The 72,089-nt window shown below is 34.8% G+C and overlaps 3 protein-coding genes across 3 annotated transcripts; all 3 read left to right on the top strand.

Annotated features, from left to right (window-relative positions):
• Positions 1 to 38,375: 38,375 nt before the first annotated feature.
• On the top strand, positions 38,376 to 43,299 carry LOC131658690 (polyubiquitin 11-like). The gene is made up of 4 exons (XM_058927961.1): positions 38,376 to 39,122; positions 41,496 to 41,587; positions 41,746 to 41,810; positions 42,777 to 43,299. The coding sequence occupies exons 1-4, from the start codon at positions 38,429 to 38,431 to the stop codon at positions 43,282 to 43,284; spliced, it is 1,359 nt and encodes a 452-aa protein (XP_058783944.1). The 5' UTR covers positions 38,376 to 38,428; the 3' UTR covers positions 43,285 to 43,299.
• A 9,850-nt stretch (positions 43,300 to 53,149) lies between these two features.
• On the top strand, positions 53,150 to 54,058 carry LOC131644586 (polyubiquitin 11-like). Its single transcript, XM_058915134.1, has one exon. The coding sequence runs from the start codon at positions 53,270 to 53,272 to the stop codon at positions 53,963 to 53,965; it is 696 nt and encodes a 231-aa protein (XP_058771117.1). The 5' UTR covers positions 53,150 to 53,269; the 3' UTR covers positions 53,966 to 54,058.
• Positions 54,059 to 63,092: 9,034 nt separating this feature from the next.
• Positions 63,093 to 63,652, top strand: LOC131644587 (polyubiquitin-like). Its single transcript, XM_058915135.1, has one exon. The coding sequence runs from the start codon at positions 63,117 to 63,119 to the stop codon at positions 63,582 to 63,584; it is 468 nt and encodes a 155-aa protein (XP_058771118.1). The 5' UTR covers positions 63,093 to 63,116; the 3' UTR covers positions 63,585 to 63,652.
• The last annotated feature ends 8,437 nt before the right edge of the window (positions 63,653 to 72,089 follow it).

Here is a 72,089-nt window from a genome sequence, read left to right as displayed (position 1 = left end):
AGTTCAATCTCATGACTCCTCAGGGCACTGATCAGCTCTTCCAAAGAAACTTCAATCAGATTCTTCGCAATCTTGAATGCAGTTACCATTGGGCCCCATCTTCTGGGCAAGCTTCTGATGATCTTCTTTACATGATCAGCTTTGGTGTAGCCTTTGTCCAGAACTCTTAATCCAGCAGTCAGAGTTTGAAATCTTGAAAACATCTTCTCAATGTCTTCATCATCCTCCATCTTGAAGGCTTCGTACTTCTAGATTAGTGCAAGAGCTTTGGTCTCCTTAACTTAAGCATTTCCTTCATGAGTCATTTTCAAGGACTCATATATGTCATGGGCCGTTTCCCTGTTAGATATCTTCTCATACTCAGCATGAGAGATAGCATTCAGCAAAACAGTCCTGCATTTGTGATGATTTTTGAAATCTTTCTTTTGATCATCAGTCATTTCGCTTCTCGTGAGCCTTACACCAGTAGTTTTAACAGGATGTTTGTAACCATCCAACAGAAGATCCCATAGATCAGCATCCAGACCAAGAAAGTAACTTTCCAATTTATCTTTCCAATATTCAAAGTTTTCACCATCGAATATTGGTGGTCTAGTGTAACCATTGTTACCATTACCATTGTATTGCTCAGCTGAGCCAGATGTAGATATAGATGAAGGTGGTGGAGTCTCAACCATCTTGACTTAATGTTTTTCTCTTCCTGAATCTTTTCTAAACACGGTTAAGTGCTTGCACCTTAGAACCGGCGCTCTGATGCCAATTGAAGGATAGAAAAACACTTAGAAAGGGGGGTTTGAATAAGTGTAGTTTCAAAAACTCGTAAGATAAAAATAATTTGCACAAGTATTTTTTATCCTGGTTCGTTGTTAACTAAACTACTCCAGTCCACCCTATACAAGGTGATTTACCTCAACTGAGGATTTAATCCACTAATCACACGAGATTACAATGGTTTTCCACTTAGACAACTTCTAAGTCTTCTAGAGTCTTCTGATCACAACTTGATCACTCTAGGAACAACTGCTTAGAGACCTTCTAAGACTTCTCTAGAGTATACTGATCACAACCCGATCACTCTAGTCCTTTACAAATTAATGTAAACAAATTCTAAGAGTATTACAATTGCTTCTTAAAATCGATAATCACAAACTGTGATATTTCTCTTACAGATTTAAGCTTAGACTCACTAAAGTATTACAACAGTAATGTAGTGAGGTTGAAGATGAAGTTTGATAGCTTTTGAAGTGAACAGCAAGATAGTATCAGAGATAGTTCAGAATTCGTTCAAAGTGCGTCCAAAATTCGTAACCTTGCTTCTCATCAGAACTTCATATTTATAGGCGTTTTGAGAAGATGACCGTTGGGAGCATTTAATGCTTTGCGTATTCCGTACAGCATTGCATTTAATGTTTCACTCTTTTGTCAACTACCTCGAGCCTTGCGTTTGCTGTGACTACTGACGTTGCAGTTAATAGCTTCTAACATTCCTTTTGTCAGTCAGCGTAGCTTGCCATCTAGTACTTGATTCTGATTTGTTCTTTGTAAATATTGCGTTGAATATCATCAGAGTACAAACAGCTTGGTGCAGAGCATCTTCTGATCTTCTGATCTTGATATGCTTCTGAGCGTGATTCCATGACTTCAGTGCTTCTGCTTCTGAACTCAAGTTCTTCTGATGCTTCTAATAGACCATGTTCTGATTCTGCTTGACCATCTTCTGATGTCTTGCCAGACCATGTGCTGAAGTTGCATACTGAACCTTCTGAGTCAAAGCTTCTTAGCGCTGATTTGTGCATACTCTTTATATATTTCCTGAAAAGGAAATTGCATAGGATTAGAGTACCACATTATCTTGAGCAAAATTCATATACATTGTTATCATCAAAACTAAGATTATTGATCAGAACAATTCTTGTTCTAACACTTTCTACAGCCATTTACTTGGAAGCTCCTCGTCTGGTTTCACCGACCTCATACTGACTGGAGAACATGTTGAAAGTGGTATCCGAAGCGGAAAAATTCAGGTGGCTACTTCTTTTGGTACTATAAAAAAGCCATACAATGGGAAGAATGAATATAACACTGTCGGGACAGTCCTGGTCTCTAGTCAGGTCCCAATGCAACAACAACAGAAAGATCAACGTAAGCAACAAGGTGGCCAACGTACTTGGAAATCCAAACCCAAAAGGTCATTTACCCCACTACACATGCCATTGACTCAAGCTCTGCAACACTTGCTCGATCGGAGTCTGATAACTCTACTGCCTCCATACTCAGCACCTGTTAATCTCGTCCTTGGGTACAAGCATCATGCAAGATGTGCTTACCATTCAAATAGTCCTGGTCACGATATAGAAGATTGTGGGCCGTTGAAACATAAAATTCAAGACTTGATTGAAGAAAGGGTCGTCGAATTTGGCCAACCAGAGGAGCCACACAAAGTCTAAAGGATGGCTATTTAGATCATTAATTTACTCGCATTCGCAATTTCTTTCATGTTTGTTTAAACATTCGTCTTATGTCAGACTCTATTTATTTTATCATAATCATTAATGCATTGCATACGTTTGTCTTGACCTATTTCTCCTTCTATTGCTATATTAAACTCTGTTTTACTTGGTTTTCTTTATGATATTTAACTCTCGCTAAAGTTGTGAACCTTTTAAGGGAGGATGATGAAAATGATACCGCAACCTCGTACAATATGCTTTCAAACAGACTATGCTGACGATGTACAAGCATTGTTTCAATTCCTAAACAGTGGAGACATAAGGATGTTAATCCCTCGTCAACCCCTTTGAGCCTAAGAAGTAGAAGTTTTCTTTCTCATACAGATTAAAACCCTTAATCATAACCTGGGGCAGGGTAATTACTCAGTTAACTCAATTATACCAGGTGCTTTACACAAGTGATGGATTCCCGTAATTCTCAAGTCAGGCAGTCAATATCCATAAAAGAAAAAAGAAGAAAAAATGTTAAGTTAAAACCTATGAAGGAGACTTATTGAGAACTAAAACATCCCGCTAACTGTAATATCAAAATAAACAGTTCAGGCAAAAGTTAGGGATAATAAAGTCAAAAAAGAGGTCACTACAAATCCTCGATAAAAGAAAAATAATTACAAAAAAGGATGACTGCCTGTCCAAATAAACTTCCAGTACTTTAACCATCATCAAATGTCAATGTTACGGCTTCAAGACCTGCTAGAACTTAAATTCAAAGTTAATTGAGCATAAGATCGAAGAACATCACGAAGATTGGGATGGGTACAAATAAACTTTGAGCCTTTATCCTTTGTTTCTTAAACCGTGAACCAAGCCACGTTACAACCCTTGAAAGTCCTAATTGAAGCATGGTTAGTTTGAAAGCATACTGTCACCAAAAAAGGGTATCCTGACTCCTTAAAGTTTACCAAAAATCCTGAGTTGATATCATGTTTTTACAAATATCACTTTCTTACATCTTTTGTTTTACTAAAAATGTTTTTAAACTCCAAGACAGACATATGCATTGCATTTTTATGAGTGTCATTATAAGACAATTTTGTCTACGTAATTTCAAATGTTTAACATCAGGAAGAATCTGCATGGGGCATAATTACTGACTAAAAGTCCTCCCAACAAATAAATTTGCAGAGACGTCTCGTATGCATGACTCGATCAACTAAAAGTTTATTTACACAAGGGGCACGACATATTATTATCCCATCTACTGGGGGAAAGCTAGTCACGATTCATAGAATCTCTCAGAGGCACTGAAAAACCAGAGAAGTTAGCCCATCACTGGGGGCATGTCAAATCAGTCACAAATCTCAACAAATGCTATTTAGCTACTAGCATCAGATGATGTCAGTATCTGTCTCTTCTTTGAAGTTCCAATTCCAAATTCAAGTATCAAGCATACCAAGCTATTGATTCCAGGGGCAGGTATACTCTCGCAAGTGTTTTTCAACAGTAGGTACTCAAAGACAAGGGGCAATGAAAAATTGAAAATCTCTGGGAACCTTCCTCACAGAGCAGTTTTCGTAATATATCCCCATATAGCAATCCTCAAGAAGTTATCTCCAAATAATCTCTTCCTAACAAAGACGTGGTTCCCCAACGAATTTTATATCTCCGACATTCCCGGTTATCCGACATAATCTTTCTTCTCTAGCAGGGTTTATTCAAACTCGCTATTTCCATTAAAGTTGCCGCTCAGAAATCTGGTCGGATAGTATACTCATCTCTCTTGTCCCCAGGATACATCAAGATCAGATCACTCAAGTCAATCTCATCCCCAAGCGAAGACCAAAAATCCCCAACTGGATATCCTCGAACAGGAGACATGAATTCTCAATCCCCTTGTAATTATCTCCAGCAACATACATAGATTTATTTTCTCAATCAGCAGTTGCTAAGAGTTATCATTATGCTTCGACTATATAGTCCATCCCTGCATTATTCATAAATACAGGCATAGCATACAACATTCTCGTTTATTTCGAGAACCTCATCACAATACATGCATCATGACATTGCATAAAACTAATCTTTCCTTTTTCAGGTCACTTCATAATCAAAAGAATATTATCACCCAAGTACGGTGTAAATACAACCGCATCAACGATTCAATCTTAACACTCATTCAAGACAAATACAATTCTAATGCTTTATTCCGGGTCTTCAGAAACAATCAAAGAATTTCCCATCCTTTCTAGGTAGTCTTGTCTAAGACGTTTCTTATCCTTTCTAGGAGTCTTTCTAGGTCAGTCTTGTTTAAGACATATCTTATCCTTTCTAGGAACCTTTCTAGGTAGTCTTTTCTAAGACGTTCTTATCCTTTCTAGGAACCTTTCTAGGTAGTCTTGTTTAAGACATATCACATCCTTTCTAAGAGTCTTTCTAGGTAGTCTTGTTTAAGACGTGTCATATCCTTTCTAGGAGCTTTTCTAGGTCAGTCTTGTTTAAGACGTATCATACCTTTATAGGTCAGTCTTGTTTAAGACATATCATACCTTTCTAGGTTAATCTTCTTTAAGACATATCATACCTTTCTAGGTTAATCTTCTCTAAGACATATCTCAACATTTTCTGAGACATCTACTGCCCTTTCAAGGAGTTTCTCAGTTAGCTTTCTCTAAGACACTTCTTCTCGAGCTTTGTTTAAAGCCTAATCTCCTTTAAATTAATAATCATAGTCTTCTTTAGGCCAGTGATCTACCCTTTTCAAGAATCTCTCCAGGTAGTCTTCTGAAAGACATTACTTCATTTTAATGAATCTCTCCTTCAATACAATCAATGCATATGATTCAGTCTGAAAAGCATCTGCTTTAGACGAACAACTTCTCAAACATCTGATGGCATCTTCAAGCCCATCTCCGACAAATGCCTCTCAACACTTCAAGCTCGGATATAGTCTAACGTACGACTTATTTTGACTTTCGTATTTATCCAGATCAGATGGCATCTTTAAGCCCGTCTCATACATCTTTTCCAACACTTGGACGGCATCTTTAAGCCCGTCTCCGGCAAAAGTCCCTGCTTCAGCTAGGGCAAATTCCTGGGTATTCTAGTGTTCAATCCTCTTCTACCTTCAGATTCCGACAGGCACACAAGCCAATCTACATCCTCAGGTATAAGAAGATTGAACAGGGGCAGCTGTCATACCCCAAAATTTGCCCAACATATTTATTCATATTTCAATCCATCTGACTTTCAAAATGCTCAAAGATACACAAGAAGGAAGCATGCAGTCTCTCTCCTAAACAAACAACCCACAACTAGGGATTTTGCTTCTCTTCAAGAAAAATCAAGTTCTGACAATTTAAGTGGACCTCATAACCTCTCATATGCCTCAAAGGATCTTCATGACAGATTTTCATGCCCTGATTCAAAAGATTGCTCACCCAATGGCCCAAAGGATCAATAATCGACTAGTTGACCTAAAAGTCAAACTATGGTCAAACCACAGTCAAAACTTTTGATTTTTGGTCAACATCCTTATTTAGAAGTATCATTCACCATTTGATCAAGGATTGATCATGGTTCATCAAGAAAAGATCAGAAATCAATAAATTCAAAAGTTTCTAAATTAGGGTTTCATAGGAGAAAGTCAACTGAACTTTGACCAGCCATAACTCCCACATGGAACATCAGAAATTTCCCATCCAAAGCTCAATTTGAAGGAAATTGAATTCTCTACAACTTTGTCTCTCACATGCCAAGTCTAAAAATGCTTCATTTGAGATATATGACTTAAAACATTATAGGTCTTTTTTAAAAGTCAACCGAAAGCAGTTTTTTTCAAAGCCAATATCATCAAGATAAAATGTTCAAATGGAAAAAAGCTTCCAAAGTGGCTTGTATAAGACATCTTGAGGTTTCCAAAAAGTCCTAGAACTCCTCCATACCTTAAAAATCGAGGGAGATATGCCTTGGCAAAGTCGGACAATTTTGAAAGAAAAATGTGAAACAAAAATGATTCAAAATGGACTTTCTTCCAAATGTGCTTGAGTTTTTATAACCCAAATTTGTTCCTAAAGCCATCAAGAAGCTCTAAGTCGAAGCCCATGATTATTTGATTTTAGTTGATATTTTATTGGATTTTTTTTATTCATTTAAATATGGCTTAAATCAAATAATTGGATAAAAATATGAAAGATTTGATTTTTATTTGGTTTCCAATCAAAATTACTCATCAAATGGCACATATTGGATTCTGAATTTGTGTTAGGAAAGATTGGCACAAAAATAGAAGAATATCCAATCAATCTCCAATCAATTTCCAATACCATGATTCAAGGGAATTCTGTGCAAATTTCTTAACCTAATTCATGCTCTATATATATATATTGATTCGTGGCAATACAAAGGAGGAGGGAATAAGGACTGGGGAACGAAAATCTGCATACAGAAGCATCCAAGAAAAACTCAAAAAAATCGTAGCACTCCAAGAACTGGAAAATTCGGAATTCAATCGATTCAAGTCAATTTAAAGATCCCAGAGGCTTCATCGGTGCTCTTTGAAGCCAACCAAATCATTGTCAGCGGCCCAGGCTCCCTGAACCAACCCAGTCAAGCTCCACGGTTTGCCATTGTTTTTATGTTCGATTTTGATAAATCATGCATCATAAGCACGCTTCGATGGTATATTTGCACTTAGAATGATGTTTTAAAGCTTTCTGGATGGTTGAATTTAAGTTTGATTGCAGGATAAAGAACTCACCATTGTTAGGGTTCTTGTTCTTAGAATTAGGGCTTTTTAGTTAGAGCCGATTTCCGACTAAATTAACGGTCCCTTTGGACTCGTGAGGTTACATATAGTCAATCTAGGTTAGTCGTTTGTGTTTGTTGATGATAATTTGCAGGTTTAATGAAAAACAACCTATGGCCACGCAAGAGCACCGTGGGTAAAGGTGTATACCTATTGCAGAAAACAAACGAAGATGAAGATGAACAGGGAGCGCGCGTTCTCTCTCTTTTCAAATTTTGGTTTTTTAGCATAAGTTTTATATATATTTAAGTACAGTCTTTATGCTAACAGGTAGCTTTCTTGGTTCAGTTGGTCATACGCAAGGAGGTGGTATGTCAAAGGCGCAGGTTCGATCCTCACGCCAGACATTATATTTTTCATGAAACGCATGTCATGGTCTGCCAACGGATTCAGTGCATCTCTCCCACGCGCGCTCATGATGCGCCCTCTGCCCATTGGCTGTGGATCATCCCATCTTTCAATCCAACGTTTCTGGAAACGCTGGCATACCATGGAACATCAAGACACTCCCACACTGGATCTATAGCTGAGTTTCCTAATTTTTTATTGTTTATTTATTTTATTTAACAAATTCTCTTTTAGATATTCTATCAAATAAAATTTCTTTTGAATTTTCTTTTTATAAAATCATTAATAATATGTTTTTTTTATAATTTAGTAATATTTGTATTTTAATTATAATTAAATGTTTAATGGTTTAATTATCAAAATTTTTATTAATTGATAAAAATAAATATTCGGGTTAGCGAACTTAATCTAAACCCTATTTTTGCCGATTTAATTAATTAGGTTGAAAACCAATAATTAATTAATTTGGCTTTTTATTTATTCTATTAATCATAGTTAACTTGTGCCCTAATCAGGGTTGACGAAGATCGTGCCTACATTGAATTTTTCCTCTTCTCTTCTTTGTGCAAATTTTCAGGGTTACCTCAAGATCCTCTGACTATACGCCATGCCAATCGAAAAGCTAAGTTCTGATTCTTTACTGATTTAAATACATTTTTATTTTTGCCTCTTTTATTTAAAATTAGGGTTTACCTTCAAATAATAATGAATTCCGCATACACTCACCCTTTGTTGTTTATTTTTCCTTTTCCAATTTTCAGGGTTAGCCAATCAGTCAAAGCTCGAATGTTCGGTAACCCTGAAATTCATCTTTTTTTTTTTTTTTATCTTCTCTTTTAATTATTACTTGTGTCAGATCTATTGCACTGTTGGATTTATTCCTTTTTTCCCCATCCCCATAATATTTTTGTATCTGCTTCGAGGTTGTATTGTGTGGCCTTGAAGGCACTTAAACCTGTCATATTATAATATTGTGTGGTTAGTAATCCTAGGGAGTGATAACCCTGAATTGAATTAGAATCACCTAATTACAAGATAATATAATTGAATCTGATCACGTGATTGTTGCACCCACGCACCTTTTATGATACCCCTCTTGTTGCCTGTTGCCTGTTGCATGTTGCCTTATGTTTTAAATGCAGAATAGCCAAGTCCCTCGAATACGAGGATACCTCAGCAATGTTGCCCTCAGTTCATTCAAAGATCATAAGCCCCTAATGATGCTGCCTTCGATTCGCCAAATATGATCTCGTCCCTCGAATTTGCCTACGAAGTGCTGAGGTATCCTCTGGTTGCCTAAACGAAAGGCTATTCTGATCCTTCCCTTAGACTACCTGCCCCTCTATGGCATGGGACAGTCTTATGGCGAACGGTAATTCGACGACCCTTCAACCTCCAAATCAAGGGACTTCCTTACCCTTCCATGGTATGGATAGCCCTGAAAGGCTAAAAGAACATTTTTCATCTAACCAGGTAATTTGCCCCTAATTTCTTTGCTCTGGTTTAAAATTCTTTTTCTACACTTTTTTCATAAACCTTCAATAAGGCTACGCTTATTTACGAGCTAAAGTCCGTATTCTCTTCTTCTACATTTATAACCTTTTGGTTTCAAAAAAAGAGCAAAGCAATTAAGAGCCCATGGATAACCATGGATACTAAGGGTGCCTTACACCTTCCCTTTGCATAAATTACCCCCCGAACTCAGTTTTTACTTAAAAGGTTTTTTTCTGTTCTTTTAGCCTTTCTGTTAATTTGGATAAATTAAAAGTCGGTGGCGACTCTTGCTATCCACACATTTCGATAAAGTCAGTTCACCGTATTACAATGCCCCTGATCTCCAAGCCATGAAGGAAATGCTCCAAGAAATAACCTTGTCATATGCTTCGACGTTTAGATTGAAGGGTGTGCCCTTGATCTCCAAGACATGGAGGGTTATCCATGGTGTTCTATCCTTTTAAATTTCTCCCATGTTTGACATGCCCTTGATTATTATTGCTTCGAGACGTGACCCAAGTCGATTGAACCTTAGGATGAATGCCCCCTAGTTAATAGGATCTTTGATTACATGCCCCTGTAATCCTTGAAATTTCGCCCCTGTTTAGGAGAACCCTCTGGACGTGGTTTCCTCATTCAAGAGTCTTTATTAGAAGTGATCGCCCTTGATTAACCAATTTCGAGATCTCCTTGATGCTAAGTGTATATTCGTAGATGACATTGTACCCTTTGAGAAATAACTCCAATGTAATGCGTATGCAAGTTTTGAAGTCGAAGTCCGTTATGAATTAGGACTGGATGATTAGAGATGAATGTTTGAAGAAGCGTAGTGATTAGAGATAGTTTAAACAAACCTAGGAGTCAGTATAACAAAATCCTGCTTAGTATGCTTTCGTAGTTGTCCTCGCCTCAATTAGGACTTTTGAATGTTGTAACTTGGCCTGGTTCAAGGTTTAAGAAACAACGGATATAAGGCTCGAAATTTATTTAACCCACCCCTTTCTCCTTGATATTCTCCAAATCCTAAAAATTTGTCTAACCCAATGAGTGTGCTTTGTATGTAAGAGAATCGTTTCAGTTCTGATGTTGAGCAGAAGCCTTAGTAGAGGTCCAAACATCGATGAGAAATGTTGTAAAGATCCAAGCATTGACGGGAAGCTTCGATGATTTAGCAGTCACAATATTATCCTTTGTATTTCACCTTTGTTTCTATCCCTTATTTTTGCATGAACCGATCCATTTGAGTTTGATCCATCGGGATGCCCTAATTTTTGCCTAAGTCTTTTGCTCTCTTTTATGGCTTAGCGGGCACTTTTCTCCTTTTTTTTTGTTTTGAATACTCCTTTGGGAATATTGATCCTTGGATTTTGAATGTTGTGACTGCCATGTTAACTTTGATTTGTAAGCTTCGACTTTGGCACGTCCTCGATCTTGAATGATGTATTGTGGAAGAAGATGTTGTGAATGTTATCTCCATTGCTTCCTCATTCTTGGATGAACGCGAGGAAGAAGATATGCTTGAACCTTTGCTTCGGTTGATCCTTATGCTTGATCCTTATGCTCGAACCTTTGCTCGACCCTTTGCTTGAATCCTTGCTCAGATTGACTGATTCTCTTGACAACCAAAATACACCATTGAATTAATCGAAATCTACCCTGCCCCCTGGTTGAAATCAAGGTTTATTTGAAAAGTAGAAACAAACTCCAACTCCTGGCTCGAGGGGGTGACGAGGGATTAACATCCTTATATCTCCACTGTTTAGGAATTGAAATAATGCCTGTACATCGTCGGCTCGGTCTTACCTTGAAAGCATACGTTTAGCGAGATTTAGTTATTTGTACTCGTCATTCTCCTTTATGTTTTTTAAAAACCCGGAATTGAAAATAGCATAGAAGTGTGCGAGGTGGAAAGTCGTAGTAGTGAGCGAATGAAGCGAATGAATTGACTTCGAAACCTGCATGGTCATCCCATTAGAATTGATAATCCGAAGGTACAACTTTTTATCCTAAGTAACACTTAGCGATCGTAGAGGTTGAAATTCTGAGCATGACAAAACCTATTGATCCTAGGGACAATCTCCTTTGTAAATCCGTTGACCTTGTTTTACTCCTTAGTTCCTAGACTTGTAGAAGTAAAGGGTAATCTCGAATTCTCCTTGGGCACGTCAAACCGGTCGGGAATAGATTGTTAGCGGTGGGTTTTCGTCATTTCGGAACTTCATGAGTTCTCTTTGACTGAACCTCTTTTGCTTTTCCTAAGGATAGTATCACACCGTTCGCAACCTTCAGAGTTTGTAGATTGATAGACAACACCTATGACCCTTTTGTCCCTTGGTGGGGAGTTAACATATGTCGCCTTTCCTCCATCGTAGTTTTGCATCTTTGTTCAGGATATTGCCCTAGTTGGACTAATCCTTGCACCCAAGTTATCGTAGAGCGTCCTTGTAAGTTTTGATATATTCTAAGATGAACCCCTTTATGACTAGATACCTCTTGAGTGTATCTATGAGGGAACTTCTTTGTTGAACTAATCCTTGCTTGACGATAACCTTTGCTGTATTTACAGTCCTGTTATGACAAGGCGCGAACATGTGGCTGGCATGGCGAAAGGTATCCTTTTTTTTCTTTTGTAAGACCAGGCTCATTCCCAATAACTTATCCTCCTTTCTCCATAGTTTATGATCCTTTGATTTTCTGCGTGAGTCTCGGGAAATCGGCTAGCACGGTAAGTGTGGATGCGGGCAAAGGTAGAAATGCAAATGCCAATGTATGAATGCATGAAAATGCAAATGCATGCGTATGCAAAGAACTCCTTTGTATGTATATTACGACTCCTTATATGCAATGTAGACGTGCGACCTATATAATCCAAAGGATAGCCTATGCGGATTTTGAGGTGACGTTAGACCCTGGTGAAATCCTTGCAAGCTAGTTAATCATAAGTGACGACTCTGGGGAAACCATGACACCGAAAAATGATGAAGGCGAGATTTTTTTTCTCGACCTCTTGTTCTGACTCCAGCAAAAAAGAAGAAGAAGATTGCTACTAAGAAACCTCCACCTACTCCCAAACCTGTTGCGAGTAGCCAGAATGAGCCATCGTCATCGAAGGTTCCAACTGAGGTAAAGACTTCAATTATTTTATGCTATTTTTTGACTTCAACTGTGTTTACTTAAACTAAGTCAAAACTGTCTGTTTGTAGGAACCAACAACGATTTTGGATGCTTCTAACCAAATTCCTAAGAACACTAAAGATGCTGCTAAGGTGAGTTCAGAGAACACCGACCACCTAAGTCCACAGAAGACTGACACTTTTGAAAGTGTGATGATTCAACTAACACCCTCCTGGTCGAACCCAAGAAGCTATAGTTGTTACTTAAAACACAAATAAAGGGAATTCTGAAACTGCCCAAATGGTTCTAACATTTGGTAATCAGGTTGTTCCTTCCCAGTCGACGAAGAGACTAATCCTCAACCTTCCACCAAAACACCCACTCCAATTCAAATTGTTGAACCTCATCAATCTAATCTACAGGTTCAAGCCGACATTGTTGAACATCATCCTTCACTTTTTTCGGTTTAACATCATGCCTAACTTCAACTGGGATAACATTATCCGTCACTTCATCCTATTTTATATCGTTACATACATCAACTTTTGGAAACATATCCAGATGAACCATATCTAATAAGAATTGGGAAAATGCTTAAAAACCAGTAACAAACTAATTCAGATATACATATCTAAAATAATGTAGGTGAGTTCAGATATGTATTTCCGGACAAGGCAAACGTTTTTTCATCACAAAAGTTTATTGATAAGGGATGAAATGAGGGAACTTTACCTTAAATTGTAACTTATTATGCTCTATTTGATGTGATAAAATACAAGAAATCTGGCTTGAAATAAAAAAGTTGATTGATAATGAGTTTTTTTTAAGGTTTTTTTTATGGAGGAGTTTGAAGAGTGAGGAAGATGATCATGCAAGATGGTCATATATTCAAGTTTCTGCTGGACATTTTCGGATATACATCTTTGAAAATATCACGAAGGGTGCAATGAAAAATTGCCTAATTTTGTGGATGATGGTATGCTTGTGTTCTATCACTAGTGTGAGTTCAACGGTTTTAGAAGCTTACATATCTAAAGGAAACTCATGTTGCTTTGGCCTAGTTGTTCTCAATAGAATAACATAAAAGTAATAAAAACAGAAGTTAGAAGTCATAATTGATATTCTAATTCAAATAAATTTATTGAATAAATAGATAAAGCATTTGAATAAATAAAATTTTATTTATTTAAATTTTTGATTTACAGGTGTGATATGTCTTCTTTGTGACTTAAGTGCAATCACAAGAATACATTTACCACTTTTGAATCACTTGACCTGTTTTCTTAAACTAATTTATGTTTTAAGACAATGGAATTGGTGGAACTTATATGTAGTTTTCTTTCTTTATTCAATAAAAGATTTTCATTGATTTGTAGTTGGAATTTTGAAAAGATTTTCATTTACCTGTAGTTGGAATTTTTAAGACAAATATAAAGGGAATTAAAAGAAGAATTTTTTTCTTATTGCTAATGTGATAAATTAGACCTATTTAACATTACAATAATGAGGGTTTGGTTTGAATTCATCTATTTACTATTACTTGTATATTAACCAGGGATGTTCACTACACTCCAACATATACTCATTCTAGAGGAAAACACAACAATGAAGGTAAAATTTATGTTCATACTCAAAAACTATAAATCATACCTTCAAATAGTATCAATTCTAGAAAGCATAAAAAACTCCATAAAAATAATCAAACACATGAAAATAAATTCTACACATTTAGAATCAATTTCGAATGCTTCATACTAAAATCACGAGTCATGTTCCTTTGATTTTGTAATTGCTTCTCGATATAATATTTATACTAAAAAGCTACAAATCTTACCTTCAAATAGTATCAATTCTATAAAGTATAAACAAATCCATAAAGAATAAGCAAACACATGAAAATAAATTCTACATAATTAGAATCAATTTCAGATGCTCCATACTAAAATCATGAGTCACAATCCTTTGATTTTGTAACCGCTTCTCAGTATACAGCTTGCAAACTCATTAGTCATGATGCTATAGTTAAACACACGAAAATAAATTGTACACATTCATAATCAATTTCAGATGCTTCTTACTTATAATAAATATATTAGCTATGAAATATCATATCATTTTAAGTTTATAAGAACATTTAAATGTTTTCGAAAAACTTATAGTTGAATTATAAAATAAACGAACACTAATATTACATATTTAATAGTTTAACATCGATATATTTTTGAAAATTAAGAGACATTCATTTTGATATATATATATATATATATATATATATATATATATATATATATATATATATATATATATATATATATATATATATATATATATATATATATATATATATATATATATATATATATATATATATATATATGAGTATGAGGCGAGGTGGATACTAAAGTGCTCATACCCGCACCCATATCTGCTTATTTAAGTGTGTAATTATCCGAGCATGTTCCCATACCCATTTATACGGTTTTTACCTTATCCGTTATAAGTATTTTTATGGATACCCATTGAAGATAAGCCAAATTATCATCCCCAGTCTTCCAAGAAATAATGTAGTATTTAGTATGAATCAATATAATATTGATTTATTATGGTTTTAGCAAGCAGTTGCAGATCATTAAATCATTTTAAAATTATAATTTTAGAATTATATAATATGAATATTATATATAAATTATTATAAAATTATTTAATTTTTCAATCAGAAAAGGTACTATAATATCCGTGGTTTGAAAAAAAATCCCCTTACTTGAGTCCATATCCGCATGTACTAAACCTATACTCTTTGGGTACCTAAGTATCCATATTCATGCCCGTTTATCCGAATTTTTAATAAAAATAATTGTTAAAATTATAATTTATATTATCATTTATCATGTTAATTTAATTTTTTTAAAATATTAAAAAAATTAAGAATATTATTGTTGAGTTAAAAAATAAACGAATATTTATATTAAAATGCCTCCAAATTTAATATTGGCTTATTTAATAAAATTGATAAATTAACATGTGTACATACATAATAATAAAAATAAAAACATATAAATTTATAAATATATAAATCTAAATAATAATAAAAATAAAAATAAAATAGAATCATTGGCAACAAGTTATGAAACCACTTCGCTTTTACAAGCCTCGTGTTTGAGGGATTGTGGACATTTATGTTTCTTACTTAACCACTTCGCCTCTACAAGCCCCGTGCTTTAGGGACTGTGGATGTCCATGTCCTTACTTAATAACCCAACTCTTACTAACCTCGTGCTTGAAAAATTGTGGACCAATATTGAAGGTTGAGAAAACACTTAGAAGGGGGGGGGGGGTTGAATAAGTGGTTCTTTAAAAACTTGATGAAGGAAAGATAGACAGAACACAATTATTTTTATCCTGGTTCACCTTCTCAATAAGGCTACATCCAGTCCACCCTCAACAAGGTGATTTGCCTCTCTCAACGAGGACTTAATCCACTATAATCAGAATCTGATTACACTTGCACGACCAACTGCCGTGACTCACAATATAATACATGAGCCAAACTGCTGGTGACTAACAATCCTGCACAAACCAAATGTTTGTGACTAACCAACTTCTAAGACTCAACTAGTCCTAGACTTCTTGAGACTTCTGACCCAACTGGTCTCTCAAGGACTTAGTTACCATGTAACTTCTGATGACAGTGTATAATGTTGCTTCTAGAAAGCTGTAATCACAACTGTGATATTTCACTAAGATTAAGTACAAAATAATGAACTCAGAATATGGATATGAGAGTTTTGCTTCAGAGAGTTTTTCTTCACACTTGATGATATTTCAAAGTTGCAGTGTTCTTGTGTGTTCTTTCTTGTTTTCTTCTTTTTCACTCGTTGTCATCTATTTTTCTTCAAATGATCATGAGTATATATATTTTCAGAATATTTTTACCGTTATCTTCAAAGCTTGTATGCAGCATTAAATGGTTTGCGTGTTATCTTTGCTTTTGTTTTCTCCAAGGATTTGCATGTGGATAGCTTTTTCAATCAACCTTGGAAATTTCGCTTTTGGAGTGTTGCAGCCGTTTTGCTAATGATTATGTCTTTAACGGTTTTAATTTGAATCAATCTTCGTGATCTTCGGTTCAGCCTTTATTCTTCAACTTCTGTTGTGGATGTGTTCATAGTGTTTTGGTGCAGTATCAGAAGTTGGTTTCAACGGTATTAATTTGAATCATTCCTTATGATCTTCTGTTCAGCCTTGTTCTTCAACTTCTGTTGTAGATATGTTTGCAGCGTTCTGGTGCAGTATCAGAAGTTGCTTTATGGCTTGAGTTGCATTTCTCCAGCTTCTCATAAGTGCCAAGTTCTGATTACGCTGGTACATCTTCTGAAATCAACAGTATAGAATTAGAGTACCATGTTTGCTTATACAAAATTTATTTGTTTGTTATCATCAAAACACTAAAATGTGATTAGAACTAAACTATATTCTAACAATCACCCCCTTTTTGATGATGACAAAACATTTACGTTATTGTTAAAAAAAATGTATGAGAAAATTGATCTCCCCTTGAGATGTATAATCTCCCCCTAAGATGTATAATCTCCCCCTGAGATAAATATTTAGAGAGAAATATGATGGATAACTTCCCTAAATAATTTTCTTCTTGTTAGTGCCTTGAGTCATGTGATTGGCTTTATGTTTGGTAAAACGAATTTAGCAGTAATAGGTTAAATAGAATTATAACTTGTAAGAGAAATCAGGTTGAAGTTCTATTTAATGGAGAAACATGTTGTGTTGAAATGTTTCAACATCTGGAACAACATGTCGAAGAAGATGTCGTGACATCGTGTTTGAGCTGACAGTTTGGATTTTGTTATAACAGAAACAAAATATTCCTAAAACATTGAATCCTATGAGGAGCTATATCTAAGGAGAACATTTAGGAAACTAAATATGGAAAGATTTTATAGGAGAATCTGTTGCAAAAGTGTAACAACTTATTGTTGTTACTTGGAGCGTATTTTATGGAGATATTTATGGAGAATATCTTGGAGCTTATATTGTGGAGTAATTTTAGCAACAGTTTATTATGCCAATTTGTTACAATTTAAAGGTCAAAAGAATCAAGTCAGAATATTGAAGATTGTGTAGTTTCTAATTGTGGAGACAATTTAGGAAACTTATGATTAAAGACCTTTCTTTTAGCAGAATATATCTGCAGATTTGTAACAACAAATATAGCTGTGATTATAAGCCTAAGTCCAGTTGGGAATAGGTTATAAATAGAAGCTTTGTAACCTAAGTTTTGGACCAGCCGTAATTTTAATAATGTAGTTTCTAAGGGTTGAGTCTGTAGAGTGAACCTCCCGGATTGTGGGAAGGCCACCATGTTTTGAGGAGCTAGTTGGCTTTAGAAAGATGTAGTCTTTAGGATTAGCCGTGTAAGTGAACCACCCGGATTGTGATATGTGATTCTCGAAGCTGTTAAGCAAGAGAAATTTAGTGTGAATCTCGAAGCCTGTAGGTAAGAGATGTTGTGTTCTTAGAGGAAGCAATTAAGCAACTCCAGGTTATGTTTGTTTGTGTATTTAGAATGTTGGTGATTAAGCCGTTGATGCAGTGGATGAGTTGCCAACTGCTAGACATCATTGCTATGATTGGGAGTGAGAGTGGTTTCTCATATCTAGGGAGAACCTAGGTAGAAGGGTCATTGGGTAGTGATTAATTGAGAAGTTGTAAACGAGGGAGTTTAGCTTTGAATTGATACTGCTGATAGTGGACTTCATCCCTGGCTTGGTAGCCCCCAGAGTAGGTTGGTTGAACTGAACTGGGTGAACAATTCTGTTGTGTTTTTATTGCTTTTCTGCACTGTTTTATTTGTACTCCTACCTTGCCTGTTTTTATAATGTCAGATCAGATGTCATGACATCCATATATGACATCTGATTTCTACTGTTACCAGAATTTCAATTGGTATCAGAGCAGGCATCTTGTCTGTTTCTGGATGAGATCCATGGGGGATACTTTCTGGTTGTATACAAGGTAGAAGATTGTTTGAACAAGGAGTGTTCATATTGTATGATCCCTTGAAGTGGAGGATGGACCTATTTGTGGAAGACTATACCAACCTGACTAGAGCTGTTGTACCTTCTTGATGAAAGAAGATAATGATGCTTGGACAAGAAGATAAAATTTAAAAAATTCATGCGGGAGTGAAGACTTTGGATTGTATTTTTCAAACATTATACTAAGAGAAGAGTATTATCAAAAGCTTCATGCGGGAGTGAAGACTCTGATAAGGTAATCTCTGTAATTAAGGATTATGATCAGGATTTGATGTTTGGAGTAGGGTCTAGAATGTAGCTTGTTGAAGAAGCAAGCATATTGTAGGGTTGATTTACTTTTAATCCATGGATGTCATGCTTACAATTAAAATATGGAGTAAGCAGTGTGTGAATTCTGTTGAAGTATGGCTATTATCCGCTGCATAGCCTCTGGTGCAACCCCTATTGTAAAAGAAAGATTCTAGGGTTATTTATATTCAACATAATGTATGGCAGAACCTTACAGCTATAATTAAAGTGTCAAAGATACTTGAGTAATCTCTCAAGTCCACTCATAATGTCATGGTTTATTAGAGCTGATGAATGTCAACTGATCAATGATATTCATAATCATCTGCAAATGTGAACCTTGAAGAGTTTCAAGGCTGGAGTGTTCCTAGAAGGAGGAACAGATGTCCTGCCGGAGGTTGGGACATTAGTACTAGTATGTAGCTACCAGTTGAAGAATAAATGTTCTGGTGCTAAACTAATGTAGTGTGAGTACATTGGTTTGGAACCTACTCCTGACCTGGAAGAGGAGACATCTGATTATAAGTTTATCAGGACACGATCAACATGTACTTCTACTCCAAATCTTAATTTATGGGAAGTTAGAAGTAAAAGCTCAATGCTAAAGAAGACTCGTGAAGGTATTCTTTTCTGATCCTTTATGTTTAAATCAAGATGAGCTTATATCTGGTATCTTCTTCTGATCAAAGGAACCAGATATGTGGATTTGCATTCATAACCATAAAGCAGTTGTTGGAGCTGAATACTGTGTCTTAACCACAGTGAAATATGGCCACGAATGTTGACTGCCCTAGTTATTATCCATAAAGGGTAGTTTTTTTTAATCAAGGAAGTCAGATGGCTCAGAAGAATCTGACTAATTCAGTGTTATGTCATAACTAAGTCTGTTCTAGAAACTTAAATGAGGGAATCTCCTCTATAGGTACAGACTATGGCATCCATCATCTCAAAATCAGAATGAAAGTCTGAAGAAAATCTTATTGAGATGTTGGCTATTCTAATCCTTGATATGTTTGGATGTTGCTGATAATTACACTATATTGTTTCCACCCCAAGTGCTATGAATTAGATGTTAGAGATGCTAACCAAGAACCATGAAGGATGATGTCATATCAGATGTTACAACATCATCTCAAGATCTTCAGTTATTTGAAAGTTTTTTTTATTGCCAAGAGGAAAGTATATAAGTGTGAAGAGGTAATCAGTCAGAATGATCTAGTGTGAGTAGTCAATTCTAACTGACTAACTGATAGGTACTTTGATGGGAGACTTAGTACTTATTAGATGTGCAGCTTGAATGCAAGATTCTTATACTCTGTCGGGAGCTGAGTATTTGTATGAAGAATTCATGGACTAGTGTGAACTAAATGTTAATGTTCACTGTTATCTTCACAAGTTTAGGAAGGTTGGCAATGGTATCTGGTGAAGCATACTATTACTGTTAAATATCTTGAAGGGAGCTAGATATTTGCAATAACTGTATGAAGAGAAGAAGTATGTGATGAAGAAAAAGCTCTACATGAAAATACATCATCACTACTGTTGAAGACACCAGAAAGATAAGGTTCTGACTTATCTGTTGAAGATTGACTTATGGTTATACAATTATAGTTTCTTCTACTTCAAGTTGCAGAGTGCGGAAATCTGAATCTTGTGTAGCAAGCAAACTGAAGATTCTAAATTTGGAAACTATGACAAATTCCAAATGAAGGGTGCTTCAAGGACGAACATCAAAGATGTCCTAAATTTGTATATCTCAGGGGGAGTAAGAGAGTATGAAGATCAGCAAGGACAATGTTATTCTGCTTTTATTCATATGGGAAGTTTTTCAAAAACAAATCTCTTAAAGCCAGAAGAACAATGTCATACAAGATGTCAGAACATAACTCAAGACATGTTTTATTCTTGAAAACCAGCAAGGATCATTCTTTGTATTATCATCTAAAAACATGTATTGATGGTGTATATCACTTGTTCTGACCTAGTGCATGTTCTAACCTATGCACAAGTTCACCTGATGTAGTTCTTCGTCGAATAACATCTCTTGATCAAGACTTTTGTTAAAGTCCAGGTATGTTGTTTAAATTTCTCAGGTTTATAGATTCTTTCTCGTTTCATTCTTCCGAGTCTTGTTTGAGTCTCTCATGTCCTTCTTTCAGATATGGGTAAATTTAGACTTTATTTAGGTTATGTTTGTCAACTTGTGACAAACATAGGGAATAAGGGTAGTGTTCAGACATTGTTAAGTCTGAGGTCATTCTTGGCAGTTGTTTTGTAAAGATATTTTTTTAATTTTAGAGTCTTGTTTCGAGTCATGAACACAAATTGTTTCTTGTATTCTAAGTCATTCTATAGAGGTCTGTTGTCTCTATGGATAGTCCAAGTCATTGAATCATTCTAAAGTCATGAACACTAACTATCTTGTTTTCTGAATTATCCAATATAGAGGTCTGGTTCTCTATGTCTGTAAATGGATAATCCAAGTGTTTAAATTTCCTTTAGCAAGTATCCTCTTATGCTCTAAAAGAGGATGTTGTGTCAACTTGTGTCTTAACATAGTTCTCAGTTTGAGGGGGAGCATTTAGTATTTTATGTGCATCATGGCCTCAGTTTTCTCCTTCTCTATGAAGATGATATCTGTGATGTTATGTTTCTTATGCTAGAGTGAGTTCTCCTTCAATAAAGCCTTTGTCTTATTATGGCTAAAAAAGGGGAGAAGTGGTTATGTTATGTTATCTCTGAAGAGCAACTTTTAAGGGGGAGAAACTTTGTGTGATCTGTGGGATTCTTAAAAGAGAGAACATTGGAGTTGGACCTGCCAAAAAGATGTCCTAGTATGAAGTTTCAACATCATAAAAGAAGACTGAAGACTGTCACTTGTAAAGTTTGAAATATCATAAACAGTGACTACTGAAGACTTCTAAATTGCTGCTACTGAATTGTAATGTTTAAATCCTTGTATTTTCTATGCTTCTATAATACAAAGGTTATGTAAATTAGTTTTAGCCAAAATAAGCCAAAAGGGGAGATTGTTAGTGCCTTGAGTCATGTGATTAGACTTATGTTTGGTAAAACTAATTTAGCAGCAATAGGTTAAATAGAATTATAACTTGTAAGAGAAACCAGGTTGAAGTTCTATTTTATGGAGAAACATGTTGTCTTGAAATGTTTCAACATCTGCAACAACATGTCGAAGAAGATGTCGTGACATCGTAAATAACATCGTGTTTGAGCTGACAGTTTGGATTCTGTTATAACAGAAACAAAATATTCTTAAAACATTGAATCCTATGCGGAGCTATATCTAAGGAGAACATTTAGGAAACTAAATATGGAAATATTTTATAGGAGAATCTGTTGCAAAAGTGTAACAACTTATTGTTGTTACTTGGAGCATATTTTATGGAGATATTTGTGGAGAATATCTTGGAGCTTATATTGTGGAGTAATTTTAGCAACAGTTTGTTATGTCAGTTTGTTACGATTGAAAGGTTAAAAGAATCAAGTCAGAATATTGAAGATTGTATAGTTTCTAATTATGGAGACAATTTAGGAAACTTATGATTAAAGACCTTTCTTTTAGCAGAAGATTTCTGCTGATTTGTAATAGCAAATATAGCTGTGATTATAAGCCCAAGTCCAGTTGGGAATAGGTTATAAATAGAAGCGTTGTAACCTAAGTTTTTGATCAGCCGTAATTTTAATAATGTAGTTTCTAAGGGCTGAGTCTATAGAGTGAACCTCCCGGATTGCGGGAAGGTCACCATGTTTTGAGGAGCTAGCCGGTTTTAGAAAGATGTAGTCTAGGGTTAGCCGTGTAAGTGAACCACCCGAATTGTGGGATGGTCACTGATATGTGATTCTCGAAGCTGTTAAGCAAGAGAAATTTAATGTGAATCTCGAAGCCTGTAGGTAAGAGATGATGTGTTCTTGGAGGAAGCTGTTATGCAACTCCAAGTTATGTTTGTTTGTGTATTTAGAATGTTGGTGATTAAGCCGTTGATGCAGTGGCTGAGTTGTCAACTGCTAGACATCATTGCTATGATTGGGAGTGAGAGTGGTTTCTTATATCTAGGGAGAACCTAGGTAGAAGGGTCATTGGGTAGTGATTAAGTGAGAAGTTGTAAACGGGGGAGTTTAGCTTTGAATTGATAATGCTGATAGTGGACTTCATCCCTGGCTTGGTAGCCCCCAGAGTAGGTTGGTTGAACCAAACTAGGTGAACAATTCTGTTGTATTTTTATTGCTTTTCTGCACTGTTTTATTTGTACTCCTACCTTGTCTGTTTTTATAATGTCAGATCAGATGTCATGACATCCATATATGACATCTGAGTTCTGCTGTTACCAGAATTTCACTTCTTGACTTGATTCTTCAGAAGATTGATGGATGTGGCTATGTATACGCGTATCTCCATAGAAGTTCTAAGAATATATTCCTGCATTCCTTTTAACTACAAAAACTTCAGGAGCACAAGTTAAAGAAGATTTTATGATTTGCAGAACTTGTTATGTTCAAGTTACTTAGAAATTTTTTTTAGGAGATGTATATTATTTGCTTCTATATAATTCGCCCCCTTTTTGTCATAATCAAAAAGAAATGATGATGTATGATAATGTATGAGTTTATTCAGGTAGGTCCAATATAGGCATTAAATTTTCATGTTATCCCAAAAAAAAATTGACAAAGAGAAGAATATTCATTGATTACAAAAACATGACAAAATACAAACTCAAGATAAAAAAAATACAAACTCCTAGTAGATGGGTTCATAATATCCTCCTTGAAAGAAGAAACGATCACAACGCTCTGCATACAGTGCTTCCCTCTTGTTCGGAAGTTTTGAAGAGCGGAGTGTGTTCACTATTCCTGCAGATTCAAAACATGCTGACAGGACTCTTCCATAGGGAACGAAGAATTCTTGACCACACTTGAAGGCTATTAGAGACTCTCTAATGTATCCAAAGATAATCGCAACAAGGTTTATTGGTTTACCTGATTCCAGGCGATTGATCAAGAACCTATCTCTAGCACTCATGATTTTATGGAATTTTCCTCTAGGAATGAGACTTGAAAGGATCATCCTGAACCATACTTGTTTGGATGAGGAGAGGTAGTAGGGGATGTTTTTGAGACGATGAGCTAGTCTGCTCAAATCGCTTGGAATGACAAATGCATTGGTATAGTCGAAGACAGAGAGACATGCAGCATCATGCCTGACTGGACACCCAATAACTTCAGCAATGGATGCTTCAGAAATTGCGAATTGAATTCCATAAATGGAGGAAGTGATACTTAGGTTGTCTTCATTGACTGAAGCATTGACCCGGAATTTTTTGACAAGATTCGGAAGGACACAACCACTTAGAAGAGAAATGTAGGATTCCCATCCTTGCTTAAGGCATAGGTTTATGTAATAGTTGCCTCTTTTGGCTAGCCATAGATTTTGTTCTTTTATGACAGTGAGAGTTGTTTGAGACGACATGATGAAGGGAAGTATTGATGAGAGAACAAACTGACACTAATTGAATAGATAGATGTTAGAAAAGGAAGGCTTTTTATAGAGGATTGATGAGAAGAGAAAACGTTTGGACTAGGTAATCAATGTATGGACTCGCATGCATTATGGAATGAAGAGAAGGAGAGAAATATTGCAATGACCAAGGAAATAGTAGCGTTATGATTAAAGACATGTTAGGGATAACATGGAGAAATTAATGCAACAGTTACCAAGACTTATTACTTATTTTGCTTTACACGCGCGACCTTTCAGATTATGACCATGTGCTCAACGATCTTAGGTTTACGTGGATTGGCAGTTTTATATGCTGAACTTCTGACTCATCTTAGAAAACAAACTTCTGATCCAAGAAGGTCATATATTTCTAGATGATAATCTTGTAGATAGTTCAACTTGCACTTCAGAATTTAACCAAGATTTCATTCAGGACACAAATCCATACTAATATTCTTTAGAATGAACTTGAATCTATCTTCAGAAAGTGGTTTTATGAAAATATCAGCCCATTGATGGTCTGTGTTAGTAAAGTTTAAGCTTAATATCCCTTTCTGAATATAGTCTCTGATGAAATGATGCTTAATTTCTATGTGTTTAGCTTTAGAGTGAAGAATAGGATTTTTGGAAAGGCATATAGCAAAAGTGTTATCATAGAAAATAGGAGTCTTACGCTCATAGATGTGATAATCTTCTAACTGGCTCTTCATCCAAAGCATTTGAGTGCTACATCCTACAGCAACAACATACTCTGCTTCTGTAGTTGATAGTGCAATGGTAGCTTGCTTTTTGCTATACCAGGAGATCAAATTATTTCATAAAAACTAACAGCTTCCAGATGTACTTTTACGTTCAATTCTATCTCCAGCAAAGTCAGCATCACAATAACCTACTAAGTTAAACTCTCTGGATTTTATGTAACATAGTCCAACATTAGTAGTACCTTTCAAATACCTTAGAATTCTCTTGACAGCTGTCAAGTGTGATTCTCTAGGATCTGATTGGAATCTTGCACATAAACACACACTAAACAAAATATCAGGCCTAGATGCAGTTAGGTAGAGTAGAGATCCGATCATACCTCTGTAAAGCTTCTGATCTACTTTCTTACTTACATCTTCTTTTCCTAAAATGCAAGTAGGATGAATTGGGGTTTTCGCTTCTTTACTTTATGATAATTTGAATTTCTTCAGAAGTTCTTTTACATATTTTGCTTGATGAATGTAAGTGCCTTCAGAAGTTTGGTTTATTTGAATTCCCAAAAAGAATTTATGTTCACCCATCATGCTCATTTCAAATTCTTCCTGCATAGACTAAGCAAATTCTTTTCCAAGAGAGATATTAAAAGTTCAAAAGATAATATCATCCACATATATTTGACAAATTAAGATATCATTTTTGAATGATTTACGAAAGAGTGTTGTATCAACTTTCACTCTTGTGAAACCTTTATCTAGAAGAAATGAACTAAGTCGTTCATACCAAGCTTTGGGAGCTTGTTTTAAACCATATAAAGATTTCTTTAATTTAAAAACATGTTCAGGATAAATAGAATCTTCAAAGCCAAGGGGTTGATGAACATACACCTCTTATTCGATGTAACCATTTAAAAATGCGCTTTTAACATCCATTTGATATAGAGTTATGTTAAATTGAGCAGCATAGGCAATTAATAGTCTAATTGATTCTAACCTGGCGAATGGAGCAAAATTTTCATTATAGTCAATACTTTCTTGCTGACTATACCCTTGAGCAACTAGTCGTGTCTTGTTTCTGATGACTTCTCCTTGCTCGTTCATTTTGTTTCTGAATACCCACTTTGTTCTAATAATGTTGAATCCTTCAAGTCTTGGAACTAGATCCCATACATCATTTCTGGTGAATTGATTTAGTTCTTCTTGCATAGCAATAATCCAATCTGTGTCTTGAAGAGCTTCATCTACTAACGTTGGCTCAATCATTGACAATAATCCAAATAATGAATTTTCATTATTTCTTAGGAATGCTCTAGTTCTGATAGGATCATCTTTCTTGCCAAGGATAACATCTTCTGAATGATGTGTAGTTAGTCTTGGAAATCTTTTATGAGAGTTCTCTTCAGATATTCTCATGTTCTCAATGGTTGATGTGATTTCTGATGCATCTTTATCTTCTGAATCATCAGGATTTGAGAGTTGTTCTTCTATATCTGCAAAATTTTCAGTCTGCTCTGGCTTTTGATGGCCAAGCTTATCATCAAATCTGATATTGATTGATTCTTCAACTATTAATGTTTCTGTATTATATACTCTATAGCCTTTTGAGCATTCCGAATATCCTAACAGAAAACACTTTTGAGCCTTAGAATCAAACTTATTCAGATGTTCTTTAGTGTTAAGAATAAAACAAGTACAACCAAATGGATGAAAATATGAAATATTAGGTTTCCTATTCTTCCATAGTTCATAAGGAGTCTTTTCAAGAATAGGTCTTATGGACACTCTATTTTGAATATAGCATGCAGTGTTTACTGCTTCTTCCCAGAAGTGCTTAGCCATATTGGCTTCAGTTATCATTGTCCTAGCCATTTCTTGTAATGTTCTATTTTTACGTTCTACAACCCCATTCTGCTGAGGTGTTCTAGGACAGGAGAAGTTGTGAGAGATTCCATTGTCTTTAAAGAACTTCTTAAAGAGATGATTCTCAAATTCTCTTCCATGATCACTTCTGACCTTAATGATTTTAGATTCTTTTTCATTTTATATTCGATTACAAAAGTCAAAAAATACAGTATGTGTTTCATCTTTATGTTTTAAGAATTTTACCCATGTCCACCTGCTGTAGTCATCTACAATGACCAATCCATATTTCTTACCTCTTATTGATGCAATTTTCACTGGACCAAATAAGTTAATATGTAGAAGTTCTAAAGTTCTTGAGGAAGAAATATCATTTTTAGATTTGAAAGAGGATTTTGAGAACTTTCCCTTCTGACATGCTTCACAAAGAGCATCTGAGTTGAACTTTAGATTGGTTAGTCCTCTTACCAAATTGAGTTTGTTGAGTTGAGATAATCTCCTCAAGCTAACATGTCTCAATCTTCTGTGCCAAACCCATTACAGACAAAAGACAAGTCATTTTCTGAGATTTTAGATCAGAAAGATCAATCTTATAAATGTTATTCTTTCTCTTACCAGTAAAAAGAATTGATCCTTCTTTCTGAATTACAGCTTTGCAAGACTTTTGATTAAAGACTATATCATAACCATTGTCACTTAGTTGACTAATAGACAACAAATTATGAGCTAATCCTTCGACAAGTAAAACATTAGTTATAGAGGGAGAGTTGCCATTACCAATAGTTCCTGATCCAATGATCTTTCCCTTTTGGTTCCCTCCGAATCTAACGTCTCCGCCAGAGTTAAGTTCCAAGCTTTGGAACATAGGCCTTCTTCCCGTCATGTGACGCGAGCATCCAGAGTCCAGGTACCATGACTGGTGTTTTAACTTCAATGCTAAGGGCATCTGCAACATAGATCATTTTCTTCTTAGGTACCCATATCTTTTTAGGTCCTTTGATGTTAGTGTGCCTGAAGCTTTGTCTTAGCTTAGGTCTAGCACAATAATTTTCAGAATAGGATGTATGTTTAATATCATGAGTATGACCATAGTTAAAATGTGTGTGCAGTGGTTTATATTTTATTTCCATATCATCAACCGGTTTAGGTAGATATGGTTCCTTACCCTGAGGTGTTTTGTAGCCAATTCTAGATCGATTGCTTCTACTAACACCTTAATTCATTGAGGCTATTTTGCTTCTGTTTATGCTTTTAACAAGAAATTTTTGAAAACTATCATCATATTCTTTCAGAATATCAGATTTTAAGGTGCTGTCTGAATTAAGGGTTTTTGTTTCCCTTTCCTCTATTTGTTGTGTATTGTTATCTTTAAGTTCAGAATTTTCTTGTTTAAGTTTCTTTGTTTCAGTTAACAGTTCAATCTTTAGCCTTTTAAATCTTGTTTTTAATCTATTGTGTCTTTCTAAGAGTTCTGATAAAATTTCTTTAAGCTCTTTTCTAGTGAGTTCAGAAAACACCTCATTTGTTTAAGCTTCTGAGTCTGAGTCATTTTCTGTGGTGTCCATGTATGCTATGTTGGCATGTTGATCTTCTGAGTTGTATTCGTCTTCAGATGATTCAGATTCATCTCAAGTAGCCATTAGATTTTTCTTCCTTTCAAATCTTTTCTTAGGCCTTTCTTTTTGCAGTTTAGGACATTCACTTTTGAAGTGTCCTGGTTTATTGCATTCATAGCACACATTTCTTCTTCTGCTTGTCCTTCTGTATTCAGAGGTTTCTCTTTATATTCTGGTCTTCTGAAGTTTTTGAACTTCTTTTGCTTGCTCCTCCAGAGTTGATTTACTCTTCTGGATAGAAGAGACAACTCATCTTCTTCCTCTGATCCGGACTCACTTGAGCATTCTTCCTTCGCCTGCAAAGCATTAGTTTCAGATTTTTTAACAGATTTAAGAGCTATAGTCTTACCTTTCTTTTGAGGCTCATTTGCATCGAGCTCAATATCATGACTTCTTAGAGCACTGATGAGTTCTTCAAGGGATACTTCGTTAAGATTATTTGCAACTTTGAACACTGTAACCATTGGCCCCCATCTTCTTGGTAGACTTCTGATAATTTTCTTTACATGATCAACTTTGGTGTATCCTTTGTTTAGAACTCTTAGACCAGTAGTTAAGGTTTGAAATCTTGAGAACATGGCTTCAATAGTCTCGTCCTCTTCCATTTTGAAGGCTTCATACTTCTGGATTAAGGCTAGAGCTTTTGTTTCTTTGACTTGAGCATTGCCTTCATGAGTCATCTTGAGTGACTCAAATATGTCATGTGATGTATCTGTGTTGGTGATTTTCTCATATTCTGCCTGTGAGATAGCACTTAGCAAGATAGTTTTGGCTTTGTGATGACTTTTGAATTCCTTCTTTTGTTTATTAGTCATGTTCTTCCTTGCTATCTTTTCACCTGCGTCTTCTGGATGATTGTAACCATCTACCACAATATCCCATAGATTAGGATCTTGTCCTAGAAAGAAACTTTCTATCATATCTTTCCAATATTCAAAATTCTCTCTATCGAACACAGGAGGTTATGTGTAGCCATTGTTGTTTAAATCATTCGCCATAGTGTTTTCCTTCTGGATCTTTTTCTGACACGGTTAAGAGTTTGCATCCAGAATCAGGCGCTTTGATGCCAATTGAAGGTTGAGAAAACACTTAGAAGGGGGGGGGGGGGTTGAATAAGTGGTTCTTTAAAAACTTGATGAAGGAAAGATAGACAGAACACAATTATTTTTATCCTGGTTCACCTTCTCAATAAGGCTACCTCCAGTCCACCCTCAACAAGGTGATTTGCCTCTCTCAATGAGGACTTAATCCACTATAATCAGAATCTGATTACACTTGCACGACCAACTGCCGTGACTCACAATATAATACACGAGCCAAACTGCTGGTGACTAACAATCCTGCACAAACCAAATGTTTGTGACTAACCAACTTCTAAGACTCGACTAGTTCTAGACTTCTTGAGACTTCTGACCCAACTGGTCTCTCAAGGACTTAGTTACCACGTAACTTCTGATGACAGTGTATAGTGTTGCTTCTAGAAAGCTGTAATCACAACTGTGATATTTCACTAAGATTAAGTACAAAATAATGAACTCAGAATATGGATATGAGAGTTTTGCTTCAGAGAGTTTTTCTTCACACTTGATGATATTTCAGAGTTGCAGTGTTCTTGTGTGTTCTTTCTTGTTTTCTTCTTTTTCACTCGTTTTCATCTATTTTTCTTCAAACGATCATGAGTATATATAGCTTCAGAATTTTTTACCGTTATCTTCAAAGCTTGTATGCAGCATTAAATGGTTTGCGTGTTATCTTTGCTTTTGTTTTCTCCAAGGATTTGCATGTGGATAACTTCTTCAATCAACCTTGGAAATTTCGCTTTTGGAGTGTTGCAGTCATTTTGCTAATTATTATGTCTTTAACGGTTTTAATTTGAATCAATCTTCGTGATCTTCTGTTCAGCCTTTGTTCTTCAACTTCAACGTACATTCATAACAAATAATTCCCATGATTTCTAGTAATATTGAATAATTCTGAATTTAAAACAAAAAATATAAACTTGTACAAATGTGATCTCGAACCCAAGTTCATTCAAATTAAATGATAGCCGTTTTACAACTAGATAAATCAATTTCTATTGTTAATATTTCTAATGATAAATACTTAACTTAATAATTCAGAACAAACATTTACTTATTTTAAATAACACACAAATAAATATTTACTAATTTTAAATAATACAAAAATTTAAAAATAAAATTAATAAAATGTAAATCCTAAATATAACTAATCAAATAAAAATAAATTAATTAATATTTAATTGAATTACTATTAAACTAATTGATCACTATTGAGTTTGAGTTAACTAAATAGTTTTAAAAATTAATTGATTATTTAATTTAAATTGATTAAATATTTTAACAATTAATTAAATTATTATTATTAAATTAATTAATTATTATTTAATTTGAATTAGTTTGAAATAAATGAATTTTTTTACTTGTGCGTTATTTAATTTCAATTAAATATTATTTAATTTATTTATATTTGATTAAATATATTAAAGATTTACATTTTATTAATTTCATTTTTAAGTTTGTGTATCATTTGAAATTAATAAATATTTATTTGTGTGTTATTTAAAATATGTAAATGTTTGTTCTAAATTATTAAGTTAAGCATTCATCATTAGGAATATTAAAAATAAAAATGGATTTGCCTAGTTGTATTATTATTTACCGAACTTATGTTCGAGACCCTATTTATAAAAAATTTGTATTTTTTATTTTAAATTCAAAATTATTTAATATTATTAGAAACTAGCCGTCTACCCGTGCGATGCACGGTAAACTTGATTAAAATACTATTACTTAAAAAAGTAATTTTAAGTATTTAATATTAATGGTGTTTTTTATAAAAAATATTAATAATTTGTATAAATTAAAAAATAAAAATTATTTTTAATAAAATTACAAAAAATGCAAAGTGTAAAAATATTTTGAAAAAATTATTCACTAATTTATTTTTAAAATCAACGTATTACATAAATAATAAATTTTAAAATCATTGATAAATAAGAATACACAAACCATAATAAAAAAAAAGTAAATAAACCAAACAGTAAACATAAGTAAGAAATAGAATTAAAGAATGCTAAAAAAATAAATAATATAATAAATTAAAAGTAATAAATATCAATAATATTAAATAATTTCAAAATCAATAGCTACAAAAAAATATAAAGAATTAACAAATGTAAATAATAATAGAATAAAATCACATATAATAATGTTGAATTATAAAAATAAATTAAAAATAATACTATAATATTTATCTCTTAATCCTTCATTTTTCACAAATCCAACTTCTTCATCAAAAAATTTATGAAAATATGTCTCGTAATACTAAATTTGAAACTAAAAAAAATATAATTAGAAATTAATAAACATAAACAAAAATAGAAGAATATTTGTACCTAAAAAAAGTAAGAATTAATAAACATCAATAAAATTAGAAGAACTCCATCATTTATTACCTAAAAAAATCATGAATTAACAAATATTAATAAAATTAGAACAACATATCATATTATAAATAATGAATAAAAATTAAATTAAAAAATAATATTATAACATTTATCTTCTAATCCACCATATTTCACATTCCAACTTCATTTTTTAATCTCTACCTTTCACAATCCAACTTCATCAAGACATTTTTTCTAAAATATATATTTCACAATGCTTCAAAATTTGTATCTACAAAAAAATCAATAATAAATAAACACTAATAAAATTAGAAGAACTTCAAAATATTTACCTACAATCAAATAATTAAATATTAATAAAGATCAACAAAATAAAATTAAAAAAATCTTTACCTCCATTATTATAATATTGAATAACAAAAATTAATTAACAAAATAATATTATAACATTATTTTCTAACCTCCATCTTTTACAATTCAAGTTCTTCACTAATTCTTTAATTAAAATTATGTTCCGTATTCCTTCAAAAATGTACCTATAAAAAAAATCAAAGATTAACACACATTAATAAAATTAAAAGAACTTCAAAATGAGAGATCTTGTATAAAGAGAATAAATATGAAGAAGTGAAAAGAGAAATAATAACATCACTAACTTGAACCTTAAACATGTATATTCAAATGTTAGTAAAATTTAAAAAATTATAATGTTCCACCAAAATAAAGAATTAGACGTTCAAGGACACATTTCAATCAAACTTATTGAACTGTTAAATGATGTTGTCATTTGCAAAGAAGTTGAATAGAATATTGAATATGTAGATGCATGTTTTACCTTATTTCAAAAATATGAATTTGACCATATGATCACAAAAGGAAAGAAAGAAAGGGTGTATTGTGCATGCAAAACATTTGCTAGATTTGAAAAGATTCAGTATTTGACCTCTACAAAGGCTATTAAACCAAAAGCAAAATAACAAAATTGTTCTTACTATTTATAAAGATGGATGTAGTTAGTGGTTAGTTATTATTTTGTAAGATGTTAGTGGATAACTATTATTAAATTAAATTTAGCAAAAAACTTTTTTTGGAGTACCACGATGAAGTTATGGAGTTAGTGGTTAAATGACTTGAATATTAACTCTATAATATATATTAGTGGTTAAATGACTTGAATATATATATATATATATATATATATATATATATATATATATATATATATATATATATATATATATATATATATATTGATAAGATGTTAGTGGATAATCTTATTTATTAAATTAAATTTATTAGTCAAAAAAATATATTTAATGAATTGGAATTTACCTTAAATAAATCAATGTTGTGGTGAGTGGTTTATGTTTTATTTTTTATTAAATTAACTAATTGATTATTTATGATGAAATGGTGAGTAGGTGAGTGGTTTATGTTTTATTTTTATTTATTAAATTAATTTATTTTTTTAGGGTTGAAACGTGGTGAGTGGTTATGTTTTATTATTAAATTAACTAATTGATTATTTATGATAAAGTGGTGAGTGGGTGAGTGCTTTATGTTTTATTTTTGTTATTTATTTATTAAATAGTATAATTTATTAAATGAATTAATGATTTGTTATTTATTTATTAAATAGTATTATTATTAATTTTATTTTAATTATTAATTATTTAATTAGTGGATTAATTTTGGAGGGATTTTTGGAGGGAAATTTTGGTGGGAAGAAGTTACAGGATTATAATTTAGTATGATTATGGGATTTATTTGTCATTATTGTACATTGGCCTAGTGGTAAGGACTTAAGTTTTTGTTTAAAAGTTTCGGGTTCGAGTTCTTATAAGAAACAACTTTGATTTTTTTCATATTATTAATTCAAAATTGTTTAAAAATTAATTTAGTATTTAAAAATAAAAAATAAAATCTAACGTGCCAGTCCACACACGGTTTTAAAGTAGAAAAAAAACTGATTTAAAAAAATATTAACTGAAAGACTTAGGGGTGTTCAAAACCAAACCAACCCAATAGAAAACCGCAAACCAAACCAAATCAAATCAAAACTGCAAAAAACCGCATTTGGTTCAGATTTGTTTGCGTCATCTTTTAACGAAACCGCACGGTTCGGGTCGGTTTGCGGTTTGTTGTAAACCGAACCAAACCGAATCAAACCGCATTATGTTACAACCTAACTTTTACTTAACTCACATCCAACCCAAACTTAAACCTATTATACCTTATCCTTATGATTACGAACAATTTTCTCTTCCTTACACATATGATTTTAGTCCCGATCTTCTCAAATCTCTAATAGCATTATCGTGTCTTCTTTGCCAGATACATCTTCCCTCTTTCACCTTCTCATTTTTATGCAAATGTTCCCTATTTCAGTTTCGTTTTTATCGCACATCTTCTTCTCTAATCTCTTAACTCTTTTGTTTTTTCTTTTTCATCTTCACTAATCTCTCGTCTCTTCTATTTTTTTGTTTCATTATAATAATTTCTATATTGTTTTATGGTATTATTTTATGCTTATTATTCCACTTTTGTCTAATTTAATTTTTACATATTAAATAGAAAGTTGTTGTCAAAATATGACGAGTTTTGTTGTTATTTGACAGTGTGTGAATGTCTAAATACAAAGTTATGTTGTCATCTATATTGAAATTCTGGTGACAGCAGACTCATATGTCATATAAGGATGTCTTGACATCTGATCTAACATTATAAGAGACACAAGGTAGGAGTACAAATAACAGCGCGGGAAAACAACAGAAAAAACACAACAGAATTGTTAACCCAGTTTGGTCTAACTACCTACTCTGAGGGCTACCAAGCCAGGAAGAAGATTTCACTATCAGTAGTACTATTTTATGTAAACAACCTCTGGTTTACAGATAAACAACCTCTGGTTTACTATTTACGGTGATTTCCGATAAACAACCACTAGTCTTCCAAACTATAAAAAATATACTTTGGTTACTCGCAGGATCGACTAGATTGATCCTAGGACATAGTCAAAAAGCTTGTCTTTGGTGATAATTTGGTTCATATTCTGTCAGTTATTTGGCTTCGAAATAAGAAAATAAATGAAATGTAAAGATTGATAATTGCCTTGATATACACGTAAATATAACTTAGGCGAAAGATGAAACAAAGATAAACTTGCAAGAAACTTAAAGTACAGGAACATAAATTGCAGAATGTAAATGCTTCGAAGTAAACTTAAACGAAAGATAAAAGTGCAAGAATGTAAATGACTGAAATCTAAAGAAATACAAAAGAAACTGGAAAGATACTTGAATAAAGATGAGTACAAATGTATTTAAATTGGTGGTGTCATACGTACATTTCTCAGCGAACTCGTTCTCTTAACACTTGATACTTGAGTGATTTGTGAGTGATTTGTACAAAATGAACACCCCGGATCCTGATATTAAGATCCTTATTTATACTAATTTCAACCCTAACGGTCCTACACTAGCGAAACGCCACGTTGCTCACATGCATACGCTTCGAATCCCTGGGGCGCCATCTGTCCTTGTTCGGTTACACAGACTATTTCGAAATTCAAATCTTCCCGCCTGAATTCTCTTTCGATACGTGGCAACATGATCAAAACCGAGAATGTTACGAAAACACGTTAAGCTTCAGTACCCTTCGTATTTCGTAAAAACGCTTAAGTCTTAAAGACAATTTACTTCGAACTAGCTTCAATTTCCATTATCTTTACTTCAACTTAAACAAACATCCTCGAATCATGGCCATCAGGAGCCATTTTTATTCTTAGAAATGGTCATCAGAAACCATTCTTCTTTGAATCCTAACTCTTAAAAGAATATTCTCTTCAAACGAAATCTCCAACTAACATTTACCTAGTCACTACCCAATGCAACCTTTATCTTAGAACTCCATCTAAGACAAGAGAACCTCTGCTCACTCCCTAGTGATACCTAACTGTTACAACCCTGTAACAGCTATTTAAACAACAAGAAAAACTTACTTGATCTTGCTTAACAACTTTGATCAAGAAACAAAATCTCTCAACTCTTACCTAAAGGATTCAAGTGAGAACAATACTTCTCTCACCTATAGGTTTTGAGAAGAACATGGCAGCCATCCCACAACTTGGGTGGTCTACCTTGACAAACCTTAAAAACTACATCTTTTCAATACACGATTTTCGTCAAAACCACTCAAACCGTATCGCAAACACCCCTAAAAAACCTAATATGGTCCGGTTAAATTTTATTAGAGATTAAATTGAGTATTTTTTATTGTGAGGGACTAACTTAAATTATTAAATTATGTAATTATTGTGAGGGAAATTAATTATGATTTAGTAATTATAAAATAAAAACAACGATTTAGTGAAAAAAAAAAAGATAAATAAATTATGGTATGCTCCTTCTTGATGGTTGATAAATTGAGCTTTGACCACTTTATGTAATGTTTCGTCCAAGATTAGTACTCGTGGATGAAAAGTTAGAATATTCTAGACCCATCCCGAAACAACATTCCTTACTTATCTTCCCCATTCAATATTCTGGATTCTTCTATTGACTCATTATTATATAGGCTTAAATACTCTTTTGGTCCCCCTATTTTCATGTTTTTTAAGTTTTGGTCCCTCCATTTTAAAACTCAGGTTTTTGGTCCCTAAACTTTACTTGGAATTTTGTTGGTCCCCCACCAATTTTGCATAGCTGGTTGTGATGATTAAGATAAAAAAAATTAATTTTAATTACTTGGCATTGGTGACTAGATTATTTTATTATTTAATTTATTTATTTAATTAAGTTTTTTTTATAAATATATTTTAAGACAAATTTTATTTAGAAATTTATTTGAGAATTATTTAAGACAACTTTTATAAAATATTTTATTATTTAATTTATTTATTTAATTAAGTTTTTTTTATAAATATATTTTAAGACAAATTTTATTTAGAAATTTATTTGAGAATTATTTAAGACAACTTTTATAAAATGATAATACTGGGCCCATATGCCAATTGACTACGGAGTCTCTCCACTCTAGCCCATTAAAGTGTTACTTATTGTGTTTGTTTAGTCTATATAAACAGCCAAATTTTCTTCATCAAAAACGATGTGGGACTGCTACTGTAACTATTTCTATATTCATTGCAAACAAAAGCAACCCAAAATGCACTTGAGCACTTGCAATCCAAATACGTGGTTCCATTCCATAAACCTTCTTTTATAAAACAAATCTGCTACATTTGTACATATATCAGAGCATCTCCAATGGTGTAACCCATTTTTGGGTTCTTTATGGATCCCACTAGCCACATCATCTTAAAATAATTTTTATAATTTTTATTTTAATTGTATAATTCTAAAAAGTTATTATTGGGCCCACAACTTTACCTCATAAACTAATTTGATTGGGTACCACAATTTTTTCTTAGTTGCATTGCAATGCAATGGTACTATGATGTGGCATGTCTAGGTGGATAACTCAAAAGAAAATACCACCATTGAAGATGCTCTCAAAGCAAACTTCAATGCCACACTTTTTTACTCATTGCAAACTGCATCATCATCATCACTCACTTTTTCTTTTCAATGATGCATCATTAATTGTTGCAGTAACTCTGAGCAAGGTCACATAATGGGAGGAGGAGGAACATGCACATGCAAATTTTTTCATAGAAAATTAGTGTTCATTTGAATTGATTGTTACTCTCTCTATTTCTCTTTTAATTTTAGATGTCTTGTTGAATAATGACTATAACATAAGTGCTCTTGCACTCTTATTTTCATTTGTTATTTTCTTCATTCTTTAACCAACAAAAGTGCAAGCTACAAGTCACCTTGAATATTGACCAAGATAGGTTATAAATTCAAAAATTATGAATTATACTGTGAGTTTTTTTAGGATGTCATAGAACTTGTCTGGATTTAGTGCAATGATGTTACCATTAGAGAGGATGCGGGTTCTTTTCATGATGAAAGAATTTGTTCTTCATTCTCTTATGATTAATGGGCTTTTGAAACAGTTTGTTCCTCATTCTCTTTTGAATCTTCCCGTGCCTTGATAATGGTATATAAAGTGTCATTTTTGTTTGGGGATAGAGAAAAGTGAAGTGAGTAGTGTTTGGGTGGTTAATGGTTGAAGATGGGGAAGAGGAGATAGATAGCAAAGCAGAGTGTTTATTGAAGGTGATGCAATATTACTCTTAAGCAAGTCCCACATAGATTGTTTTTCAAAATTTGTAAGAGTTTATAAAGCTAAAACATACATTAACTATTGTTTAAATTAAATAGAGTAATAATGGGCCTAATGGTCTGAACTATGTGACTAGTGCAAAAAATCTATATATTTTAATTTAAAATTTCTATTAATTAATATATAAATAATTAATTTCAGATAATTAATTTATTAAGTAAAAAATTAATTAATTAATTAATTAATTAATTATGTAAAAACTTGTAAATTAATAAATTATCCTAGTCAACATTTCCAACTCATTAAAAATAATTATTTTATCCTACTAATTAATGCCATGTCACTAAAATTGGAGGGGGACCAACTAAATCCCAAGTCATGTAAAGTTTAGGGACTAAAAAGTTGGTTTTTAAAATAAAGGGACTAAAAGTTAAAAAACATTAAAATAGGGGGACCAAAAATGCAATTAAGCCTATTATATATTAATAACCTCTTCTCCTTCGTTATTCATCAATCTCCTATATTCTCTAAAAAAATCAATCACTCTCTCGTGTTATCAGATCAAATTCATCATGCAAATCTTTGTGAAAACCCTGACCGGCAAAACCATAACCCTAGAGGTTGAATCCTCCGACACCATCGACAACGTCAAAGCCAAAATCCAAGACATGGAAGGCATTCCGCCAGACCAGAAGCGTCTCATCTTCGCCGATAAACAACTAGAAGACGGCCGAACCCTCGCCGACTACAACATCCAGAAAGAATCCACACTCCACCTCGTTCTCCGTCTCCGCGGCGGCATGCAAATCTTCGTCAAAACCCTAACCGCCAAAACCATCACACTCGAGGTTGAATCCTCTGACACAATCGACAACGTGAAGACGAAGATCCAGGATAAGAAAGGAATTCCTCCAGATCAGCAGCGATTGATCTTTGTAGGGAAGCAACTGGAGGACGGGAGAACTCTTGCGGATTATAATATCCAGAAAGAGTCTACTCTGCATTTGGTTCTTCGTCTGCGTGGTGGAATGCAGATATTTGTGAAGACATTGACGGGGAAGACGATTACTTTGGAGGTGGAGAGTTCGGATACAATTGATAATGTGAAGGCGAAGATTCAGGATAAGGAAGGGATTCCACTTGATCAACAGCGTCTTATCTTTGCTGGTAAACAACTTGAAGATGGACGGACTCTTGCTGATTATAATATTCAGAAGGAGTCTACACTTCACCTTGTTCTTAGGCTCCGTGGTGGTTGTGATGTATAGATTCATAAGTTTATGCAAATTTAGTTATTATAGATTATAGATTGTTATGAGTTGATTTATTTATAAAATAATTTTAGAGCCATGGAGATTATTTGGATGTTCATGTCCGGTTACCCTGCTTCAGTGTTTTCGATGTCAAGATGAAAATAGGCAATAATAAACTCTGATGCATTTTTTTAATAACAAAAACCTATCTATCATTTTTAACATGTATTCTTTTCAGTTGCTTGATAGTGTTAGAATTGAATAGAGTTTATGAATTGTTGAGAAAGTTCTCAACTACTGAATGTCTGTACTGTTAATAAATCTTGGTGGTTAAATTTGAATTACAAGGCATTAGTTAATTCGCTTAATACTTCCATAAAAGCTTATATGAGGGGATGTGATAGAGTGTTACACAGTTAGTTTGAATAATTTATTTGGATGATCATGAAATCAACACACTGATTCTGACCAGTGAAATGTACTCGGGATGAGCATGCTTCTATTCAGTGAATAGTTGGGGAGGAGTAGCTAATGCCCAATTCTTGGAGTAGAGATTGAGTCCACAGAAGTTCAGAGTTAGCAAAAGCCACACTTTCTACTTCAGCATTTGAATGGGATATCACCAGTTGCATCTTGTCCCACCAAGAGATGAGATTCTTGCTCTTGAATGGGAGGGATGTCACAGCTTGGGGGCTTAGGTTAAATTCAGCTGCCACATAATTGTTAAAAACTAAAATAAATTACTTATTAGTGTTGAAGTAGTCATAGTTACAAATAAAAACCATAAATCTTGAACAAAATATACTCTCAAATTTGAATAAATTTCAAGAGACAAACACTTTATTAAGCCTTTAATATTGTGAAATCTTAGCCAAAAAAGAGATGAGGAGCAGGTTAGCGAGAAAGAGAAGAGCAGAGGCCGGGGGTGATAGGTGTAAAATGTTAGAGGAGCAGAGAGAGGGCGAGATAGCGGCAGAATGTTAGAGGAGCAGAGAGAGGGAGAGATAGGGGCAGAATGTTAGGCGTTGAATGTTAGAGGAGCAGAGCAAGGACGAGATAGGGGCGGAATGTTAGCCAAGAAGGAAAAGAGTAGCAGAGAGAGGGCGTGATGGGTGTGAAGCAAAGAGAGAAGTATGGGTTGTAGACTCAAAAGCCGTTGTAAGTTATTATAACTTACTCCAAATCTAGACCATTGATTCTTCTCAATCTAATGGTTACAAATAATAAGTAATAGTTTTCTCTCTCCACATTTAATTACTTATTATTTTTAACCACTAGATTGAAAAGAATCAATGGTCTAGATTTGGAGTAAGTCATAATAACTTAGGAGTAAATATTACCCTCCTCTATTATATATATATATATATATATATATATATATATATATATATATATATATATATATATATATATATATATATATATATATATATATATATATATATATATATATATATATATATATATATATATATATATATATATATCATTCATAATAAAAAAGTTAGATGAGAACTTTGGCAAGTCTGCCAAGTGTCATCATTCTAGCTGCACATTCTATTTTAAAAATTTCTATATAAGGTAATATTTCTATATTTGTTTACCATAATTTTAATTTGTTTTTTTATTTATTTATTTTATCATATTAAATTAAATTTCCACATGACTCAACCTTATCCCTTCATCATTGATGTTTATCAGATATATTTCCCTTTTCCCATTTTTTCTTCTTTCCACGCACGGTAGCAACCAACATTTATGGGTTTTTATCGATTTTTTCAAGATAACTGTACAAATTGAAATTAGGTTACTCATTATTCTCAACAGCCATTATTATGCGGCGATTCAGCTCAACAAGTTGCATTCACGAAGCAATTTCTTCAATTTCTTTAATGTTGCCTTTTCATCTCCCAAAACCTGCTTATTTCTACACAAACTTCTTTCTCTTCCATCTCCACAAACCGTCTCTCACTCATTACAACCACGATGCTCTCCTTTTTCCATCTCTCACATCCATATGCTTTCTTCTTCCTTTTCATCTTATTTATTTTCTTCTTCCATCATCATCTTGAAGCGGTTTCTGATGTTTCACCTTCCAACTCCTTCCAAAATCAATAATTGTTTCTTCCTCATTACTCTGCAAGCGTTGCCCCTCTCTTCCTCTTCTTTCTTCTCTCTTCCGCCTCTCTTCATCTTCTTCTTTCTTCTCTCTTATTTTCTTCTACAAATATGTTATTCTTATCTGCTTAGATCTATGGAACTCCGACAATTTTACGATGGTGGACGGTTTGACAGTGGTAAATCATGAGCAACACGAAAATGAAGAGACCACGTCGGCTATAGCGTTTTCGATGGTGTTAGATCTACGGTGACTAATGAACGGCAGTGTCAGTTAGGAGGCCTGTCCAGTTGTATATGTCTCTGGTGAAGAAGTTTGCTCTCACTCCCTGCGTCGCCGATAATTTTCGCGCTCTAGCGGTAGGATCTATATCCTCTGTCATTTGATGACCTCACTTCACATTCTCTGTTTTGATTTTTGAATCGTTTTTTTAGTTAATCGGGTAAATACAGGAAAACTTGGTCTCCTATATAGGAAGAGATGATTAAATTCTATTGTACATACAAATTCTGTCAAGGAGATCAAAGAACAACCTGTGCTGATTAGTGAGCCTGGTGTTGGGAAGACTGAAATTTCTGAAGGGTATTTCCTTAGTTCTTCCTCCTAATTTTTGCCTGTAAGTGGATTATTTTCCTTTTTATTGAGCACCATCATTATTTTCGTCCTTTCTATATTATGCTTATTGACTTATTTGTGTCATTGACACAGACTTGCTAAGAGAAAGTGAAATTTTCTTTTTGGGATAAGAAAATGAAATTTTCCTGCTTTTTAACTTATTTGTGTGTAATATTATTCTTTTTACTATCACTCTCATGTTTTCTTTTTGCAGCCAGCTGAGAAATAGCCACATTTATTTCTAAAGGGTTAATTTTGGGATAAGTGAAATTTTCCTGCATTTTAAATTAATTAAAAAAGGGTCTGTTTTGATTTAGAAAATGTTTATACCGACAATGATGGTTGTGAAAAATCCTGATATCAAAATCAGCTTCTCCTATGGTTAAACAATGAACCTTCTTATTCTAATTTATGATGATGCATTAGATTCTAACAATTGATTCTCAAGTTTTAGATTTTAATTTCTGTTAGATGTTGTATATTAATTTTGTGCCTCTTGGAAGTGCAAGTAGAAAGCCTTATGTGGAGATGCTCTTTGAGGTATTGTATTTGACAAGATGTAGCTATACCAACTCTAATTTTTTATATTAAATAAACAATATTATCTAATAAATTATAATTCCAAGAACATTATCTGTTATAATTTTGAAAATCGAAACGTTCAATCATTATTATGAGAATCACACTTTATGATATTTAAATATTATTATTGAATTGGAAACTAAATCACTTCGTGTCTATTGATTATAGTGTAAAATAAATTTCACAAATTATGCTTTTTCGAATATTTTTTTATTTTTTTTCATATGTTTTAATTTTATTATTCTTTACGAATTTTTAGTTATATTTTTTTTTGTGTAGTGGTAAATTATTTCCTTCATTTTATGGTTTCTATTTCTCATACAAATATTTAAAGAAACAATAATTTTGAAGGCTCATCTTCGCCGGTAAACAATTAGAAGACGGCCGAACCCTCGCCGACTACAACATCCAGAAAGAATCCACACTCCACCTCGTTCTCCGTTTCCGCGGCGGCATGCAAATCTTCGTCAAAACCCTAACCGGAAAAACCATCACTCTCGAGGTTGAATCCTCCGACACAATCGACAATGTCAAAGCCAAGATTCAAGACAAGGAAGGAATTCCTCCGGATCAACAGCGACTGATCTTCGCCGGAAAGCAGTTGGAAGACGGGAGAACTCTGGCGGATTATAACATCCAGAAAGAGTCTACGCTCCATTTGGTGCTTCGTCTGCGTGGTGGAATGCAGATATTTGTGAAGACGTTGACGGGGAAGACGATTACTTTGGAGGTGGAGAGTTCTGATACGATTGATAATGTGAAAGCGAAGATTCAGGATAAGGAAGGGATTCCACCTGATCAGCAGCGTCTTATCTTTGCTGGTAAACAACTTGAAGATGGACGGACGGACTCTTGCTGATTATAATATTCAGAAGGAATCTACCCTTCATCTTGTTCTCAGGCTCCGTGGTGGTTGTGATGAATAGATTCATAAGTTTCTATGTTTTCATTCCTTTAATATGTAATGTTGTTTTTTTTTTTTTGACAGATTTAATATGTAATGTTGTTGATGATGATTAAAAGTTGAATAATAAAAGTTTCATGCAAATTTGGTTACTATAGATTATAGATTGTTATGAGTTGATTTATTAAATAATTGGAAAGCCATGAATTTTATTGAAGTTATATTAACTGAGATATCTTGTCTTCACTATTATGCCATAGATCTTTAATACGCATTGGAATTGAGCACAGGTCCAAAATTTTCAATAGCAAAAGTCTATCAATGATTTCGATTGAATTGCATAGAGTTTATTAATTGTTGAGAGTCTCAACTGAATTTATGTACTTTTTGTAAATTATGATTGTTAAATTTGAATTACTAGCTCTAGGACTTTGTTAATCCCCTTAATAATCACAGCAAGCTTATCTAAGGGGATGTGGTAGAGCTCCCTCAGTTAGTTTGAATCTAAACTTTTCAAATTTATTCGAATAGAGCCTTCATCATGAAATCAGCGCACTGATGATGACCACTGAAATGCCCTGGGATAGCATGCTTGGAGTAGTCAGTGAATAGTTGTAAGGAGTAGTTGATGCCTAATTCTTGGAGTAGAAATTGAAAATCCACCTAAGTGTGTGTTTGGTATTGAGATGAAAATGAGAAGAGAGAAGTATGTGAGAAAGAGTGTATGAAGAGAGCAGGGCCGTCTTTGAGGGCGTGCAAAGCGGGCTACCGTACAGGGCCTCAAATTTTCCAGAGTTAAACTATAGCTAAATAGGGCCTCATAAAATATCAGGTAGGTTATATCATGAGTACATAGGGCCTCTAATAATTTTTTATGGTTAAATTGCGGCTAATCTACACAGAGCCTCCAAAAACTTGTGACGACCTTGGAAGAGAGAAATGAATGAGAAATGAGTGAGACATAGAGTACATTTAATGTATTGTTTGTTATAAAAGAAGTATGAAAGAAATAGAAGAGAGAAGTGCAATTATTTTTGAAAGGACAAAAATACCCTTTGTTTGTTAAAGAAACTAATACTACAAAATTTTATGTTATTAAATTTTTTTAATGTTAATTAAAAATAACAACTATTAATTAATTGTTTTACTATTTTAATTATTTAAAATAATTTAATTTGTAAAATTTTTTTTTATAAGAAAAACCATCAAACTTTGACGTAAGAAAAATAAAATGAAATTAAAAAAATACAATAAAATGAATTTCGGTAAAATCTGGGTAAAAAGTAAGTTAAGAAATAATAAACCCAAACCAAAACCAATCAATAGCTTTTTCTAAATTAACAAAATTTAGTATCATTTGAAACAATACATAAAAAACACAAGGGCTGCATTGAAAACAAAACAAATTAGAGCTTTCTCTTCTCTTTCTCTCCTATGACGAGAAGAAAGCAAAATATGGTGGGACCCACCTATACTCTTTCTCTCATCAACCTTTCTTTGCACTGCGAAGCAAGAGAAGTTGTTCTTTTTCTTTTCAACTTCTCTCTTTGATACTTCTCTCTCTTGTTTCAAACACACCATAAGTGTAGTCAGTGAATGGAGTAGAGATTGAATCCACATACTTCAGAGTTAGGAAAAGCCAACCTCTCTTGTACTCTGCTTCAGTACTTGAATGAGATACAACCAGTTGCTTCTTGTCCCACCAAATTATGAGATTCTTTGCAAGGAACACACAAGCTCTAGGGAGCTGTGAGAGATAGAGACTGAAGACAAGTGCAGTCCCCAAGAGATAGTGCCTTTGAGGTATCTTAGATTCATTTCACAGCTTTTGCTAATGGAGGTTTGACGATGAATTAGCACAGCTTGTTGATGACAAAGGAAATGTCCGGTTTTATTGGAGAGCCCCTACCACAACCTGTACATGGTGGGATCAGAGCCATATTTTGAGATTTTTAAGCCCGCAACCATGGGAGAAGGAAGGGCCTTGGTGTCAAGCATGTTGATCTTGATGAGAGATCGCTTATACACTTTTCTTTGGATGGAGAAAGGAAGCCAACATGTTTGTGTTTGACTTCAATACCATGAAAATAATCAAGTTGGCTAAAATAGTTTAGAGAAAATACTAAATGGAGTTTGGAGATAATTTGATGAGTGAGAGTTGGCTTGTTGTTGTGATGATAATAACATAGCATGTAGATCATGCATGTGCTTTGGAATATACAAATAAAGATGGGTCACATTTATTAGGAACAAAGTGAAGTTGAACCAAGGGACCATTGAGGCCATACATAGTCTTGTTGGGTTTGAAGACCATGGACTTATTCAAAGAAGTCAGGGGGTTGGTTCATGTACTCATCTTCCAAGAAGCCATCGGGAAAGACATTGGGAAAGACATTGTTAACATCAAGCCGATGAAGTTGCCACCCTTTAGAGAGAGCCAAGGTAAGAATTATTTTGAGTGTGATTGGTTTGATCACTAGTGAGAATGTCTCACTGTAGTCATCACTATATCTTCGATGGAATCCTTTGGCATCAAGTCTGACTATATACTTGTTTATAGAGCTATTAGGATTCTCCTTGACCTGAACAACTACTTGCAGCCAATGGAAATATAGCATGGTGGGAGAGGGACAAGAGACCAAGTGGCATTGTTCATTAAGACAACACTTCTGGGTCATGGCAGCTAACCAGGAAGGATTAGAGAGAGTCTGTTTAATGTTTCTTGGCTCAACATGAGAAATAACATGAATAGGATGAAGTCTATGGCAGACAATGATATCCTTTGAGCTAGTGTGCATCGGATGAGTGTTAATTGGTGGAGGTTTGGTTTTGGTGACTGGTGGAAGACAAGTTAAATCTACGTTGTTTCTGTTTTGTGCGAATTTGATCAACTTTATTTATTAAATACTTGTAAAACCATGAAGTTTATTTTGCAGGTCCATGCCCGATTCCTCTGCTTCCACTGAATCTATTGAAGTTACATTAGTTGATCTACCTATTTCACTGAATCTATTGAAGTTACATTAGTTGATCTGTCTATATCTCAGACAACTATGTTATAACCATGTTATAACCGTGATTATACATATACATTAGTATTCACGCATATATCTTGGCCCTTGAGAAATTTCATTTCACTAAAACTAACCAGACTTGTAATTGTACACAAATCCATAAAAGGATATGCATTATCAAACCTTAATAGCTTATGTCCTAATGATATATGAAAGACACATAAATTTGTTGTCAAGGTTTTCTCTCTTAAGATGGGAAGACATTACAACCCTGATCCAGTGATGCTGACATGCTAATTTCCCCGATTTGCATAACAATAATAACCTATCAATGTTTTCTTGCATGAATCATTCTTATTGTCTTGTTGCATGATAAGCTTGATGTTAGTTAGCTGGTAACCAAGCTTATATTTTTTGTTCTTACTATGCCTTTCGTGCATAGGATCGTTAGAAATGCACTTCTTAACGTATCTCATTTCATCCTCACGAGTATATTCTCAGTATTGTTGAATCATATGAAAAAGCTATACGTCTGCTATACAATCTATAAGTGTAATTCTGACTTGATGATGTTGTTTATATTGGTCAATAAAAGGGCTTCTGTACAAGACTTTGTCATTTTAATTTCTTTGAACTTTGATACAAAATATAATCCTTACCAATATCTCTTTTGTTTTTTGAATTTGTCATTCTAATTGCTGTAAACTTTGGTACAAAATGTAATCCTAACCAATAGATCTTTTGTTTTTTTTATTGGTGTAGGTACGGAATGTATATCCCGGATAATCTACCAAGCTGCCCAGCTACATCAAAGACACCCGATTCCAGTCGACTATTAAGACTAGAAACCTGAACATTATAACCACTTAATACCATTTATGATCTCAAAGTGACAAGGGAACCATCACCATGATAGCAATAAAGACGATTTAATTACTCTATTAGGTACCATATATTATAAATATGCAGCTCCAAGAAAAAGGAAGGAAGGAATGCTAAAAACACAAAATCCTAATAACATTGAGAACTTCTCCCGACCACATCACTTTTCTTCCAAGGCTTCAAATTCTTATATAGTTTGGGATTTCTCCAGCCATGCATAATGTTTGGAATTTTAGTAGTTACATTTTTAGCTTATACAGTTCCCATCATCTATGATACTACTGTCTTTGACTAAAATATTTCCAGAAGCCATTTTTGTTATTGCATTTATTTAAGATATAATTTATCCATACTGTCCATGACATAGCTAGGACATTAGAAACTTGTTTTTTTTTTGGGTTTAGTTAGAGAGGTAATATCCCGAGTATTTAAAAATGGAGATAGTTTGAAAAGATTGTGGTGAGCAAGGTGCTAGCTATCACAAGTCGATGTGTCGATGTGTGTGGGGAAATGTTAGAACCAAAATACCCATACACATAGAAGTTACACATCGCTTCAATGTAGCCTTTGCCTAGAACTCTCAGTCCAGCTGTCAGAGTCTGGAATTTAGAAAGCATTGCTTCAATGTTTTCATCATCTTCCATCTTGAAAGCCTCATACTTCTGGATGAGAGCTAGAGCTTTGGTCTCCTTTACTTGAGCATTCCCTTTATGAGTCATTTTCAAGGATTCAAATATCTCATGAGCTGTTTCCCTATTGGTTATCTTTTTGTACTCAGCATGAGATATAGCATTTAACAAAATAGTTCTTGCTTTATGGTGATTTTTGAAATCTTTCTTTTGAGAATCACTCATAGCTTGTCTGGTGATTTTGACTCCACCAGTTTCTGGATGTTTGTAACCATCCAACACCAAATCCCATAGGTCACCATCTTGACATAGAAAGTAGCTCTCTAGCCTATCTTTCCAATATTCAAAATTTTCACCATCAAAGACTGGTGGCCTGTTGAATCCATTGAAGCTGTTGTTACCATTGTTGTTTTGTTCAGTAGGAGGTGGAACTGAGGTTGCCATTTTCGTGTTTTTCTCCTGAATCTTTTGTCTAGCACTGTTAAGTGTTTGCACCTACAACCAAGGCGCTCTGATGCCAATTGAAGGAGTGAAAAACTCAGACCCCGATAATAAACTATCAGGGTTATATTTATAGTGGAAGCATGTAACGTGCGTATTTACTTGGTCCCCCACGTCTCCATCTTTTTTTACACAATTATAGAACGACACTTTAGACGTGCGTCTTCACTTTAACCTAGAATAGTGGAGACAGGAGTCTCCACTTTGATCTCATGGTGACGTGGCCAAGGAAGAGTGGGAGACGAGCGTCTCCATCCTTCACGTGGACTTCTTCAACTTTGGGCTTGGGAGACGGACGTCTCCAAGCTGTTAGGCCCAAGACGGGCATCTCCTTTCTTTCATGGGCTGAGCCACGTTGCTCTTTGCACCTCCAGTCTTTACTATTGCTTCACTTCTTCTTTACTTATCTTTTTAGATTTATTTTTCTTCATTTCTTCTTCTTTTGACAAATAGTTCTCAAAATGAACATAACACCTGAAACAATGAAAATATCAGCATAATACCAACATAAAGCAACTTAATTAAAATAAAATAGAGAAATAATCTATATAAATCAAGCCAAATATGTGATACATTTTCGTGTTATCAGTTCACCTTCTGAATAAGGCTACCTCCAGTCCACCTTCTTCAGGTGATTTGCCTCTCAAAAGAGGTCTTAATCCATTATAACCAATTCATGATTACAACTGCACGAACCTCTGTCGTGACTAACAACCTGCACAGCCAACTGTCGTGACTAACCATCTGGACAATGACCCGTTCAGTGATCTCCACGAGATATAATGTTCATTGACTCAGGAACCCTACACAATCTACCTGCTGTGACTCCCTACATAACTAACTTGTTATGACTAACCCTACACAAGCTACCCGCGAGTGACTAACCCCTAGATGACTGAACCGTTCAGTGATCCCTTCAGGACATAACGTTCATCAATCTAGTAACCTGCATAACAAAGCGTTGTAACTAACTCCCTGCACAGCTACCTGCTGTGACTGACTACAATGGACTTTTCAGTGATCTCCACGAGATATAACATCCATTGACTCCTGGACTCCTGACCTTCACTTGGTCTCCAAGAGATTTCCACAATGACCGCAACCAATTGTCTTCTAAAGCTTCTGACCTCAACTGGTCGCTCAAGGCATCTTCTAGAGATTTACAGATGTGCTTCTTATTCAAGCAGATGGTCTCCTATTCTCAATACATATGTTTACGACTCACTGACTAGAAGTCACTTCTGGAGCCTAAATAATCTCTCAGAAGTTTCTAAGATATAACACACTACGAGCAACAACTCTATGTGTTCTACATTTAAATACAAGAATAACAAATAAACTTGTAGTCTTCTTGTCTTCAACTTCTGTGTGAGATCCTTGCATGTTGGTTGTTAAGCAGAATATGAGCATCAGCTCCAAATGGTAAGTGCTTCTTCATGCTGATCTTTGTCTTCAAATCTTCTTAAGCTGATTTAGAGCAGCAGCTCTATTGTCGATTGCTTATGATTTGATCTTCATCTTCTGAAAGCAGATTTAGAGTAGCTTTATTTTGAGATGCTTCTTCAAATTATCTTCATCTTGTTCTAAAAGAAAATTAAGAGCAATAACTCTTGTATGGATTACTTCTTTCAGGATTGGTCCTTTCTTGTCTGAATAAGGAGATTAGAGCTCCAGCCTTTGAAATTAATTCCTTCTTATAAGACCATCTTCTTCTCATCTTCTTAAGCATATATGGAGCATCAACTCTCATGTTAATTGCTTCCTGTGAGTAAATCTTCATCTTCTTCTTGAACACTGATCATATAGCTTGTTACAGCTCATAACACATTTAATGAACACAAGTAAACATGAAACACTTCTTTGAGCAACAACTCAGTGTATTCAGTTTCACAGGTCATTTAATATGTACAACGTATGAGTTGATCAAGTATTGGTGAACTTATGATAACTCCAGTGGAAAATACTGCTCAACAGCAGAGATTTCTTCTTTGCTTGTATTAGGCATATCGTTTGTGTATATAACACAGTGGATTATCACATACTAAGTATGTGTTGCCTCTTGTGGAACTTCTGAAACATGATTTCAACATTCTTCTTTTACACTTTCATGCTCATTTGTTCTTCCACAGATTTTCTCTTAAGATCTCTCATATTCTGCTCTCTGTAGATGTATCATGAATACATAATCTGATACACACACTGACTGCATACTCTGGATGCATACTTGGAAGTATACCTTCACGTTTTGAAGCTTGGTCTATTTATAGAGCTTGGTATGTTACCGTTGGAATCTAGCCGTTGAAATTTGTTTGAATATGGCTTTGAATGCTTCGTCTAGATTGAGCCTTTTATGACATGTGTTGTTCTTGGCAAAACCTTATCTTCAACATGATGATTGCAGTTGATGGCGCGTTTCTTTGAATTAGCTTGTCTTCCCAATGCGTTGCATGTGGCTTACTTCTTTTAATCAACCTTGGGAGTTGTGTCAATTAATTGTTGTAACTGTTTTGCTAATGGTGATGTTTGTAACGGTTCTCCCTGATTCTAAGCTCTTGTGTTTTATTCAATTTGTATGTTGAGCCGTAGGTTCTTCATTGACTTGTACGCGACTTCTACTGATGTTTGTATCTTGCATGTCTCTGTGTCGTAGCTTCAGAACTTGTAACTTCAGATCTTCTGATCTTTCTGCGTGCGTGATCTTCTGATGTTGCAAAGCTTCTTGCAGCTGATCTTTCTTGTTCATTTTCCTTGAAGCTTCTGATGTACTTTCTGATTGTGTGCTTTTTGTGATACTGTTGTTGTTTCATATTCTTCTGAGTGGTCTTGTACCTCATTGTTGCTTCTTTACTTTTGATTTGCTGATCTTGACTTGTTTGACGTATTCTTAATCAGAACATCTGATGAATGATGTTTAGCTTCATCAATCTTCTGGATGTTTGATTTCATATCTGAGCCAGTTTCTGATGCAGTTGTTGTACTCTTTTTCTGATGAATCCTGTATAAGATTTATAACATAATATCTGCATACTAAATGAAACCATTAGTAATAAAATTGTTACTCATAAAATATATGCTTGTTATCATCAAAACTAGATTCTGAACATAGATTCTCAATCTTGTTCTAACAATACCTATCTGGGGTACCCTCTTTGGTCTCGGTAGGATGAAGAAGCGAGGGAGACTCTGATTGAGGAGCTCGAGGAAGATCCAAAGAATGCGCTTGAGGAGGTGGAAAGGACCCACGACGCCCACGTGAGATTTCACTTCTTGACGCAAAGATATGATGTTGAGCTCTTTGCGGCATAATAAGCTGCTGGTGACCCATTAGAGGTGAACATATACAAACAACATGTGTTGAGGTGTTACTTCCTATTTTTGGTAGGTACTCAGGTGTTTGTGGACACGAGCTCCTCGTAAACAAATGTCGCTTACCTAAGGTACTTTTTGGATATCGCACAAATCCATGAGTACAACTAGGGAGTGGCCACACTGGCGTGAAACTACTATAAACTCGGAGAGGGATGCATGTGGAAGGCAAGGGCCTTGGCAGGAAGCTATTCACTCTTAGTGGTAACAATCTTATATCCTTATACTTTTTCTCAAAGTTGTTCATTCTATATTCGTGATAATGTTTGATCTCTGTTTTTTTTTTCATTTCAGGGTTGGATATTACAAAACTTCCCTAAGATCATTGGATGGGGAGAGGTGATTGGCTACACTGAGGCCATGTCGCGTGTTAGTGCCATCGTCCCCCTCAAAGGGAACTAGGTGTCGGATCCGTACAGAAACTATCTGGACCGCATGACTACCGAGGAAATCCGTTATGACTACTACGCTCTTAACCGTGAGACGGTTCCGTGGGATGACGTTGCATTATATTCTAGATGGTTGGCTGCCAATTCGAACATCATTGTTCGCTATCTCCCAGAGCGCGTCATGCGGCAGTTCGACTAGTGTCAGACGATTCCTCGCTACCCTTCTGTCTCCGCTCCTATCGTGATTACCCATCGGTAGATATATGAGATCTTTGTAGACTTTGAACATCACATGGTTCCAGACGAGGCTCAGGCCACCAGATTAAAGGTAGACTGGAGCTGTGTCGGCGGGTACATCACTTGGTACTTCATGGTGTAACACCCCTACATGATCCCTACAACAACGGGATCACCACCCAGACCAGCCCATTAGGAGATCTTGCAGACTCACGAGTCTCAGTTGAACCACACTAAGGATGTTACTCCTCGCTGTCGTGAGATACTTGATATGGCGCGGACAGGCATTGACAATGGTTTCTTCCCTGAGGGTTCTGATCACAGACGTATATTGGATGGTATCATGAGGGTGACAAATGGGACATTTTTGTACCAACGACATCGTGTCAGGACAGGTGGGGCACTTGACGGTATGGCATAAAATTAAACTAAACTACAACTAACATTTATTTATTTATTTATTTTTAAATTAAAAAATATCATAGGCTTTTCTAGAAAATTTAATTTTTGTTTATATTATTCCAAGTAATAATAATGATGGAAATAAAACTTCAAAGAATGTTACAACCAAACACACCCTAAAATGGAGCGACAAACGTATCAAATTAAAAAAAAAAAATTAAAAAATTAAAACCAAAATTACAATAACTAAACTATGATAATCTTCTTTGACGGTTGCTAAAAAGAGCTTTGACCAATTCACCTGATGTTGCGTGCAATAGTCGTGTGGATAAAATCGCCACGTCAAGTGTTGGAATATTCTATACCCTTTCCGAAACAAAATCCATTACTTATCTTCTCCCATTCAACGTTCTAGGTTCTTCTATTCACTCCTTATAAATTAATAACCTCTTCTCCTTCGTTAATCATCAATCTCCTCTATTCTCTAAAAAATCAATCACTCTATCAGATCCAATTAATCATGCAAATCTTTGTGAAAACTCTGACCGGCAAAACCATAACCCTAGAGGTTGAATCCTCCGACACCATCGACAACGTCAAATCCAAAATCCAAGACAAAGAGGGCATTCCACCAGACCAGCAGCGTCTCATCTTCGCCGGTAAACAATTAGAAGACGGCCGAACCCTAGCCGACTACAACATCCAGAAAGAATCCACACTCCACCTCGTTCTCCGTCTCCGCGGCGGCATGCAAATCTTCGTTAAAACCCTAACCGGCAAAACCATCACACTTGAGGTTGAATCCTCCGACACAATCGACAACGTGAAGGCCAAAATTCAAGACAAGGAAGGAATTCCTCCCGATCAGCAGCGGTTGATCTTTGCAGGAAAGCAGTTGGAAGACGGGAGAACTCTTGCGGATTATAATATCCAGAAAGAGTCTACTCTTCATTTGGTGCTTCGTCTGCGTGGTGGAATGCAGATATTTGTGAAGACGTTGACGGGGAAGACGATTACTTTGGAGGTGGAGAGTTCGGATACAATTGATAATGTGAAAGCCAAGATTCAGGATAAGGAAGGGATTCCACCTGATCAACAGCGTCTTATCTTTGCTGGTAAACAACTGGAGGATGGACGGACTCTAGCTGATTATAATATTCAGAAAGAGTCTACACTTCACCTTGTTCTCAGGCTCCGTGGTGGCAGTGATGTATAGATTCATAAGGTTCTCTGTTTTCGTTCCCTTAATATGTAATGCTGTTGTTGATGATTGAAAGTTGAATAATTAAAGTTTTTAATTTTATGCAAATATGGTTATTATAGATGATTATAGATTGTTATGAGTTGATTTACTTATAAATTAATTTTAGAGTCATGAAGTTTATTTGGATGTTCATGCCCGGTTACCCTGCTTTGTTTGGATCACTATTAAGTCACATTGTTTTCAGTGTTTTCTATGTCAAGAGGAAAATAGGCAAAATCAACTCTGATGCAGAGATGGAAATGATTTCCAACCTGCACTCTTCTTAGTTGCTTGATAGTGTTAGAATTGCATAGAGTTTATGAATTGTTGAGAGTTCTCAACTACTGAATTTCTGCACTGTTAGTAAATTGTGGTGGTTAAATTTGAATTACAAGGTATTAGTTAATTCCCTTAATACTCCCATGAAAGCTTATCTGAGCTGATGTGATATAGTGTTACACAGTTTGTGTGAATGAAATGCACTTGGGATGAGCATGCTTTCTCATTTGGGAATCAGGCTCTTTTGCAAGTTAGGTTGTGAGTTAAGGCAATAGTACTTGTATTGTTGCAATACTATTCAGTGAATAGTTGGGTTATTGGGGGTAGAGATTGAGTCCACTTAACTGTACTCAGTGAATAGTTGGGGAGGAGTAACTAATGCCCAATTCTTGGAGTAGAAATTGAGTCCACAGAAGTTCAGAATTAGCAAAAGCCAAACTCTTGTGTTCTGCTTCAGCATTTGAATGGGGTATCACGAGTTGCATCTTGTCCCACCAAGAGATTTGAATGGGATATCACCAGTTGCATCTTGTCCCACCAAGAGATGAGATTCTTGCTCTTGAATGCGAGGGATATCACCAGTTGCATCTTGTCCCACCAAGAGATGAGATTCTTGCTCTTGAATGGGAGGGATATCACAGTTTGGTGGCTTAGGTTAAACTCAGCCGCCACATAGTTGTTAAAAACTAAAATAAATTACTCATTACTGATGAAGTAGTCAAATGTTACAAATAAAAATCATAAATCTTAAACAAAATATACTCTTAAATTTGAATAAATTTCAAGAAACAAACACTTAATTATTCCTTTAATATTGTGTGGAATCTTAGCCAAGAAAGAGAAGAGGAGAGGTTAGCCGAGAAAGAGCAGAGAGGGCGAGATAGGGGCAGAATGTTAGGCGTAGAATGTTAGAGCAGCAGAGAGAGGGAGAGCAGTATGGATTATGGATAGTAGACTCAAAAGCTGTTGAAAATAGTCCTTTCAGCATAGTCCTTTGAGCATATTAAAATTAAGGAAAAATCAGACACGGCAGTCTCGACCGTTCTAAGCTGCGTCCCCGCCATTCTGCACCGATTCCGTTACTGATTTGTCAACCGTTCTTGCCATTGAGCCGTTTTGCGCCAATATATCAGTTATTCTGGCCGAGTTGAACAACCTAGGATCGTGGCATATTGGGAGCCCCTACCACAACATGCATATGACGGCGGTATCAGACACGAGATCAGAGCCATCTTTAGAGAGCTTTGAGCCAGCAACCATGGGGAAGAAAGGCTTGGAGTCAAGCCAAGCATGTTGGTCTTGATGAGAAGATTACTTATATATTTTCCTTTGAATAGACAAAAGAAGCCAACATGCTTGTGTTTGCCTTCAATACCAAGAAACAAGATGGCTAAGTTAGAAAATATCAAATGGAGTTCGGAGATAATTTAATGAGTGAGAGTAAGGTTGTTGCTGTGATGATAATGGCATCATCACACAATCCTCTATCTCCTATTAGTATTAGTATTAAACCGTGTTACATCAACACTATATTTTTTAAATCCATGTTGTATTTGTAACTTTTAGTCTCTAGCTCTGTGCTGGAAATGTCTAGATAGATCCATAATTTTGTGTTTTTTTTGGTTAATCTATGAAGTTCATATACTAGAAACACAACACCGAGACTGATGTGTCGACACTAGTAATAAATTAAATGTAATTATAAACGTATGTATTACATACCCGTTAACTAATATTTTTATAATATTTTTATGTTACTTTCTCTGTCTCACTGATTTAGTACTCCACTACATATTATTAATAAGGTTAATTTAGTAAATGAGACGTATTTTATCATTGAAATCAACCTAATTAATCATTTTCTTAAAAAAATCAACATAATTAATTTTTTTTTTAAAGCGTGTCCATTAAATTTGATAAATTTTATTTATTAAATACTTGTAAAGTCGAAAAGTTTATTTTGGATGTTCTGATTACACAAAAAAAATTTAGTATTCACACATTTATCTTGATCCTTAAGAAATTTCATTTTAGTAAAATTAATCACATTTCAGACACTAATCAATAAAAACCTATGTTCATAAATCCTAATAACTTATAAATAGGAAAGACACAAATTAATTGTTTCAATAAATCATATTTTCAAAATTTTCCCAATTTTTTTATAAGAACAGGCTTGACGGTTAATTCTTAGACAGTTTGGGATTTCTGCCGAGACCATTTCCTCTATTATTGCATTTATGATATAATTTTTCTTGATGTATATGGGTAACATAGGAATTTTTTTTTTATGTTTGTGGATAATGTAGAATTTTTTTTTTTTGTTTTTTTTTTTATGTTTGTGCGTAATGTAGAAATTTTTAGTGAGAGGTGACACACTGAATATTTAAAAATGGAGAATAATTTGAGTGGCATATGTTAATTGCATTATGATTTGCTATTAATATGAAAATTTAAAATCTGGAAAACTAACCCATCGTTAGTTGGTCCAGTGGTGATTGGCGCTGGATTTGGTAGGGAGAACCACACATCACTATTACCATAATATTCTTAAAATCAAATTTTTGATCATTAATGCTAAATTTATGAAAATATCCTTATAGAATCTATAATTTAAAAAAACTGATATAAAATTTAAAATATTATTTCAAATTTTTAAAAATAAACGGTACAAATTCATGTTTTATATCGGATTTTTTTAAAAATTCTTATAAAATTATAATTTGTTTTAAAATCTATGATATTGTATCAAATGTTTGAAAAAAGGATATAAAATCATATATATTTTTTAATATCAGATTTTTCAAATATCTATTTAAAATTATAGATTTTTGAAATTTAAGTATGGTATGATGACAATTTTATCCATTTGATTAATAAAAAATGAAAAACATATTAATATTACAAAAATATACGGGTATCAAATATGATTTTAGTGTGTTCGGTAAAATTCTCCTGTTTTAAAAATGGTTTATGGCTTGGATAAAGACAGATCAATGACATTTATACTATTTTAGGTAGATGAAGAGAGATCAATGTCTTTTATATGAGTTTAGGTAGGTGTGTTATGAAAGTTCATAAACATATTTCCTTTTGTTAATAACATGTTCTAGCAGATTTTTACCTGCCACCCTCACACTTAAACATGACACCCTTCAAATGTTGTGCTTTTAGCATATTAACATTGTTAAATAAAGAGTCATTTCATCGTAATTTACAATTGTATCTTTTATTGAATTACAAATATATCCTCACTCATAAAAGGATTTTCTCACAAAAGTACTTAGATTGAAATATTAATAAGAAAAAGTAAAATAAAACAAGAGAGATATGTCAAAATTAGGGGTGTTCATGGGTGCGGGTCAACCCACAAACCCGCCAACCCAAACCAACCCAACCCATAAATTACCCGAACTCATTCATTTATGGGTATACCCAACCCAACCCGCAACAACCCATAAATTACCCGAACTCATTCATTTATGGGTATACCCAACCCAACCCGCAACAACCCATATAGTTTTGGTTCGGGTATCGGGTTTGAGTTTTGCAACCCGCGGACCCGTTGACCCAACCCATTGATGTTACATTAGTAATTTCTTAATTTTTATTATTATTTTAAATAGAAATATAAAATTATTAGCTCAGTACTAACCATAATTTTTCCAAAAAGACTTTATTCTCCACCAATAATGCTACTAAATCAATGAGTTTACGTAATTCTAAGACTAAATGTTCTTTCTTATTTTCTTTTGTATCATTTCGAACTTACGTATTTTATAACAATAACGTGTCTTGTGGAATTATATACTATTATCTAGTGTTATGTCATATTGATAAATATTATTAGATATTATATGATGTGCTTCGTCCATTTTGTGTGTTAGAAATGAGTATAAATGTATAGAATTGTGTTACGATATTTTTAAATTGAAAAAAAATCATTTTTTTATTATTTGAAACACAACCCACGAACCTAACCCAACCAACCCATAAATGAACGGGTCGGTTCGGGTTGGTTTTGATAATGAAATTGCGGGTTGGACGGCGAATCCAACCCATTGAAGTTTGAACGGGTTGGGTAATGGGTTAGGCCAAACCCGGTCCAACCCAACCCTTGTACACCCCTAGTCAAAACACATTTTTGGATGAAATAAAATGAGAAAAAGGACATCTATTTATAGGTTAGATGTTGACTCAAAAATGAATTTTTAATAAATGCATTTTAAAGCAATCTAATTGATTGACAAGTTTTCCCAACCGATTAGAAGTTTGAAATATAATTGTTTGTAAGTTTATAAAAGGAAGACAAAAAATCTAGTCCTCGCAGATTATTAAGGCGTTGTCCTAATAGCTTGAGACTTAATTTTGAACTAATCTAATCAATCAGACAAATTCTCTAATAAAAAAGTCAAAATTTTATCTACTTTGACTTCTCCAAATTCATCTGAACAACTTCAAGATGTTTTTGAATATATTTTCTTTTGATAAATATATTTTGAAAATCCTTTTAGAGTTTGTGTGCTTTAGCCATGCGCTTTTATGATAAAGCCCTAATGTATTACATTTGTTTCACTCACTACTAAAATAGGAGGTACCATGATACTTCAAGACTTTTCCATATACTTTTTCTTTTGTGGATACTTACTTACGTAGTTTTAGATGTGATATTTGATTTGATTGTCATCATCGGATAATCAAGTCCATCAAACCCTAATGATAACATTTGCATCTTTATCCGTTTGACCGTTCATGCTTGTCTTATCATAAGATATTAGTTGGCATCATCAAAAGTTGATGTCCTTGTTAAAAGTAGGGGTGGCAAAACGGGTCGGGTCCACCGGGCTGGACTGAGATTTTCGGCTCGGTACCTTAAGTTGGCCTGCCCCGTCTAACTCGATTTAAAAAGCAGGTTAAGACGGGGTGGGTTTTGCCCACGAGCTTTTTGTTAAAACTTTTTATTTTTTACTTAAAATTAAAACAACTTTAACTTTTTATTTGTTTTGCCCACAAGCTTTTATGTTGATTGAATTGCATTCTAAATTATGATACATACAAGTTGAATTATAATTGTAAGATTCTTTCTATAAATTTATAATACACGTGTTGATTGGTAAAATGTTAAAATAAAAGAACAATTGTGTGGCATGAAAAATTTTCAAGTTTACATTAACTAACATGTTTTCTGTAGAAACAAATGTTGATTTTAAAAAAAAGAAAGGATTTGATTAGTGTATATTTGTGACTTATTGTTTACCAGTGATTTCTGACAAACAACCGCTAGTCTTCCAAGATTATAACTTTGTTAACTTACAGGATCGACTAGATTGATCCTAGGACATGTGTCTCAAGGGTTTGTATTTCACTGATTTGATTCATGATTTACGGTATTTTTGTTGATAATAACTCTAAATAGAAGTTTAAGACTAATGACTTCGAATGTAAAAACAAGATAAATGATCTTTTAAAAGGGTTTTCGACGATACCGGACATAAATGACAGGAATGTAAATAGACTGAATATAAAGACTTTCTAACTTAAATTGCAGTAAATAAATGAACGGTAAATGTAACTTGCATTGAACAAATAACATGAATGATAAAGATGGTGTTCTTCATACATACATTGTTTCAGCAAAAACTCTTTTCTCTTACGCTGGAACTTTGAGTAATTTTGTGAATTTTTTTTGTATATTCATTCGAACACCCCAAGCCTAAACACTTAGACTCCTATTTATACTACTTCGACCCTAACGGTCTCTACATAGATTACTGCCACGTTCAATATTTCAAACGTTACTTCGCTTCAGATGCTTCCACGTGTTCGTTAGGCAAAACCTGTTCTATTTGAATTTTAAATCTTCCCGCTCAAAGCTTCGACTCTGCCAACGCTGCTGTCGAAGAGCACTTGTGAAGATTACCAAAATCTTTTCAATCACAACCTTCGAAAAAAACGAATCTTCCTCTCCAAGAAAAAGATTTCAAAATAACTTTACAAAACCATTTTTCTTCATAACACAACACTTCAAAGCATTATGATCTTTTGGTCGAAATCTCCAGCTAAAAAATTGCCCCCAATAAATGTCTATTTCGAATCCATGCAAAGATATACAGTTTTTCTAATTACTAGATTTCGACTAAAAACTTTTCATAGACCTAAAGGTCTAATAACTGTCAGTCAATCATGATTTGATTTCCCAAAAATGTCTCATTAAGACGTGTGTGCAGTTATTGTCATCATAACCTCCCACTCCCGAGGAAAATGCACAGTAGTTTTACAACTTCCTCACAAACTGCTGGCACGCGACCCATTACTCCTTCCAGGTGTACTCCATCACCTCACGGATTAACCCTATAAAAGCCATTTACCATCTTTCTTTCTTCCCTTTTTACGCAAATCTTCATCTTCAACCTCTTTCTAGCTTCAAATTTTCTGAAACTTCTCTCTTCTGAAAAACCCTTTTTTACAACTCAAAGATTTGCAACAATGTCTTCTGATAATCAACAGAAGAAATCAAAGAAGGACAAAGACGTTGGATCTTCAAAGAGTTCCGCTTCTTATAGCACTCCAACAAACAAGATCATCACAATTGGGAATCAGGAGTACATCACAGCCCCAAAGCTTATTAAAGAACAAAAAGCCATTTTTGCTTCCCAAGTAATGATCCCATCCTTATTTCTGGAAATATGTTAGGGTTTCTAGGGCCATTAGTTCCTGAAGGCCATTTAGAAAAATGCATAGAATTCTTTCCATGTCATTTTACCACGAAACCCATAGCGAACAAAACTGTTCTTCCTAAGGACAAAGATTCAACCCAGAACTCTGTTGAACCTATTAAGGAAAAAACCTCTAAAGGTACCTCTTCAACTTCTAGCATAGAAAAAGAAGCATTCCAATTAGATTACATTATTGAGAGTTTCAGGCCGTTTCGTTCTTGCCCAACCTTAGACAAATCATATCTAGCTTGGTTAGCCAAAGTTGAAAAGAAAAGGCTTCATTCTGGAAAGAATTAGGCATCTTCGACCTGATTCAAATGTTGAAACTAGGGTTTAGCTATTGCCAACCTTTATTGTTGTCTAGCCTGTATTTCTGGGACAATACATACAACCCTTTTCACCTCCCATGTGGAATGATAACCCCTACACTCTTCGACGTAGCTGCCATATCTGGACTTCCTCCTACAGGAGAAACCTTTGACCCTTATCAGGATAGCAAAAACTTAATTGACTTTAATGTCAAAAATGCTTCATTCAGTGCCTATATCAATTTGTACCATACTCAGGGAGAAGATGTCTCCGACATAGATCATATAGCATTTCTAGGCTTATGGTTATCCAAATTCTTCTTTTGTTGCAAATTCCTGCAAGTTGCAAAGAGGTTTCTAATGCTTGCTAACCAATTGCATGCTGGTCAAAAAGTATGCTTAAGTGAACTCCTGCTAGCTAGTTTGTATGAGAGTCTAGGGTCTTCTAGTGCAAAATAAAAGGACTATACACCTGGCACCAACTTCCTTCTGTCTGGACCATACTGGCTTCTTCAACTGTGGTTAAATGCCACCTTCGAGCCCTCTTTGCCAACACATGTACATGTTGATGAAAATGACCCAGACGTGAAAGGTAGAAGTATCGAAGGCACTAGGCTCCTTCAACTAACTCCAACTGATGAAGGGGATAATTTACAAGCCTCTCTCACCAAATATACTTTGATGTTCTCGAAACGCCACAATTTTACTCCTTCGATGGCCCCATTCGCCAATCGAACTCACGACCCTTCTTGGTTTACTACCTCGCTCGAAGATGCTGTTAGGGACGCCAATACGGAGATTGAAGATGTATGGCGTGCGTTCTTGCTTCCAAGATTGTTGGTTTCAAGAATCTTGCCAGTGAAGAGTCACGTATGCTTGTTGGCTTATCAACCTAATTTTGTCTCTCGACAATTTGGCTTGTGTCAAATCATTCATGTTTCTCTCTTCAAACGAAAACGTGAGTTATGTGTTGCAGGGACTGATTGGACTGCTCGAGACATTGCAACACACAAAAATTATCATGCAAATTTCGCTGAATTTCAATTGATAGCATATCAACCATTGTTTTATGTCACCAAGGGATTCGGTCAATGGTGGACATACTTCTATTCTAAAAACATGTACACAACTGGAAAAATCAAAGCTAATCTAAAAAAAGCCTTTTCGTCTTTGCAGGATCAATCTTACAAAGGTAAGCTTACACATTCTGAAGAAATTCAAGCATTCTAAAAGTACTTTGAAACTGTCTATGATCCCACACAAATTGTTCGAATAGTTTGTGATGCAGCCCCCGTTTTAAAAGGAAAGTTTGAAAAACAGATTTCTAAAAGAAAGAGCCTTAAAGCTGTAAAACCTGAATTCAAATATGATTTGGCCTTTGAGTTCGAACCACCCAAATTTCCAAAGTTACCCAGTGCAGCTTTTGCTTTATCATTTTTTCCTCCTTACCCAGATTGGTTCACATGTGGGATCGTCTTTAATGATTTGGAAAATGATTATCAAAAACCTGCTAAAAGAGTGGTTGTAACCAAACATACCTTAGACAATTTCAAAGGCTTCCTCCACTTCGACTTAGATGCAGTGAGAATTATCTCTCCAGTAGATCAAGGTGAGGAATGTTTGGATTTCTTGGTTTTACAACCTTCCATCTTCTATTAGTTTTTAACATATTGTATATCTCGACTAACCCACATTCAATATTATGGATTCTTCTATTGACTCATTATAAATTAACACCCTCTTCTCCTTCATTAATCATCAATCTCCTTTTTCTTCTCTAATAATCAATCACTTTATCGTGTTTATCTGATCAAATTAATCATGCAAATCTTCGTGAAAACCTTGACCGGCAAAACCATCACTCTCGAGGTTGAATCCTCTGACACAATCGACAACGTTAAGGCTAAGATTCAAGACAAGGAAGGAATTCCTCCAGATCAGCAGCGATTGATTTTTGCCGGAAAGCAGTTGGAAGACGGGAGAACTCTTGCGAATTATAATATCCAGAAAGAGTCTACTCTGCATTTGGTTCTTCGTCTCCATGGTGGAATGCAGATATTTGTGAAGACGTTGACAGGGAAGACGATTACTTTGGAGGTGGAGAATTCAGATACAGTTGATAATGTGAAAGCGAAGATTCAGGATAAGGAAGGGATTCCACCTGATCAACAACGTCTTATCTTTGCTGGTAAACAACTTGAAGAAGGACGGACTCTTGCTGATTATAATATTCAGAAGGAGTCTACCCTTCATCTTGTTCTCAGGCTCCGTGGTGGCAGTGATGTATAGATTCATAAGGTTCTCTGTTTAAGTTCCCTTAATATGTAATGCTGTTGTTGATGATTAAAAATTGAATAATTAAAGTTTTAAGTTTTATGCAAATTTGGTTATTATAGATGATTATAGATTGTTATGAGTTGATTTACTTATAAAATAATTTTAGAGCCATGAAGTTTATTTGGATGTTCATGCCCGGTTACCCTGCTTTGTTTGGATCACTATTAAGTTACATTGTTTTCAGTGTTTTCTATGTCAAGATGAAAATAGGCAATAATAAACTCTGATGCAGAGATGGCAATTTCCTCAAAGTTTAATAGGAAAGTTTCCTCAATTTTTTTAATGACAAAAACCTATCAATGATTTCTATGATTTCTAACTTGCATTCTTCTAGCCGAGAAAGAGAGAACAGAAAGAGGGCGTCATAGGTGTAGGAGGGGAGAGAGAGAGAAAGATTGGGGCACAATGTCATAGGTGTAGGAGGGGAGAGAGAGAAAGATTGGGGCACAATGTCATAGGTGTAGGAGAGGGGAGAGAGAGAAAGATTGGGGCACAATGTTAGGCATAGAATGTTAGCGGAGCAGAGAGAGGACGAGATAGGGGCAGAATGTTAGCTGAGAAAAGAAGCAGAATGTTAGCCGAGAAGGAGAAGAGGAGCAGAGAGAGGGCGTGATGGATGCAAGCAAAGAGAGAAATATGGGTTGTAGACTCAAAACTGTTGAAAGTTGTATTATGATTTTTTTAAAATATTCAAAATAGTCCTTTTAACATTTTAAAATTAAAGAAAAATCAAACACGGCAATCTCAGCCGTCCTACGCTGCGGCCCATGGTGGCATATTGGGGTCCCTACCACAACATGTTTGCCTTCAATACCAAAAGTAAACAAGATGGCTAAGTATTCCTAAAATGAAAAAGTTTATTTTGAATGTTTTAATTACACAGTATTTACACATTTTTCTTGGTTCTTAAGAAATTTCATTTCAATAAATCGGATACTAATCAAAAAAGGCCTATATTCACATATTCTAAATTTATTATAAGGGTTATTCTAAATTTATTATAAGGGTTTCTCCTAAGCTGAGAAGAAATATGGGAAGACATAAAATCCATGCTGAGATGGCAACTTCAACAAAACATTTCTAGAATGAATCATTCTTATTATCAGAATGAATCATTCTTATTATCTAGCTGGTATCTCATGTAGGTGGATAATGTAAGAATTTGTGTTTTTTTTTATGTTGGTAGGTAATTTAGGAATTTGTTTCTTTGAGAGTTATAGCTGTTACATGAATATGGAGACCAATTTAAAAAGAGTGTGTGGGGAAATATTAGAAACATGAGCATATTTAAAAATGGGACGAATGGCGGCGGGAGGTATACATTTGCTAAGATATATGAAGATTATGATATGGAAGAAATTTGCAGAAGTTAGTTATACTAACACCCACACATCACTTGTTACCATAATATTTTTAAATCAAATTTTTGATAATTAATGCTGAATTTATGCAAATATCGTTAGAATTTATAATTTAAAAAAACGGGTATAAAATTTAGAATATTATTTCAAAATTTTAAAAATAAATGATACAAAACCATATGTTTTATATCAGATTTTTTTAAAAATTGATATAAAATTATAATTTGTTTTTAAAATCTATCATATTGTATCAGAATGATATATATATATATATATATATATATATATATATATATATATATATATATATATATATATATTAATATATAAAATATATATATATATTTTAATATATATATATATTTTATATATTAATATATATATATATATATATATATATATATATATATATATATACATATATATATATATATGTATATATATATTAATATATATATATATATATATATATATATATATATATATATATATATATATATATATATATATATTTTAATATTAGATTTTTCAAATATCTAAGTTGAATTATAGATTTTTGAAAATAAATTATAATTTTATAAAAAAAATTCAAAAATGTGAAAAATCACAAAACTTATTAGATTTATCCTTTGTTTTTTAAAATAATAACTAAAAAAATAACCTATCAAGTTTTTTAAAATATTCGGTGCATCCATATATTTTATACCGATTATTTTAAAAATTCGGTATAAAATTAAAAATTTCTCAAAATTTATCGGATATTTGAAAAATTTAATATAAAATCACATATTTTTTCAAAACTTATGATTTTATAGTATTTTTTTTAAAATGCTAGTAAAACTACATATCGAGTGATCTAGCTAGTTTTTTGAATTTATGATAAAAAAATTTAACATTTGATTAATAAAAAAATGAAAAACAAATTTTTAATATTACAAAAATATGCGGTATCAAGTATGATTTTAATATGTCAAGTAAAATCCTCTTGTTTTAAAAATAGTTTTTGGCTTGGAATGAAGATTGTAGTATGTAAGGTAAAATTTTCTTGTTTTAAAAATGGTTTTTGGCTTGGATAAAGAGAGATCAATGTGATTTCTACTTCTCTTAGGTAGATAAAGAGAGATCAATGTCTTTTCTATGAGTCTAGGTAAGTGTGTTATGAAAGTTCATAAACGTATTTCTTTTTGTTAATAACATGTTCTAGGAGACTTTTACCTGCCACCCTTACACTTAAACATGACACCATTTAATGTTGTGCTTTTACCATATTAACATTGTTAAATAAAGATTTATTTCATCGTAATTATAATTCTCTCTTTTACAGAATTACAAATACATCCTCAGTCACAAAAGAATTTTCTCACAAAAGTATTTAGGCTGAAATTTCAATAAGAGAAAGTGAAATAAAACTTTAGAGAAAGATAGAGTAAGATAGGTATGTCAAAACACGTTTTTGGAAGAAAAGAAATGAGAAAATAGACATCTATATATAGGCTAGATGTTGACAAAAAACAAATTTTTAATAAATGCATTTTAAAGCAATCTAATCGATTGACAAGTTTTCCCAACCGATTAGAAGTTTGAAATATAATTGTTTGTAAGTTTGAAATATAATAGCTTGAGACTTAATTTTGAACTGATCTAATCAATTAGACAAATGCTCTAAGCGATTAGAAAAGTCAAAATTTCGCCTATGGCTATTTTGACTTCTCCCAATTCATGTGAACAACTTCAAGATGTTTTTGAAGATATTTTCTTTAGGTAAAAATATTTTGAAAATCCTTTTAGTGTTTGGTGCTTTAGCCATGCGTTTTTCCGATAAAGCCTTTATGTATTACATTTGTTTCACTCACAGCTAAAATAGGAGGTACCAAAATACTTCAAAACTTTGCCACATACTTTCTCTTTTGTGGACACTTACTTGCATAGTTTTAGATGTGATGTTCCATTTGATTGTCAATCAAGTCCATCAAACCCTAGTGATAAGGTTTACATCTTTATCCGCTTGATCGTTCATGCTTGTCTTATCATAAGACATTAGTTGGGATCATCAAAAGTTGATGTCCTTGTTAAAAGCATATCGCTTGCAAAATAAGGTTCCACAACATCATCACCAACTAGCACAAAGACATGTGTCAGTCGTTCTCATCAAAATGTAACATATTACAAGAAAAACATTAAAAATGTTTGTTCTCGATGGAAGTAACATCCATTCAAATAACTTCATCCCTGGATCCAATGGCCGAATAGGAACACCTATTGCAAACCCTCGTCCTGCTAAGTAGAAACTAGGCTTGGAGGGAAATTGTTTTGTTTTGTCTGCAAAGCCCAAAGACAAAGGTGTAATGGTAAGGTGAAACAGGTCGCAGCGCGCAGAACTAGTAGACCTTCTCCTCTCTGGAAGTAGACAATTCCACCCATGAAAGCTCTGATTGCCATTCAAATTAATCTAACGGTTGACCGCGACGCCTCACTCCACGCTTTCAATTTCCAACTACTTCTTATATTTAAGAGAAAAAGCATACTATTTCTCAAATATTTAAATCTATTTTCATTCACATATCACTTTTTATTTTTTTTACTGACTTGAGCGTTAGAGTATTAACCTTAAATTCAAAAATAATATACAACATGACATCTCCCGACTTGAGCGTTGGAGTATTAACCTTAAATTCAAAAATAATATTCAACATGACATCTACCACCTACATATGAGATATGTTATAAGACTTATAGTTATTGAAATTATTTACTTACATTTTTTTTCAAAAGACTTAATTTATTCTTTTGAAAATCCAATAGCTTATTTAGTTCTAACATTTATAAAATATATTATATTTTCATTTTAATAATTTTAGTGATGTATATTTAAAATTTTTATAAGCATGGTAGTTTAATTAACTTTTTTAGTTGATTGTAAATATAATTAATTTTATATTTGTATAGAAGATTAATTTAAATAAAACATTTCTACAAATTTTATAAAATTCAAATTTGCCACATAGAATCATAGATGTGATCTAATAAAAAAATAAATAAATTGTTTATATTTTTTAAAGTCTTTGTTGGAGACGCTCTTTAAAGATGGTTATAAAATCCTGTGTATTATGATAGGAATGGATTCTCTGTATTGAAATTTTCATTGGAGAGAGTTAAGTGTTCATCTGCTATATTCAATTTATTTTTAATATTTTAAATTAATGTGTTGTACTAAAACGAATGACTTAGGGTGTGTTTGTTTCAAGGTTAAAAAAAACATTCTTGGGAATATAGCTATGGGAATTCTATATTCTCATGTTTGATTCAAGTTTAAAAAAATTATTTCAAGGTATTTTTTATTCCTTGAAATCTTATTTACACATGATTCTTCTCTTTTTATTCCAAGGATTAAAGGGTGGCAATATAATATTCCCATGGGAATAAGTTTAGCCACCCATAACTTTCCATTATCATTCATATTTACTGTTCCGGACTGGCCCAATTATCCCAATTGGCCCAATCCACTCTTTGGCCCAATGCATCCTGGCCCAAACACGCGACAGCCTTCCCCGGCCTGCTCCGGGAAAACGCAAGACATAACCGAGCACGCTGAAGCCTCGTGCTCGGCAAAGACTGGTTATCCGCGTTTCCTGGACGTAAGTCACGCGTGGGCCCTCAAAAGATGGAGTTCATTTTCATAGAGTTGTCCTATAAATAGCCCTCTAACCCTAGAGGGCAAGGTAATCACAATTCTACCCAAAAATCTCTTAATTTTCTGTTGTACCTCGTTGTTCAAACACTTACTCTGGCATTGAAGTGCCTTGCAGGTACAACCCCATTTTTTCTCTCAACCGTCCCGAAGTTCAAGCCTGACCGTCACTGGCCACCTGTTCTGCTCGTGAAGATGAGTGGCGCCGATTGTGGGGAAGATTTGCTTCCCCGATTCTTTTTCTTGCACTTCTTGATCCTTTCTTGCATCTGCAAGAATTCAGAAACCAAAACTCTCATCCAACAATCATTCATGGCCGACAATAACGAATACTTCCCTTCTTCGGACGCAACAATGACCAACAAAAACGACATCACTCTCGTTGTTCCTCCCCTAAGCAACACTACTCCTCAACCTTGTGACGGTCTTACAGCGTCTCCCTCCTCGGAAGATACCCGTAACAACACTACGCACCACCACCGAGAGACCAGCGGTAAAGACCATCAAGAGACGGTTCTGGAGAACCCTTTCTTAGTCAAGGGTCCAACCCCCTGGACCAGACCACGACTACCGTCTTGGCCGCCCTTGCGCAGACCAACGCTCTGATCCAATAATATAATGATCGGATCAGAGCGCTGGAACAAAAACGACGCTCTAAGACTCCTCCCGGACGCCACCCTCGCTCCCAACACGAGGTCGTGGCCACCAAGAAGCGTCATCGCTCTCCCTCCCAGAGAGAGCGCCCCTCTTCCACTTCCAAGAAAGGAAATAACGACCATCGCTCCCGACAACGCTCATCGTCTCCCTGGCAAAAAAAAAGGTCTAAGTCAACTACTCCAAGGCACGTTGACGATCGCAAGCATCACAGACGAAGTCGTAGTCGGTCCTTCACCCTGATCCTCAGTGACGATGAAGACGAGTGTCGGGGCCCCTTGTCCCATGCCATTTTAGAAGCACCCCTACCGGTCGGCCTAGAGAAGCCCCCTCATTTGGGAACGTATGACGGAACGACCGACCCTGACGAGCACATGGAAAACATCGATGCCCTCCTAGAATACAAAGGATTTTCCGGCGCGATCAAATGCCGTTTGTTCCCGACCACACTGCGCAAGGGCGCGATGACATGGTACAAGAGTCTTCCCGACGAGTCCATCACATCCTGGAAAGGGCTCGGGAAGCTTTTATCGCTGTATTTCACGGCTTCCCGCAGGCACCCGAAGTTAGAAGCCTCCCTGGAGGCCATCATCCAAGGGAAAGATTAGTCACTTTGGGCCTACATAGAGAGGTTTAACAAAGAGGCCGTACAAGTATCTACGACGGCCCACATGAAGAAGTTTCTGCTCGAACGGGGCCTCCGACCTCGTTCTGACTTTGCCAAAGCCGTAGGAATCAAAACGCTGTCCACCTTGGACCTGTTTTTCCTCAAAGCCCAGGGATATATACAGTATGAAGAAAAGGAGGCCACACACGCAGCCCGTAACTCTAGGCAGGAAGAAAGCACGAAAGGTGCCCGCCAAGACGACTCTCGTTGAGGATCAGAAAAGAAAAAAGACGACAAAGACCGAGATCCCAAGGATTATAAGGGCCCAGCTGGGAAATTCCGTAAGTATACGCCCCTAAATGCATCCAGGGAGCGCATCCTGACCGATGCGCCAACGCGGAGTTCCAAGCGGGCAAGGTCCGCTTTCCAAAATCTTTGCCAGCCCGGCTGAATATGGACAAGTCCATGTATTTCCACTTCCACAAAGGCCACAAGCACAATACTGAAGACTGCATCCGCCTAAAAGATGCGATTGAGATACTTATCAGAGAAGGGCACTTGAAACAGTATGCGAAAAAACAAGAAGTCGCAAAGGAAACCAGATCCGTTGTTGAAGAAAAACCTGCAGAAGATACGTCCGCCATACAGGTGGCCCCGAGTGTCACATGACCGGAGGATTTCTACCTCCCCAATTGGGTCAGAACCTCCTCCGACCTCTCCTCACATAGCACGTGGGAACTCTTCCCCTCGGCCATGGTTATTTCCGCAGGGGGATTCAACAAGCTCCCAGTTGGATCCGTAAAGCGGAAGTTCGAGGATCTGATCTCATCTAGTTCAAGCAATTCAGCGACGCTAGATCTTGCCAAAGGCGGCTCGTCCCCCATTGCACTCTACCGGGAAGAATTGTCGGGTGGTGCTTCTAATGCCACCATCCCTTTCCTCATCTGAGCACGAATAGCCAACTTCGACGTACGCCGAATTTTGGTCGATCAAGGAAGCTCGGTAGATATTATGTACTCCCATCTATTCAAGACGTTACAACTAGACGACCGCCACCTTACACCCTACGTAGGTTCCGACCTACAAGGCTTCAACGGCACCGTGACGAAGCCGTGGGGATTTGTCGAGTCGATTTTCTCGGTTAGAGATGCAGAAACGGTCAGGGCCGTCAAAGTCCAGTTCCTAGTTATCGATTTCCCGTCAATCTAAGAATGCATCTTGGGACGACCTACATTGGCTGAGTTGGTAGTTGTTCCCTCCACGGTCCACCTCAAACTCAAATATTATACAGCAAAGGGGTAAGTAGTCACAATCCACGGAGACATCGAAGCAACCCGAAGATGTTTTAAGGCATCCGTTAGGGGCCTCAACTCGATTAAAACGGCTTCTCAACCCCAAGACAAGCCGATGGCCTCCGCGGCTCGGAGATCGTGAAGCCTCTGCCGTGCATTAACATTGTCAATCTAGACAGCCGTTTCTGCAGAGAAACCGAGGGCAAAGCAGAAACAAAGAAGTCGAACGAGGAAAGCATGCGCCCTATACCCGACATAGATTTCGAGCTGGTACCACTAGGGGAAGATCTGAATAGAGAGTCAAGATCAGCGTCGATCTGCTAGAGCTGGCCAGAAAATAGCTCAAAGCCTGCCTCCGGGAGAACACCGACTTATTCGTCTGGAGCGCAGCTGAAATGCCCGACCTTGACCCGGAAGTATCCTGCCACCATCTGACGATCGACCGACCTGCAAGGCCATCGCTCAGAGAAGAAGGAAGTAGTCCCCAGAAAAGACGGTCGTGGCCGAATTAGCTGTTAGGGACCTCTTAGAGGCTAAATTCATATCGGAAGCCAAGTATACTACTTGGCTCTCCAACGTTGTACTTGTAAAGAAATCCAATGGAAAGTGACAAATGTGCATTGACTACAGTGATCTTAATAGGGCTTGCCCCAAAAAATGCTTATCCCTTGCCGAACATAGATAAATTAGTAGATAATTCCGCCGGTTTTAAATTATTATCATTTATGGACGCATACTCGGGGTACAACCAAATACCTATGGCTAAAACTGATAAAAAGTACACGGCTTTTATGACTGAATCGGGCAACTATTACTACAACATAATGCGCTTCGTCCTAAAAAATGCTGGGGCAA

This window comes from Vicia villosa, linkage group LG1, assembly GCF_029867415.1.
Source record: "Vicia villosa cultivar HV-30 ecotype Madison, WI linkage group LG1, Vvil1.0, whole genome shotgun sequence".
Lineage (NCBI taxonomy): Eukaryota > Viridiplantae > Streptophyta > Magnoliopsida > Fabales > Fabaceae > Vicia > Vicia villosa.
Note: the sequence above shows the minus strand (reverse complement) of the source record. Positions and strands in the feature narration are given on the sequence as shown.

Bases quoted from the DNA above. Each gene is read 5' to 3' on its own strand.
- LOC131658690 (XM_058927961.1), top strand. From the start codon at position 38,429: ATGCAAATCTTTGTGAAAACCCTGACCGGCAAAACCATAACCCTAGAG. The intron at 39,123-41,495 runs AGATTCATAAGT...AATGAACGGCAG, and splicing joins CCGTGGTGGTTGTGATGTAT to TGTCAGTTAGGAGGCCTGTC. The intron at 41,588-41,745 runs GTAGGATCTATA...AATTCTGTCAAG, and splicing joins ATAATTTTCGCGCTCTAGCG to GAGATCAAAGAACAACCTGT.
- LOC131644586 (XM_058915134.1), top strand. From the start codon at position 53,270: ATGCAAATCTTTGTGAAAACTCTGACCGGCAAAACCATAACCCTAGAG.
- LOC131644587 (XM_058915135.1), top strand. From the start codon at position 63,117: ATGCAAATCTTCGTGAAAACCTTGACCGGCAAAACCATCACTCTCGAG.